General features: G+C 45.1%; 1 protein-coding gene across 1 annotated transcript; it reads left to right on the forward strand.

Moving 5' to 3' along the window:
* The first annotated feature begins 48,281 nt into the window (after positions 1–48,281).
* On the forward strand, positions 48,282–54,123 carry IRX2 (iroquois homeobox 2). The gene is made up of 5 exons (XM_068234572.1): positions 48,282–48,924; positions 50,900–51,305; positions 51,730–52,437; positions 52,896–52,963; positions 53,521–54,123. Exons 1-4 carry the CDS (start codon positions 48,688–48,690, stop codon positions 52,937–52,939), a joined length of 1,395 nt encoding a protein of 464 aa, XP_068090673.1. The 5' UTR covers positions 48,282–48,687; the 3' UTR covers positions 52,940–52,963; positions 53,521–54,123.
* Positions 54,124–72,089: the final 17,966 nt, after the last annotated feature.

Genomic DNA, 72,089 nt, shown 5'->3' on the forward strand with positions numbered 1-72,089 from the left:
TCCAGCAGCAGCAAGCGCCCCACAGACCTGCTGTCTCTCAGCCACGAGCTCTACAGGACTGTAGAGGCTCCGGCAGCAGTGACTAGAGAGGAGATGCATGCAGCAGCATCCTCCTCCGGTCACAGCCAGCGCCTGACCCGCATGGTGGCTGACTACATGGGGTCGTACAGCGGGCTTGACAGCGATGCCCCTGTTGATCCCATGGAGTATTTGGTCAAGCGCATGGAGATCTGGAGCGAGCTGGCGCAGTACGCCCTGGAAGTGCTGTCCTGCCCCCCTTCCAGCGTGCTGTCCGAGCGCTGCTTCAGTGCAGCTGGTGGCGTGGTCACCGAGAAACGCTCACGTCTGTCTCACAAGTCTGTGGACAGACTGACGTTTCTCAAGATGAACCAGGCGTGGGTGGAAGGCGAGTTCCTGGCCCCTGTTGTCGGCGAGAGGGGGACATGAACTGGCTGCCGGAACCATCGTTAATGTGCCTTACCACCCTTTACCACCTCCTGGCTCCTGCTCACTAAGCCAGCCTGGTTCACTTTGACTATTACGTCGCCTGCAGCCACACATTTTACACCTACAGTGGGCTGCTGTGTACTGCCCTTCTGCTGTCTGTCTGTGTTTCCCACTGCCAGGGTACACAGAATTACCTTCTTCTGCTGCCACTCTGCCACCAGCTATTACGTCAAACAATAGCTATATTGGTTGTAAAACCAAAAACCAAAAAACCATAAAAAAAAAAAAAAGGTTTAATTTTTCTGAGGTGCCCGGGTTGAAAACTGTGTTGTCCCAGTTGTGTATTGGACACAATGTGGGCTGCACGACCGCTGTCTGGGACCTCCTGTTGTGTTTATTTACAGCCCTGGTATCACCGCTAGGTACCAGGGCTATTATGTCACGCTGCCTACCTGCTGCCACACTCACACTGCTCCTCCATACCTCCTCCTGCTGCTGCTGCTGCTGTCTGTCTGTGTTTCCCACTGCCAGGGTACACAGAATTACCTTCTTCTGCTGCCACTCTGCCACCAGCTATTACGTCAAACAATAGCTATATTGGTTGTAAAACCAAAAACCAAAAAACCATTAAAAAAAAAGGTTTAATTTTTCTGAGGTGCCCGGGTTGAAAACTGTGTTGTCCCAGTTGTGTATTGGACACAATGTGGGCTGCACGACCGCTGTCTGGGACCTCCTGTTGTGTTTATTTACAGCCCTGGTATCACCGCTAGGTACCAGGGCTATTATGTCACGCTGCCTACCTGCTGCCACACTCACACTGCTCCTCCATACCTCCTCCTGCTGCTGCTGCTGCTGTCTGTCTGTGTTTCCCACTGCCAGGGTACACAGAATTACCTTCTTCTGCTGCCACTCTGCCACCAGCTATTACGTCAAACAATAGCTATATTGGTTGCAAAACCAAAACCAAACAAACCATAAAAAAAAAAAAAGGTTTAATTTTTCTGAGGTGCCCGGGTTGAAAACTGTGTTGTCCCAGTTGTGTATTGGACACAATGTGGGCTGCACGACCGCTGTCTGGGACCTCCTGTTGTGTTTATTTACAGCCCTGGTATCACCGCTAGGTACCAGGGCTATTATGTCACGCTGCCTACCTGCTGCCACACTCACACTGCTCCTCCATACCTCCTCCTGCTGCTGCTGCTGCTGCTGTCTGTCTGTGTTTCCCACTGCCAGGGTACACAGATGATTTACCTTCTGCTGCCACTCTGCCACCAGCTATTACGTCAAACAATAGCTGCTCGCCTACTCCTCCATTCCTCCTCCTGCTGCTGCTGTCTGTCTGTGTTTCCCACTGCCAGGGTACACAGAATTACCTTCTTCTGCTGCCACTCTGCCACCAGCTATTACGTCAAACAATAGCTATATTGGTTGCAAAACCAAAACCAAACAAACCATTAAAAAAAAAAAAAAAGGTTTAATTTTTCTGAGGTGCCCGGGTTGAAAACTGTGTTGTCCCAGTTGTGTATTGGACACAATGTGGGCTGCACGACCGCTGTCTGGGACCTCCTGTTGTGTTTATTTACAGCCCTGGTATCACCGCTAGGTACCAGGGCTATTATGTCACGCTGCCTACCTGCTGCCACACTCACACTACTCCTCCATACCTCCTCCTGCTGCTGCTGCTGCTGTCTGTCTGTGTTTCCCACTGCCAGGGTACACAGAATTACCTTCTGCTGCCACTCTGCCACCAGCTATTACGTCAAACAATAGCTATATTGGTTGCAAAACCAAAACCAAACAAACCATTAAAAAAAAAAAAAGGTTTAATTTTTCTGAGGTGCCCGGGTTGAAAACTGTGTTGTCCCAGTTGTGTATTGGACACAATGTGGGCTGCACGACCGCTGTCTGGGACCTCCTGTTGTGTTTATTTACAGCCCTGGTATCACCGCTAGGTACCAGGGCTATTATGTCACGGCGAGCTGCCTGCCTCATTGACTGCCTGCTGCCACACACTCATCCTCCTCCTCCTGCTGCTGAATTTACCTCCTGCTGTCTTTGTGTTTCCACTGCCAGGGAGCACATACAATGGCGCTTCCAACATGCGTGCGCCCACCAGCTATTTGTTACGCTCAAAAATAGCTGCATTTCTTTAAAAAAAAAATTGAAAAGAGAAATACGTGAAGAAGAAGAAGACGATATTGAAAAAGAAGGAGAAGATGAAGATGAAGAAGAAGATGAAGAAGAAGATGAAGAAGATGATGAAGAAGAAGATGAAAAAGAAGAAGAAGATGAAGAAGATGAAGAAGATGAAGAAGAAGAAGATGAAGAAGAAGAAGAAGATGAAGAAGAAGAAGAAGAAGAAGATGAAGAAGATGATGAAGAAGATGAAGAAGAAGAAGAAGAAGAAGAAGAAGATGAAGAAGAAGAAGAAGAAGAAGATGAAGAAGAAGAAGAAGAAGAAGATGAAGAAGAAGAAGAAGATGAAGAAGAAGAAGATGAAGAAGATGAAGATGAAGAAGAAGAAGAAGATGAAGAAGATGAAGATGAAGAAGAAGAAGAAGATGATGAAGAAGAAGAAGAAGAAGATGATGAAGAAGAAGAAGAAGATGATGAAGAAGAAGAAGAAGAAGAAGAAGAAGACAATATAGAAGAAGAAGAAGATATAGAAGAAGAAGATCTAGAAGAAGAAGAAGAAAGATAAAGAAGAAGAAGAACAAGTATATACAGTAACACTACTGAACAAAATTAAGGACACAACTTCTCTTTCCACATTTTTTTTAAAGGAACATCCCCACATAATCACTTGCTGTTGTTACTTGGAAAAAAAGATGTTTCTTGCATCATTCACCCTCAAAACAAGTGTTGGAAGCTATTTAAGGCCAATTCGAATAGTCAGCTCGAATAGTGAGCTCGAATACCGACTCGAATAGTGAGCTCGAAGTCCGAGGTCGAATCGAATAGTAAAAATTATTCGACTCGAATATTCGACTGACCTCGAATAATTTACTATTCGAATTCGACCTAACTCGAATTTTGAAAAGGGGTATTTGAGCATCACTACTGTACTGTAGATCAGCATATTATAGCATGCCACAAAACACTCAAACTAAGGGAACTGTAATTCTCTTTGTTAAAGAAAATCTGTAACGAAAAAATGCCCCCTGTGGGTACTCACCTCGGGTGGGGGAAGCCTCCGGATCCTATGAGGTTTCCCCTGTCCTCCTCGGTCCCACGGTGGAGGCGAAAATCCTCCCGGAGTGGTGGCGATGTAAATATTTACTTCGGTGGCTCCAGCGCAGGCGCAGTATCCGCTCTTCCCACTGAGATAGGCGGAAATAGCCGATCTCCGTCAGGCCGCTTTACTGCGCAGGTGCAGGAGACTTGCGCCTGCGCAGTATCCGCTCTTCCCACAGAGATAGGCGGAAATAGCCGATCTCTGTCAGGCCGCTCTACTGCGCAGGCGCAAGTCTCCTGCACCTGCGCAGTAGAGCGGACCTGACGGAGATCGCTATTTACGCCTATTTCTGTCAGAAGAGCCGAAACTGCGCCCCTGGAGCCTGGAAAGGTAAATATTGAACAAGCTGTCGGATTTGTCGCGCCGGCTTTGAAGGGCTGCAGCAAGGCCCCCGTGGGACAGAGGAGGATCCTGAGGCTTCCCCCTCCCAAGGTGAGTACCCCCCAGGGGACATTTTTCTCGTTACAGTGTCTCTTTAATGACACCTCCTTAATAGATGAATATAAAGATCTGCAAGAACGTTATAATATTATAAAAGGCATTTTATTAAATAAAAAGATAACTGCTCATTGTATGCTCCTAATACTGAACAGAGCTCTTTTCACTGGGCGCCTAACGCGCGGTGATCGTGTCTATAACACGTTCGCTGTTGCGAATGAGTGCGGTGTTCGTGTTTAGCTAGCGTTTTGTTATTTTCCTTGATGTTCTAATTGTTGTTGCTTGCTGTACCTTTTGCTACTCTCATGCTCTGTCCTGCTCAGTCTTGTGTCTGTTGGCAATCGCCAGTCTGGCGATTGCATTCATACTTTGTTTCTGCTGATGTGTGTTCACCGTCGCTGGGTGGCGACTAGATTGGTGGACACACATCCATTCTGTCTCTGTGCTCATTCTTTATACTTGTGCTCTGTCTAGTTCGGTCTTGGGTCACTATTGGCAATCGCCACTCTGGCGATTGCGTTCCCACTTCCTTTCCGTTGTTGTGTGTTCACTGTCGCTGGGTGGTGACTAGATTGGTGGACACACATACATTCTGTCTCTGTGTTCTCTCTCTCTCTTTAAGGGTGATTGCTTCAACTCTTACAATTCCCATCTGACATCTGTGGCAGTGCAGAGGCTGTGTTCGTCTGCATTCCACAGCTCCATCTGCCGGTGGGAATCTCCCTCTACAGGTGCATAGCACCATAGCTGGGTTCTCTCAATTTACACACTTGTGGAGGATTTCCGTAGTGTCGGCGCGCGTCCTGTGCGCTGACCGCGGAAATAGTTCCGCAATCGTTACACTCTCTCAATAAGAGAAGGGTAAGGTCCCCTAATAAGTTGAATAATGTGTAATGCATAGGTTTGCTTCCATTATTTGTATTGTGAGATGCATTAGTTCTTAATGCACCTGTTCTACTGCAATGAGCACAGTTGTGCCTTTGTGAGGCTTATTAGCCCTATGCAGTGAGTGTTTATCAGGTGCATCTTGGTTAGATGCACGACCATTTCATTGAATCTCTTGTTGCATGAATATGGCACACAACAAAGTTGTCCTCTGTCTCCCGCAATCTTTACACTCTCACTATAGCTATTTCTGAGCGGGATATGGGGTATCTCCCTTCCCAGGTCAGATGACAGCATATCTGATTGACATGCTCTTCTTCTTCACAGACCCACATAGAATGCTTCCTTATCTTATGGCAAAACAGAATTCCAAAGATACGGGCAACTATCTAATATAATAATTAATGAAAAAAATTGAAGCCCTAGGGATTCTACTCCCAGAGACACAAAAGGAAAGGATACAAAATAACTTCCCTTTTAAATGGCCACTAAAAGCTTGGAAATATCTGGGAACTTACGTTACTACTATTAACCTTAGGGATCTCACAGAATGCAACCATTACCGACTTCTTAAAAATATCACTGCACTGAAACTTTGACAAGATTCCCAGTTCCTGCACTTGCCACACAGCCCCACAGCATGATAGAACCACCACAATATTTTATTGTAGGTAGCAGGTGTTTTGCTTGGAAAGCTGTGTTGTTTTTTTTCCATGCATAACGCCTCTTGTTATGCCCAAATAACTAAATTTTAGTTTCATCAGTCCACAGCACCTTACTCCAAAATGAAGCTGGCTTGTCCAAGTGTGCTTTAGCATACCTGTTTGTGCTGTGGGCGGAGAAAAGGCTTCCTCTGCTTCACTGTCGCATACAGCATCTATGTGTGTAAAGTGTGCCGAATGGTTGAATGATTCGCAGTGACTCCATCTGCAGCAAGATGATGTTGTAGGTCTTTGGCGCTGGTCTGTGGGTTGATTCTGACTTTTCTAACCATTCGTCGCTTCTGTCTGTCTGAGATTTTTCTTGGTCTGCCACTTCGAGCCTTAACTTGAACTGAGCCTGTGGTCTTCCATTTTCTCAATATGTTCCTAACTGTTGAAACAGACAGCTGAAATCTCTGAGACAGCTTTCTGTATCCTTACCCTAAACCATGATGGTGAACAATCTTTGTCTTCAGGTCATTTAAGTGTTGTTTTGAGACCCCCATGTTGCTACTCTTCAGAGAAAATTAAAAGAGGAGGGAAACTTACAATTTACCCCCTTAAATACTCTTTCTCATAATTGGATTCTCCTGTGTATGTAGGTGAGGGGTCACTGAGCTTACCAAGCCAATTTGAGTTCCAATAATTCGTTCTAAAGGATTTGGAATCAATGAAATGACAAAGTGCCCAAATTTATGCACCTGCCTAATTTTATTTAAACAATTATTGTGCACTTTCTGTAAATGCAATACACTTCATTTCACTTCTCAAATATCACTGTGTGTGTCTCCTATATGATGTATTTAACTGACATTTTTATAGTAACAACCAACGGTTTATTCAGGAAAATCATGAAGATTAACAAGGTTGCCCAAACTTTTGCATCCCACTGTATGTCATAGGTGTGTATGCATAAGTGCTGTATTATTATCTCTAAATGTTAGAATTATTATACTGTATATCAAGTGTCAACTATGGCTGCAGACCTACTAACTTGTCTTTGGTGAGCAGTGTTGGAAGATAATGGTTTGCATACAAAATACTGACACTTTGGGCACAATTTTGACATGCTTCTGTTAGGGGTATACTTACTTTTGTTGCCAGTGTTTAGACATTAATGGCTGTGTGTTGAGTTAAATTTGCACTGTTATACAAGCTGTACACTGACTACTTTACATTGTATCTAAGTGTCACATCTTCAGTGTTGTCCCATGAAGAGATATGATAAAGTATTTACAAAAACATGAGAGGTGTCCTAGCTTTTGTGAGAGACTATATTTGTCTTACAATCTGCTTGAAGTTACCATGTCAGGTCAGTAAGGATTCACATATAGTATAGCGCTGACCTAAGTAACACTTAAGTTTCCTTTGAAGAAAGGCTGAACTAAGCAGCCATGGCCACTCAAAAGGTGTGTTTTACAAGCTTTCTGAATACTACACTAACTTGTTATGTTTTACTTCTTTATCTTAAATAGTCGGCCGAATTCCATACACAAGTGATAAATAGTAACCATTCAACAGCAGGTTTATACAATTTAATATATGAGAGGGTCATTTTAAAATATAATTGTAAATTCAAGACATCAGTTCAAAGCTCATGTTTGCTGGATACATTTATAACTATTTATTAATAAAACTCCTGGTGAATTCTAAATAGGACAATGATTATGACTCAATACATCATAATCAGGGAAATGTGTTTATATCTCTGATTTACTCCCTGTTCTCAGACATACTGGTGTTGCTTGCAAATTTTCGCCAAAGTAATTTTCACATCAAAAATGCTGTTTTTGATTTTGCAAAATATATTTGCATGAATTTAACCAAAACTGCAAATTGTCATTTATTAGTTAAGAGCAAATTACCGTTTACAATGAAAAACCACACCTTTTAAAGCGAAAAAACATAAAAGCTGCAAAAAAAAAAAATCACAGCTTTTAAAGCGAAAAATCACAAAAACTGCAAAAAAAAATCACAGCTTTTAAAGCGAAAAATCACAAAAACTGCAAAAAAAAATCACAGCTCTTAAAGCAAAAAATTGTAAAAATGAGAAAAATCACAGCTTTTAAAGCAAAAAAATCACAAACAAAAAAGTGGAAAAAAAATCACAAACGTATTACAAAATAATTTTCGAAAGGCTTTTTTGCTCAAAAGTTTAATTTTACATTATTTTCGCAAAAATTTATGCAAAAAGAATATTGGCATTTTTGCTCATCACTAGATACAACATCATACATATAATAAAATGCAAAGTGACAATAAAACAATTGGCTCAATATATGATTCACTGACTGGGAGTTCCCCATTATAGCCAAGTATACAGGTCCAAAGCACAAAGACATTTGAAAAAGCCCTGAGCTTGGGGGTGAAATGTGTTACATCAGAATGCTGATTTGATAGGCCATGCCCCTCATCCATGAACATCTGTCTCCTTCTATGGCTATACCACTGGTGTATGGCATGGAAATGTTGGTCTGATAAGCACTTTCTGTGTGTTTAGGTGGTACGACTATTGGTTGTGCAATTTATGCACATAATGGAGTTTGAGTAGGGGCCATTCAATTATATGTAAAGTGACTCATCACAAGATTGTACGAGGGGTGAAGAGGACCTTGCTATGTACATACAGGTCATTGATTGATTATATGCTTGCAGCAGTGAAGAAATATACTTGTTAGTCAATAGCTAGCTGCAGATCTGTTCCATAATTTCATAACTAGGTGCTGACGAGCCTTATATCAGCGGTATTGTGCTTTGGACCAGAATGCTTGGCTACACAGCTGCCTGTCTGTGTACCATATATTGAGCCCGTTGCTTTATTTTCAATGTGCACTTTATTATATGTATGTTGTAGTCAGGGATGCTAGCTACTCGGATTCTAAATAATAATTAAAACAGCTAGGACCGTGGGAGACAGGGGGTTAACTTATCTATGTGTCCTATGTGTTCCATTTGTGTCACAAGACAAGTTCCATGACATTCCCACGCTTCCTCCTTTAAGCCGTCACTACTGCACTTTCTCCTTCCGGCTCGAAGGAGGAAGCATAGGAGTGTCTTAGAACAAAACTTGTGATGGGAATGGAACGCATAGGATGCATGGGCTAGTTAAACCCTCCCGCCATCTCCCGCGATCACAGTTGTTTTAATGAACATTTCGAATCCAAGTAGCTACGTGTAGCTATGTGTCTAGTAGCTTCTCGGAAGAGCATCCCTGGTTGTAAATAGGAATATGGAGAGATGTTATGTTTTCTTGTGTCCAATAATAAATTTGCCTTTTTGTTCCTCTATATTTCTTTTTTAATGGTATGTATAATTATATGGAGTTAGAGCACTAGCCACATATACAGTGCTGCCCATAATTATTCCTACCCCTGGCAAATTTTGACTTAAAGTTACTTTTATTCAACCAGCAAGTAATTTTTTTCATTGGAAATGACATAGGAGTTTCACAAAAGATAATAGGACGATGTACAAGACGTAATATTGTGGGAAAAAAAACATTTCTCAAATTTAATTACGGTACATTTGAGCAAAAGTGTCCAGTATATATATAAAAAATATTCTTAATTTTCTCAATAATCAATAGAAAAGCCTTTATTGGCTAATACAGCATTACAATGCGTCCTATAATTGCAGACCAGCTTTTTGCATGTCTCCACAGGTATTTTTGCCCATTCATCTTTAGCAATGAGCTCCAAATCTTTCAGGTTGGAGGGTCTTCTTGCCATCATCCTGATATTTAGCTCCCTCCACAGATTCTCAATTATATTCAAGTCAGGACTCTGGCTGGCCCACTCTAAAACGTTAATGTTGTTGTATGCTAACCATTTCTTTACCACGTTTGCTTTGTGTTTTGGGTCATGCTGAAATGTCCACTGGTGACCAAGGCCAAGTTTCTCTGCATACTGCCTGATGTTGTCATTGAGAATCCTCATGCATTGATCTTTCTTCATGGTACCATTTATTGTGATTAGGTTCCCTGGTCCATTGGCTGAAAAACACCCCCAAAACATTAAGTTTCCAGCACCATGTTTGACAGTGGGGATGGTGTTCTTTGGGTATAAGGCTTCTCCTTTTTAATTAAGGAAACATCATTGTGACCAAACAATTCAATTTTTGTTTCATCTGACCATAACACAGAAGACCAGTAGTCTTCTTCTTTGTCCAGATGAGCCTTTGCAAAGGTCGAGCAAGCTTTTGTGTGCCGTATCTTGAAAAGTGGCGTCCTCCTTCGTCTGCATCCGTGGAACCCAGCAGTGTGCAGTGTGTCTGTTGGATTGTCTGCCTTGAGACATTGCCACCAGCAGAGCCCAGATTCATCATGATGGCCTTGGTGGTGATCTTTGGATTCTTCTTCACCTCTCTCACTATCCTTCTGGCCAGCACAGGTGTCACTTTTGGCTTCCGACCGTGTCTTCTGAGATTTTCCTCAGTGCGGAACATCTTGTATTTTTTAATAATACTTTGCACTGTAGCTACTGGAACTTGAAAACATTTAGAAATGGCCTTGTAGCCCTCGCTGAGCTCCTTTGTCTTAGCCATGACTGTCCACAAACCACTTGCAGAGAGCTGCTGTCTTTCACGTGTTGAGTTGATTAAAACAGTTGTTCCCAAGTAATCAGGGTAATTGGGATGCTTTAGAACATCTTGGACTATTTGGAATGGTATAAAACTTTGGATTTTCCCACAGACTGTGAAAGTTGGTGAAGGGTATGAATAATTTTGGACTGGACACTTTTTGCTCAAATGTCAATAAAATCTGAGAAATGTTTTTTTTTTCCACAATAATACCTCTTGTACCTCTTGTATTTGTGCAATTAATGCAATGAAACCAATTTACAAGACATGAGTATTTATATACTTCTACTGTATATACATCACCATAAATGCATACTTATACTTTATACATCACTGTCTACAGTATTTAACAGCTACAAAGAATCAACATACAATAGTTACTTACATGTAAGAATTTCAGAATTTTCTACTACTATGCAAACTGCAGCAAATATTTCATTATTTGGGGTGAGGATTAGCTGGCGGCGCCGGGGAACTGATCTCCGGCGAACAGTTAAGGCCATCTCTAACCAGTGCGCGTTACTGCAGCAATGGCGCTAAGAGGTTAACAGGTGGTGCTCCACCAGCGGTAGTAACAGAAAATGTGCTGTGCACTCCCTGCACACACCAACTTTATGCGTTTATTGCATCTGGTCCAATATTTCTAGAGCCAGTCATCAATAGAAATGCAGCTTTTACTGCAAGACACCTATCATTTGGTATCCAGCAGTGGCCAGATAGTGTACTGATCAGGGGCTCTGACACAGGAGCAGTAGTGTAACTAAGGGGGAACAGTCCTGTGACTGCAGGGGGGCCCAGAGCTGTAAAGTGGGCCCCAACTACTACTTCACTTCCTCTGATGCAGAGGTATATCCTCCAGACCACTGCTTTTGTGGCTACAGTTCTTATAGGTGTGAAGATTATGATGGCCACACACTTATGACCACTGCCAGATGGGTCCACAGGCTGTAAGCCTCACCTGGGAGTCAGCAAGGGAAGGGGTGAGAACATTTGGGGACACCATGAAAGTTTTGCTGGGGGGGCCCATGATTTGTAGTTATGCCACTGCACATGAGACAATTGTCTCCAGGAATCTCTGATCTTAGTGTTAAGTAAGCCATCACCTATGCAGTAAGGAGACCTTGGGCATTACTTCCTAACAGTGCTGCTGCCTATAGAGCGAAAGCTCTGGCACTTTAAATCCATCAGGAGAAAAACACAATATAAATGATTTGTGTCTTGTCTATTTTTAACTCTTTTATCTACAGTACTTGAATAGCCAAAGTTTGTGACTAATACACTTTAAAGTGACATTGGTTTTCATTATTAAATTATAGGTTATAAATATGCAAAACTGACAACTACGTATTCGCCTCATGTGATTAACCAGAAACATAACAAGTATATCACACTACAAAACAATTATTATAGCACAGTTAAAAAGGATAACAACACAAATAAAATCCAATAAATGACTCCTGGAAATGTTATATTGAAGGGGTTGCTGTTATAGAATCAATAGATAATAATAAATGACAATATAATAATGGACATGTTATCACAAATGAAAAATGCAAGCTAAATCATGACATTGACAACTACATTTTTGTTCACATTTCCTTTCTCTTCACCATCAGACTGGACGGGCACATTCACAGTTACTGTAGCGTTGCATTCCCTGTGACAGCAGGAGTGCAACATGACGGATCAGGACAGCGGCGCCGCACGTTATACCTGCGCAGCGTTGGGCACAGTGAAGCATACAGTCACTGAAAGATATGCTTCACCTTTACTTTTAATGCACATGTTTAGCTATAATGAACTGCATGCAAGTGTGCTACAATGCCGCAACCTATTATACTGAGTAGAAAGGAAGGGGTTCACCGCTACACTGCAGTCTGTTTGAGACAGTGCTGGACCCTGGATTGTCTAGTCCAATTGATGAATGCAATAGTGAAGGAGGTCCGCAACAAACATTTCATCAATTGTAACACCAAAAATGTCATCTACCTGGTTACCTGTACCGCATATTCCCTCCAATACGTAGGTTGTACCACCAGACCCCTTAAAGCTAGGATAGCCGAACATTATTTAGGGGCCTCATGGTTCACCAGGAACATCTCAAATGTAGCAAAACATTTTCGGGAGGTACATGGGGGTGACATGTCTGTTTTTTTATTCCAGGGCATAGAAAGGGTTTTCTTACCCAAGAGAGGAGGTGATCTGCTGTCAATATTTCGTAAGAGAGAGGCTCTATGGATCTTTTGCCTTGGAACCAGAGCCCGAAAGGACTTAATGCAAGATGGGATGTGGCTCTGGTGACAGGTTGACATTTAGTCACTTCTATTTTGTTTTCCAGATATAGTTATGTGTGTGTGTTTGCTCTGTTTTTTGTATCGTTGTTATCATGGGCGTCCGCAGAAAATTTTCCAGGAGGGGGGGGGGGGGGGGGCAAAAAGGTAGGGAAGATGTGTGCGCCGAAAAACCTGAGTGTTATGTTGTGCGGCCATGGACCAGAAACATGGGTGCGGCCATGGACCAGAATGTGGGTGTGGCCATGGGTGGTGACAAATTTTCATTAACTTAGCAATGCATTAGTTTAGGACAGTGGTGGCGAAACTTTTGGAGGCCGAGTGCCCAAACTGCAACCCAAAAGTCACTTTATCTATCGCAAAGTGGCAACAGCAATTTCAACTTCATACTAGTGATGCTCGGATACCCCTTTTTATTATTCGAGTTTGGTCGAATTCGAATAGTAAATTATTCGAATTCGGTCGAATATTCGAGTCGAATATTTTTTACTATTCGATTCGACCTCGGACTTCGAGCTCACTATTCGAGTCGGTATTCGAGCTCATTATTCGAGCTGACTATTCGAATTGGCCTTAAATAGCTTCCAACACTTGTTTTGAGGGTGAATGATGCAAGAAACATCTTTTTTCCCAAGTAACAACAGCAAGTGATTATGTGGGGATGTTCCTTTAAAAAAAAAAAAGGTGGAAAGAGAAGAGAAGTTGTGTCCAAAATTCTGTTCAGTAGTGTATATACTTCTTCTTCTTTATCTTCTATATCTTCTTGTTCTTCTTCTTCTTCTATATCTTCTTCTTCTATATCTTCTTCTTCTTCATTTTCTTCTTCTTCTTCTATATCTTCTTCTTCTTCTTCTTCTTCTTCTTCTTCTTCTTCATCTTCTTCATCTTCTTCTTCATCATCTTCTTCTTCTTCTTCTTCTTCTTCTTCTTCTTCTTCTTCTTCTTCTTCTTCTTCTTCTTCTTCTTCTTCTTCTTCTTCTTCTTCTTCTTCTTCTTCTTCTTCTTCTTCTTCTTCTTCTTCTTCTTCATCTTCTTCATCTTCATCTTCTTCATCTTCATCTTCTTCATCATCTTCTTCTTCATCGTCTTCTTCTTCTTCTTCATCTTCATCCTCTTCATCTTCTTCTTCATCTTCATCTTCTTCATCTTCTTCTTCATCTTCTTCATCTTCTTCATCTTCTTCTTCTTCATCTTCTTCTTCTATATCTTCTTTTTCCTTTATCTTCTTTTTCTATATCCTCTTCTTATTATTATTTTTCTATTTCGTCTTCTTCTTTTTCTATATCTTCTTCTTTTTCTATATCGTCTTCTTCTTCTTCACTTATTTCTCTTTTATATATTTTTTTTAAAGAAATGCAGCTATTTTTGAGCGTAATAAATAGCTGGTGATGCACGCATGTTGGAAGCGCCATTGTATGTGCTCCCTGGCAGTGGAAACACACAGACAGCATGAGGTAAATTCAGCAGTAGCAGCAGGAGGAGGAGGATGATTGTGTGGCAGCAGGCAGTCAATGAGGCAGGCAGCGAGACATAATAGGCTGTGTGGTACCTAGCGGTGGTACCAGGCCGTAAATACACAGCATGAGGTTCCAGACAGCGGTCGTGAAGCCCACATCATGTCCAATACACAACTGGGACAACACAGTTTTCAACCCGGACACCTCTAAAAATAATATCACAAAGTATTAATAAAAAGAATATATATTTTTTTAGTTTTTTTAAAGAAATGCAGCTATTTTTGAGCGTAATAAATAGCTGGTGGCGCACGCATGTTGGAAGCGCCATTGTATGTGCTCCCTGGCAGTGGAAACACACAGACAGCAGGAGGTAAATTCAGCAGCAGGAGGAGGAGGATGAGTGTGTGGCAGCAGGCAGTCAGGTAGATAGGCAGCGTGACATAATAGCCCTGGTACCTAGCGTTGATACCAGGGCTGTAAATAAACACAACAGGAGGTCCTAGACAGCGGTCGTGCAGCCCACATCGTGTCCAATACACAACTGGGACAACACAGTTTTCAACCCGGGCACCTCAGAAAAATTAAACCTTTTTTTTTTTTTTTTTTTAATGGTTTACTTTTTTTTTTTTTTTACAGCAAGTTACACAGATATAGCTATTGTTGGACGTAATAGCTGGTGGCAGAGTGGCAGCAGAAGGTAAAATCTGTGTACCCTTGGCAGTGGGAAACACAGACAGGCAGCAGCAGCAGCAGGAGGAATGGAGGAGAGTAGTGTGATTGTGGCAGCAGGTAGGTAGGCAGCGTGACATAATAGCCCTGGTACCTAGCGTTGATACCAGGGCTGTAAATAAACACAACAGGAGGTCCCAGATAGCGGTCGTGCAGCCCACATCGTGTCCAATACACAACTGGGACAACACAGTTCTCAACCCGGGCACCTCAGAAAAATTAATTTTTATTTTTTTTTAATGGTTTACTGTGTTTTTTTTTTTTTTACATCAAATTACACAGATATAGCTATTGTTTGACGTAATAGCTGGTGGCAGAGCGGCAGCAGAAGGTAAATCTGTGTACCCTGGCAGTGGGAAACACAGACAGACAGACAGCAGAAGGGCAGTACACAGCAGCCCACTGTAGATGTAAAATGTGTGGCTGCAGGCGACGTAATAGTCAAAGTGAACCAGGCTGGCTTAGTGAGCAGGAGCCAGGAGGTGGTAAAGGGTGGTAAGGCACATTAACGATGGTTCTTCCGGCAGCCAGTTCATGTCCCCCTCTCGCCGACAACAGGGGCCAGGAACTCGCCTTCCACCCACGCCTGGTTCATCTTGAGAAACGTCAGTCTGTCCACAGACTTGTGAGACAGACGTGAGCGTTTCTCGGTGACCACGCCACCAGCTGCACTGAAGCAGCGCTCGGACAGCACGCTGGAAGGGGGCAGGACAGCACTTCCAGGGCGTACTGCGCCAGCTCGCTCCAGATCTCCAGGCGCTTGACCCAATACTCCATGGGATCAACAGGGGTATCGCTGTCAAGCCCGCTGTAGGACCCCATGTAGTCAGCCACCATTCGGGTCAGGCGCTGGCTGTGACCGGAGGAGGATGCTGCTGCATGCACCTCCTCTCTAGTCACTGCTGCCGGAGCCTCTACAGTCCTGTAGAGCTCGTTGCTGAGAGACAGCAGGTCTGTGGGGCGCTTGCTGCTGGATGCAGGCACCTGCTGCTGCCTCTGTGCTGGCTGGACAGTGGGGGTGGAAGGCTGGGGGAAGGCTTCCTCCAAGCGCTCAACAAGGGCCTGCTGCAAGCTCCTTATTTGTTGCGCTGGGTCTCCTCCTGCAGGTGGCAGGAACTGGCTCAACTTCCCCTTGAGGCGTGGGTCCAACATCATGCTGATCCAGATGTCCTCCCTCTGCTTCATCTGGATCACCCTGGGGTCCTTGCGCAGGCACGTCAGCATGTGCGCTGCCATTGGGAAGAGGCGGGCCACGTGTGCTGGCACATCGACGGCAGTGCTGTCCTCATCCTCCTCCTCTGCCGCCTCATCCTCTCTCCACCCCCGCACCAACTCAGCTGCGCTGTGCTGATCCCCCTCATCAGCAGCAAGGTCAGGGACCTCCACCAAGTCCTCCTCCTTCTCCCCCTCAGAGGTGGACTGTGCAGCTGCTTGCCGCTCCTGCTGGTCCAAGGCTGCCGCTCCCTGTTCCAGCAAAGCATCGAGGGCCCTGTTCAGCAGACAAACCAGGGGCACCCACTCGCAGACCATAGCATGGTCCCTGCTCACCATGTTAGTGGCCTGCAGAAAGGGAGCCAGCACTAAGCACACCTGCTGCATGTGCCTCCAGTCATCATCGGGGACGATGGACGGGATGTTGCTGGTCTTGTCCCTTCTCTGAGCGGCGGAAACAGTGGCCTGGGCAAGGTACTGGTTGACAGCGTGCTTCTGTTCAACCAGACGCTCCAACATCGCCAGGGTGGAGTTCCAGCGAGTTGGAACGTCAAGGATCAGCCGATGGCGTGGCAGCTCCAGCTCCTTTTGCACGTCTTCCAGGCTCGCACAGGCTGCAGCCGAGCGCCGGAAGTGACACACAACGTTCCTTGCCGTTTCCAGCAGTTCGCCCATCCCCTGGTAGGTGCGCAAGAACTTCTGCACCACCAGGTTCAGCACGTGGGCAAGACAGGGGATGTGGGTCAGGTTTCCCCTGTCAATTGCGGCAACCAGATTGGCCCCATTGTCGGCCACCACCTCTCCGACTCTGAGGCCTCTGGGGGTCAGCCAAATCCTCTCCTGCTCCTGGAGTTTGGCCAACACATGGGTTGCCGTCAGTTTGGTCTTCCCAAGGCTGACCAAGTGCAGCAGCGCTTGGCAGTGGCGGGCCTTCACGCTGCTGCTGAGGCGGGGGGTTTGGCCAGGTGTGCCGGAGGATGGCAGAGGATCGGAGGAACCTGCTGCAGTTACCCTGACCCTGCGGGGTGGCACCACCCACTGTGTTGCTGCTGCTGTGCCCGCTGCTGCTCTCCCATCCTCACCCCCTTCCACCAAGCTGACCCAGTGGACAGTGAAGGACAGGTAGCGGCCTGTCCCGAAGCGGCTGCTCCAGGAGTCCATGGTGACGTGGACCCTTTCACCAACCGCGTGCTCCAGCCCTCGCTCCACATTGGCCATCACAAAGCGGTGCAGTGCAGGAATGGCCTTGCGGGAGAAAAAGTGTCTGCTGGGGAGCTGCCAGTCTGGGGCTGCACAAGCAAGCAGCGCACGCATGTCGCTCCCCTCCTGCACGAGCATGTACGGCAGGAGTTGGGAGCACATGGCCCGTGCCAGCAAGCCGTTCAGCTGACACACGCGACGACTGCTGGGAGGCAGAGCCCTAACCACCCCCTGGAAAGACTCGCTCAAAAGGCTCTGGCATGGCCTTTTGCTGGCACGGGAATCAGCGGACACAGCAGAGGAGGCCACTGAGGACTGGCTGCCAGAACAGGCCTCAGTGTCGGCGGCAGGAGTTGCAGAGGGGGGAGGAGCAGTGCGTTTCCGCACTCCTGCTGGTGCTGCTGGAGGAGCAGGAGGGCGGGTGGCTGCTGTTGCTGCTGCTGCTGCTGAAGGCTGTGCAGTGATGGGTGTGGTGCCACTGCCAGCACCAGATGCCTTCAGCCTCTGGAACTCCTCATGCTGGTGGAAATGTTTCGCAGCAAGGTGGTTGATGAGCGAGCTGGTGCTGAACTTTAAGGGGTCTGCACCTCTGCTCAACTTCTGCTGACAGTGGTTGCAAGTGGCGTACTTGCTGTACACTGTGGGCATGGTGAAAAATCACCAGATTGGTGACAAAAACAACCCCCTACGGCCTGGAGCTGCTGCTGCCTGTCTCCCTGTGGTGGTTGGGGCGGGGGCTTGGGTGCGGCTGGTGGTGGTACTGGCAGATGCTGCTGCTGCTGCTGCTGAGCCTGAGACACCAGCAGGCTGTGGGACCTGCCTACTGCTGCCAATGCTTGCAATGATGCGCCTCCTTGCAAGGCCCACAAGCGCATCCTCCTCCTCCTCAGAGCTGCTGATGACGACATCCCCTGGAGCTGGTGGCACCCAGTCTTTGTCTGTCACCGTGTCATCATCATCATCCCCCTCCTGAAACATGTCCTGCTGGGATGATGACCCCCCAAACTCCTCTCCTGATGCATGGATGGGCTGCTTGACTGTCGCCACAGTCTTGCTGTCCAATCCCTCCTCCCCCAAAGTGCCCATCAGCATCTCCTCCTCCAAATCGCCAACAACAGCAGACAATACCCTGATGGTGTCTGGGGTAAAAATACTGCTGAGTGACAGGTCGCCAACTTGTGACGGTGAACTGGCCTCCTACCCAGGCCCTGCTGGGCGGCTGCTGCGAACAGGGGTGGTGGTGGTGGTGGTGGTGAGGGTGGAGGCCTCGGATGCAGAGCTGATTGCGGGCTGCTCATCCTCCGTCATCAGTTGCACCACAGTGTCTGCATCCTTTTCCTCAATGGGACGTTTCTGACCCGGCTGGAGGAAAATAGGAGCAGGTACTACACGCTGCTGCTGCTGTGTCTCTGCAGCGTGAGTTGCTCCTGCTGGGCGGCGCCCAAGGCGTCCACGGCCAGTGGCTATAGGAGGAATGTTAGCCACTGACGCAGCTGCTGCTGCTGCGGAACTGTGCATGGTGGCGCGGCCGCGGCTTGCCACAATGCTGCTGCCTCTCCTCTTGATTCCCTTGCTGCCCTTCCCCTTGCCCAAACCGCGCTGGCTGCCACTTCCTGACATCTTTGATGTTTTGGGCCTAAACAAAAAAAGTTTTTTAAAAGGGCGGGTGAAAAAGTGGGGTACTTTAATGGAGTGGGTTGGTGGGTTAGGTGACACTAATCACTAAGTGATTAGATCGCTAAGTGATTACTAGTACAGTACTAATACAAAATACAATAATTCAGTAATCAGTATAAGTGTGAACAGTGAACAGTGAGTGTGTCCTCTAGTACACTAACTAGAAAATACAATAATCAGTAGTAATCAGATTAAGTAGAAGGAAATAGAGTGTGTGTGTGTACTGAGTGCACGCAAACACACACGCAGGAGCTAGCCTATGAACAGTGACTGAGTGTCCCTAGTAGTAAGTAGTAAGTAAGTGTACAACTAGAAATTACAATAATCAGTAGTAATCAGAAGGAAATAGAGTGTGTGTACTGACAGTGCACGCACACACACACGCAGCGCAGGAGCTAGCCTATGAACAGTGACTGAGTGTCCCTAGTAGTAAGTAGTTAGTAAGTACAACTAGAAATTACAATAATCAATAGTAATCAGAAGGAAATAGAGTGTGTGTACTGTGCACGCACACACACAGGAGCTATGAACAAACAGTGACAGTGAGTGTCCTAGGACAGTTACTACAAAATACAATCACTCAGTAGTAAAGGTAGGACAGCAGAAACACTGGTATAATAAACTAACAGAGGACAGTCACAGGAGGACAGCTGCCCACACAGGCAAGGCCCTGAGGCCTAAAGCAGTGTAAGCTTGCCTGCAGCAGCTGTGTCTGTCTCTATGTAACACACAAGCTACTAACTAAAATACAATGTCTATCTAACTAACAAAAATATAGGTGTGTATAGGAGGTGTATGTGAGCAAAAACGCTAGGTAGTTGACCACAATAAAGCTCTTGCTAAGCCAAAGCACAAAGGAGCAGATCTCTCTCTGTACAAAGTCAGGCAAGGACGGAAAAACGGAACATGGCGGCCGCTATTTATAGGGTAGGGGCTGGCCAGGGTCCCCCTCTGTGATTGGCTGCCGTCAGAGGGCCTGGGAGCCTAAGGACATCAATCTGGGCTATGACGCTATTCGAGCTCGGTATTCGAGCTCGAATAGCGCTGTTAGCTCGAATAGCTCGAATAGTGAATGGGCTATTCGAGTTTACTCGAATAGCCCATTCGAGTAGCTGCAGCTATTCGAGCTCGGTATTCGAGCTCGAATAGCTGAATAAAGAGCTCGAATATTCGAGCTACTCGAATATTCGAGCTCTGCTGAGCACCACTACTTCATACAAACGTTTTAACTCATACATGAACATTATGGAAAATCCAAGTTGAAAATAAACTGTGAAGATAAACAGTTTCATTCATCCTACTCCTGAAAAATGTATTCTTTTTTTAGAACCTACCAGTTTTATTTTCCGTTTTAAAAAGCTAAAAAGTAGGTTTAATGCTATTGTCTCATAGGATGATAATTCAGCTTTTCCCAGAGGACCCCAACAAGACAAATTTAGCAATCATGTGGCCCCCAACAAATCATCAGGCTCCCAACAAGACACATTCAGCAATCTTGAGGCCCCCAACAAGACAAATTCAGCAATCATGATGCCCCCAACAAGACAAATTCAGCAATCATGAGGCCCCCAACAAGACATTCAGCAATCTTGAGGCCCCCAAAAAATCATGAGGCCTTCAAAAAGACGAATTCAGCAATCATAAGGCCCCCGACAAGAAAAATTCAGCAGTCATGAGGCACATAAATAGACAGCATTTCACATAAATAGGCAGAATGCCCCTTTAATATAGTAGACACCTCTCACCTGGCTTCTCAATTCTCCTCTACTGGCTGCTGTGCCTGGCAATACTGTTTTTGGCTGGATTGGGGATGACGTGCGGGCTGAAAGGCCTTGCGTGATGCTGTGGCCAGGCTGGCTGGCGGTGCTGGCTGGCGGTGATGCTGTGGCTGGGTTGGCTGGCGGTGATGCTGTGGCTGGGTTGGCTGGCGGTGATGCTGTGGCTGGGTTGGCTGGCGGTGATGCTGTGGCTGGGTTGGCTGGCGGTGATGCTGTGGCTGTGCTTGGCTGGTTGAAGTAAATGCTGCCCCCTAGTTTAGGTAGCGCCAGGAACCCCCAGGTTAGGACGTGACAAGGACCCCCCCCCCCCCAGTAAAGTAGTGACAGGGACCCCCAGTAAGGTAGTGACAGGGGACCCCCAGGTTAGGAAGTGATAGGGGACCCCCAGGTTAGGCAGTGACAGGGGACCCCATTAGGCAGCAAGTGACAGGGACCCCTTTAGGCAGCGAGTGACAGGGACCCCTTTAGGCAGCGAGTGACAGGGACCCCTTTAGGCAGCGAGTGACAGGGACCCCTTTAGGCAGCGGGTGACAGAGTCCCCTTTAGGCAGCGGGTGACAGGGACCCCTTTAGGCAGCGGGTGACAGGGACCCCTTTAGGCAGCCGGTGACAGGGACCCCTTTAGGCAGCGAGTGACAGGGACCCCTTGAGGCAGCGAGTGACAGGGACCCCTTTAGGCAGCGAGTGACAGGGACCCATTTAGGCAGCGGGTGACAGGGACCCCTTTAGACAGAGGGTGACAGGGACCCCTTTAGGCAGCGGGTGACAGGGACCCCTTTAGGCAGCGGGTGACAGGGAGCCCCTTTAGGCAGCGGGTGACAGGGAGCCCCTTTAGGCAGCGAGTGACAGGGACCCATTTAGGCAGCGGGTGACAGGGACCCCTTTAGGCAGCGGGTGACAGGGACCCCTTTAGGCAGCGGGTGACAGGGAGCCCCTTTAGGCAGCGGGTGACATGGAGCCCCTTTAGGCAGCGGGTGACAGGGACCCCCCAGGTTAGGTAGTGAGTGACAGGGACCCCCCAGGTTAGGTAGTGAGTGACAGGGAGCCCCTTTAGGCAGCGGGTAACAGGGAGCCCCTTTAGGCAGCGGGTGACAGGGAGCCCCTTTAGACAGCGGGTAACAGGGAGCCCCTTAAGGCAGCGGGTGACAGGGAGCCCCTTTAGGCAGCGGGTGACAGGGAGCCCCTTTAGGCAGCGGGTGACAGGGACCCCTTTAGGCAGCGGGTGACAGGGACCCCTTTAGGCAGCGGGTGACAGGGAGCCCCTTTAGGCAGCGGGTGACAGGGAGCCCCTTTAGGCAGCGGGTGACAGGGACCCCCCAGGTTAGGTAGTGAGTGACAGGGACCCCCCAGGTTAGGTAGTGAGTGACAGGGCGCCACTTTAGGCAGCGGGTGACAGGGAGCCCCTTTAGGCAGCGGGTGACAGGGAGCCCCTTTAGGCAGTGGGTGACAGGGAGCCCCTTTAGACAGCGGGTAACAGGGAGCCCCTTTAGGCAGCGGGTGACAGGGAGCCCCTTTAGGCAGCGGGTGACAGGGAGCCCCTTTAGGCAGCGGGTGACAGGGACCCCTTTAGGCAGCGGGTGACAGGGACCCCTTTAGGCAGCGGGTGACAGGGAGCCCCTTTAGGCAGCGGGTGACAGGGAGCCCCTTTAGGCAGCAAGTGACAGGGACCCCTTTAGGCAGCGGGTGACAGGGAGCCCCTTTAGGCAGCGGGTGACAGGGAGCCCCTTTAGGCAGCGGGTGACAGGGACCCCTTTAGGCAGCGAGTGACAGGGACCCCTTTAGGCAGTGGGTGACAGGGACCCCTTTAGGCAGCGGGTGACAGGGAGCCCCTTTAGGCAGCTGGTGACAGGGAGCCCCTTTAGGCAGCAAGTGACAGGGACCCCTTTAGGCAGCGGGTGACAGGGAGCCCCTTTAGGCAGCGGGTGACAGGGACCCCTTTAGGCAGCGGGTGACAGGGAGCCCTTTTAGGCAGCGGGTGACAGGGAGCTCCTTTAGGCAGCGGGTGACAGGGACTCCTTTAGGCAGCGAGTGACAGGGACCCCTTTAGGCAGCGAGTGACAGGGACCCCTTTAGGCAGCGGGTGACAGGGACCCCTTTAGGCAGTGGGTGACAGGGACCCCTTTAGGCAGCTGGTGACAGGGACCCCTTTAGGCAGCAGTTGACAGGGACCCCTCTAGGCAGTGGATGACAGGGACCCCTTTAGGCAGCGGGTGACAGGGACCCCTTCAGGCAGCGGGTGACAGGGAGCCCCTTTAGGCAGCGGGTGACAGGGAGCCCCTTTAGGCAGTGGGTGACAGGGACCCCCCAGGTTAGGTAGTGACAGGGACCCCTTTAGGCAGTGAGTGACAGGGACCCATTTAGGCAGCGGGTGACAGGGAGCCCCTTTAGGCAGCGGGTGACAAGGACCCCCCAGGTTAGGTAGTGAGTGACAGGGACCCCCCAGGTTAGGTAGTGAGTGACAGGGAGCCCCTTTAGGCAGCGGGTAACAGGGAGCCCCTTTAGGCAGCGGGTGACAGGGAGCCCCTTTAGACAGCGGGTAACAGGGAGCCCCTTTAGGCAGCGGATGACAGGGAGCCCCTTTAGGCAGCGGGTGACAGGGAGCCCCTTTAGGCAGCGGGTGACAGGGACCCCTTTTGGCAGCGGGTGACAGGGACCCCTTTAGGCAGCGGGTGACAGGGAGCCCCTTTAGGCAGCGGGTGACAGGGAGCCCCTTTAGGCAGCGGGTGACAGGGACCCCCCAGGTTAGGTAGTGAGTGACAGGGACCCCCCAGGTTAGGTAGTGAGTGACAGGGAGCCCCTTTAGGCAGCGGGTGACAGGGAGCCCCTTTAGGCAGCGGGTGACAGGGAGCCCCTTTAGACAGCGGGTAACAGGGAGCCCCTTTAGGCAGCGGGTGACAGGGAGCCCCTTTAGGCAGCGGGTGACAGGGAGCCCCTTTAGGCAGCGGGTGACAGGGACCCCTTTAGGCAGCGGGTGACAGGGACCCCTTTAGGCAGCGGGTGACAGGGAGCCCCTTTAGGCAGCGGGTGACAGGGAGCCCCTTTAGGCAGCAAGTGACAGGGACCCCTTTAGGCAGCGGGTGAGAGGGAGCCCCTTTAGGCAGTGGGTGACAGGGAGCCCCTTTAGGCAGCGGGTGACAGGGACCCCTTTAGGCAGCGGGTGACAGGGACCCCTTTAGGCAGCGGGTGACAGGGAGCCCCTTTCGGCAGCGGGTGACAGGGAGCCCCTTTAGGCAGCAAGTGAGAGGGACCCCTTTAGGCAGCGGGTGACAGGGAGCCCCTTTAGGCAGCGGGTGACAGGGACCCTTTTAGGCAGCGGGTGACAGGGAGCCCTTTTAGGCAGCGGGTGACAGAGAGCCCCTTTAGGCAGCGGGTGACAGGGACTCCTTTAGGCAGCGAGTGACAGGGACCCCTTTAGGCAGCGAGTGACAGGGACCCCTTTAGGCAGCGGGTGACAGGGACCCCTTTAGGCAGTGGGTGACAGGGACCCCTTTAGGCAGCTGGTGACAGGGACCCCTTTAGGCAGCGGTTGACAGGGACCCCTCTAGGCAGCGGATGACAGGGACCCCTTTAGGCAGCGGGTGACAGGGACCCCTTCAGGCAGCGGGTGACAGGGAGCCCCTTTAGGCAGCGGGTGACAGGGAGCCCCTTTAGGCAGCGGGTGACAGGGACCCCCCAGGTTAGGTAGTGAGTGACAGGGACCCCCCAGGTTAGGTAGTGAGTGACAGGGAGCCCCTTTAGGCAGCGGGTGACAGGGAGCCCCTTTAGGCAGCGGGTGACAGGGAGCCCCTTTAGACAGCGGGTAACAGGGAGCCCCTTTAGGCAGCGGGTGACAGGGAGCCCCTTTAGGCAGCGGGTGACAGGGAGCCCCTTTAGGCAGCGGGTGACAGGGACCCCTTCAGGCAGCGGGTGACAGGAAGCCCCTTTAGGCAGCGGGTGACAGGGAGCCCCTTTAGACAGCGGGTAACAGGGAGCCCCTTTAGGCAGCGGGTGACAGGGAGCCCCTTTAGGCAGCGGGTGACAGGGACCCCTTTTGGCAGCGGGTGACAGGGACCCCTTCAGGCAGCGGGTGACAGGGACCCCTTTAAGCAGCAGGTGACAGGGACCCCTTCAGGCAGCGGGTGACAGGGAGCCCCTTTAGGCAGCGGGTGACAGGGAGCCCCTTTAGGCAGTGGGTGACAGGGACCCCCCAGGTTAGGTAGTGACAGGGAGCCCCTTTAGGCAGCGGGTGACAGGGAGCCCCTTTAGGCAGCGGGTGACAGGGAGCCCCTTTAGGCAGCGGGTGACAGGGACCCCTTTAGGCAGTGGGTGACAGGGACCCCTTTAGGCAGCTGGTGACAGGGACCCCTTTAGGCAGCGGTTGACAGGGACCCCTCTAGGCAGCAGATGACAGGGACCCCTTTAGGCAGCGGGTGACAGGGACCCCTTCAGGCAGCGGGTGACAGGGAGCCCCTTTAGGCAGCGGGTGACAGGGAGCCCCTTTAGGCAGTGGGTGACAGGGACCCCCCAGGTTAGGTAGTGACAGGGACCCCTTTAGGTAGCGGGTGACAGGGACCCCTTTAGGCAGCGGGTGACAGGGACCCCTTTAGGCAGCGGGTTACAGGGACCCCTTTAGGCAGCGGGTGACAGGGAGCCCCTTTAGGCAGCAAGTGACAGGGACCCCTTTAGGCAGCGGGTGACAGGGAGCCCCTTTAGGCAAAGGTTGACAGGGACCCCTCTAGGCAGTGGATGACAGGGACCCCTCTAGGCAGTGGATGACAGGGACCCCTTTAGGCAGCGGGTGACAGGGAGCCCCTTTAGGCAGCGGGTGACAGGGAGCCCCTTTAGGCAGCGGGTGACAGGGAGCCCCTTTAGGCAGCGGGTGACAGGGACCCCTTTAGGCAGCGGGTGACTGGGACCCCTTTAGGCAGCGGGTGACAGGTGCCCCCTCTCTCTAGCCGCCGCTCTTCCCCCCTCACCTTGAAGCAACTTCATACCTCGATCAGCGGTCGACCCGACCAGTAATGCGGGCGCCGGACGCACCCGCTCTATATGCGGAAGTAATGTCACTTCCGCATATCAGTGCGGGCGCTGGGTTCTATTGGTCGCCGCCTGATCGAGGTCTGACGCGGTAGCCAGGAGGGGGTGAGCGGCGGCTACAGGGGGGTGAGCGGCGGCTACAGGGGGGGGTGAGCGGCGGCCACAGGGGGGTGAGCGGCAGCCGGGGGGGGGCTGCGGGCGGCCAGGGGGAGGCAGCAGCACCCCCCTGGCTCTATGTGTGGACGCCCATGGTTGTTACCCCTTTCTTTTTTTTGGCTTTTGCTGTACTTTGGTTTTACGCTTTATTTGTATGGTTTTTAATATGCAAATATATGTATGTACTGGTTGGTGACCTTTACATGGGCGGTATATGACACCTGTTCTGGCCCCTCCCTTTCTTGGGAATGGCCTGCACTCTGCCCTGTTGTGTCACAACCTACAAAAGCAGATGAGATTCGCTGTGATTTTAGCTATGCATAAGGGCAAGCTTGGCCCGAAACATGTCAGCATGTACTTTTTACTGATTTGAGGATATGTCCTGAATAAATATTAAGCACAAGGAGAGATATTGTTTGCGGACCTCCTTCACTATTGCATTCATCAACTGGACTAGACAATCCAGGGTCCAGCACTGTCTCAAACAGACTGCAGTGTAGCGGTGAACCCCTTCCTTTCTACTCCATTGATCCAGCTGATCACCGTCTCCTGCTAAGCTCAAGGACTTAATATTATCCGAATAAGCACTCCTCTCAGTTGAGTACCTTTGAATCATGGCTTCTAAGGAACAACGTAATTTGAGGAGCAACACACACACTGCTACACTTGGTGGAAGTGATATGTACAAGTATCTCACTCGGAGTAAACCGGATCCAATTGCCAAAGTCCCTAAACGTCAGCTTACCCAGCTTACCCAGCGGGGAAACCATCGGGATCCTGGATTGCTGATGAGAACAATGTCGCCCTCCACGCAAGAGGAGATACAAGTGTTGGTCGGCGGCAAGGCTGGATGGACATTGAGTGGAGTGGAACATCATGGGCAAACCCGGTGGACCGTTCGGAACGCAGAGCGCCACCCGGAGCGGAACCGGAAGTGACGCGAAAGGGGTTTCTGGCTCAGGTGCAGGACGGAGATCGGCATCTACCTGTGGATCCCAGCACGGCCGGTACCTTGCAGCAGGTTGGAGATTTGGGAGCACGGAGCAAGGAGAGACTTCCGAGGGCAGAGGACTCTCTCCCCACAGAGATGTCGGCTGATGTGCTCCATGCATCAGATCCTTGGCGCCCACACTGCCAAAGTCTGGTTAAGGGTTTGATGGAGGATTTGAATCGGGGAATAGAGGTATCGAAGAAGGTAAAAAGACTGTCCCTACATTTCCCCATCACCTCCACAGACTTGCCCACTCAGATTTCTGAGACTGCTAGCTTTGTAGGACAGACTGTCAGCACTGCATCTGGTGCACTGGGGACAGACCATATCTCTGATCATCAGACTTTAGAGGGAGCCTCTGCTCCCAATGTCAGACCCCCATGCTCAGATTTAGTCACGGGAGATACTTGTAATGTAAACCCTTTAGAAACTGCAATCCAGGATCTTATAACACAGTACCCCCCTCAGTGTGAGCAACACATCATCCCCATGGTAGACCTGGACTCCAACTTGGATCGTTATAATAAATTCACACCAGTTTTCTCTAGGAAATCTGACATATGTGTAGCACAACCGGAAGTGGGTCTTAGGACATCCTTTTTACAATTGGAAGATCTCATGAGCAAAGAGACTAAGGTGTGGTGGGATCTATCTACCCTCAAACAGTATGTGGCGGAGGGTATTGTCCCACGAGGGCTACGTATAAAAAAGATTCCCACCACCACCTATGGCGAAGAGTTCCTGATTGAATGGAACACTTTGCTCACTGACTGTTCTTTGAAATTGATGAGACTAATTATTAAATATGAGGAAACTAAACTCGTGGACATTAGATTCAAAATCTCTGAACTTACACAAAATCTGTCGAAGTATAATACATTAAAACAGTATGATGAGCTACATGAAAAGGTGCAGAAGAATATCTCTAAACTGGAAATTATGATCACTGAGACCAAAAGGTTAAAATATATAAGAGATACCAACGACTATAAATATGACCTGGTATATCAGTGGGGTAAGTGGGAGGCTACACCTAAATCTCCAGCCACAGCCACACGTAGGTCACGATCCAAGAATAGGAGGAGGGTCATCTTTTCAGGTGATAGCCATCCACATAGAGAATGTTCAGGCACAGGGGCGTAGCTATAAATGACTGGGCCCCATAGCAAAAAAATTTTATGGGCCCCCCCTCCCCCCCACGACCTTCCAACCCCACGGACCTCGGACCTCCCACCCAAACATTCCTCCACGACCCTCCACCCCAACATTCCCACAGCCAGTATAAGTAGCCAGGTCTATAGGTGTCTTCAGAATAGGTGACCAGGGGTATAGATGTCCCCAGAACAGGTAGCCAGGGGGAGAGATGTCCCCAGAACAGGTAGCCAGGGGTATATGTGCCCAGTATATGTAGGCAGGGGTACAGGGCCGGTTCTAGACTGGGACATATGAGGGGGCAGTCAAAAATGGGTAGGGGGCAACATGTTCGAGGAAATTTTTAAAATGGGTGTGGCCATGATGTCATGTGGGTGGGGCTAACTAATGTAGATATACTAGCTAATGTACTTACATAAAAAAAAATTTGACGTAAATGCACATAATGACAGACAGCATTTCCCCAGTAAATGCATGTAATGAGAGACAGCGTTTCCCCACTAAATGCACATAAGACAGCTTTTCACTAATAAATGCACATAAGACAGCTTTTCACCAGTAAATGCACATAATAAGATACAGCTTTTCACCAGTAAATGCACATAATTAGAGACAGCTTTTCACCAGTAAATGCACATAATGAAAAACAGCCAGTGTCCCCAGTATATGTAGCCAGGGGTATATGTCCCCAGTATATGTAGCCAGAGGTATATATGCCCAGTATATGTAGCCAGAGGTATATATGCCCAGTATATGTAGCCAGAGGTATATATGCCCAGTATATGTAGCCAGAGGTAAATATGCCCAGTGTATGTAGCCAGAAGTATATATGCCCAGTATATGTAGCCAGAGGTATATATGCCCAGTATAGGTAGCCAGAGGTATATATGCCCTGTATAGGTAGCCAGAGGTATATATGCCCAGTATAGGTAGCCAGAGGTATATATGCCCAGTATATGTAGCCACTGGTATATGTCCCCAGTATATGTGCCCAGTATATGTAGCCAGAGGTATATATGCCCAGTATATGTAGCCAGAGGTATATATGCCCAGTATATGTAGCCAGAGGTATATATGCCCAGTATATGTAGCCAGAGGTATATATGCCCAGTATAGGTAGCCAGAGGTGTATATGCCCAGTATATGTAGCCAGAGGTATATATGCCCAGTATATGTAGCCAGAGGTATATATTCCCAGTATATGTAGCCAGAGGTGTATATATGCTCAGTATATGTAGCCAGAGGTATATATGCCCAGTATATGTAGCCAGAGGTATATATGCCCAGTATATGTAGCCAGAGGTATATATGCCCAGTATAGGTAGCCAGAGGTATATATGCCCAGTATAGGTAGCCAGAGGTATATATGCCCAGTATATGTAGCCACTGGTATATGTCCCCAGTATATGTGCCCAGTATATGTAGCCAGAGGTATATGTCCCCAGTATATGTGCCCAGTATATGTAGCCAGAGGTATATATGCCCAGTATATGTAGCCAGAGGTATATATGCCCAGTATATGTAGCCAGAGGTATATATGCCCAGTATATGTAGCCAGAGGTATATATGCCCAGTATAGGTAGCCAGAGGAATATATGCCCAGTATACAGTGGAGGAAATAATAATTTGACCCCTCACTGATTTTGTAAGTTTGTCCAATGACAAAGAAATGAAAAGTCTCAGAACAGTATCATTTCAGTGGTAGGTTTATTTTAACAGTGGCAGATAGCACATCAAAAGGAAAATCGAAAAAATAACCTTAAATAAAAGATAGCAACTGATTTGCATTTCATTGAGTGAAATAAGTTTTTGAACCCCTACCAACCATTAAGAGTTCTGGCTCCCACTGAGTGGTTAGACACTTCTACTCAATTAGTCACCCTTATTAAGGACACCTGTCTTAACTAGTCACCTGTATAAAAGACACCTGTCCACAGAATCAATCAATCAAGCAGACTCCAAACTCTCCAACATGGAAAAGACCAAAGAGCTGTCCAAGGATGTCAGAGACAAAATTGTAGACCTGCACAAGGCTGGAATGGGCTACAAAACCATTAGCAAGAAGCTGGGAGAGAAGGTGACAACTGTTGGTGCGATTGTTCGAAAATGGAAGGAGCACAAAATGACCATCAATCGACCTTGCTCTGGGGCTCCACGCAAGATCTCACCTCGTGGGGTGTCAATGGTTCTGAGAAAGGTGAAAAGGCATCCTAGAACTACATGGGAGGAGTTAGTGAATGACCTCAAATTAGCAGGGACCACAGTCACCAAGAAAACCATTGGAAACACATTACACCGCAATGGATTAAAATCCTGCAGGGCTCGCAAGGTCCCTCTGCTCAAGAAGGCACATGTGCAGGCCCGTCTGAAGTTTGCCAATGAACACCTGAATGATTCTGTGAGTGACTGGGAGAAGGTGCTGTGGTCTGATGAGACCAAAATAGAGCTCTTTGGCATTAACTCAACTCGCTGTGTTTGGAGGAAGAAAAATGCTGCCTATGACCCCCAAAACACCGTCCCCACCGTCAAGCATGGGGGTGGAAATATTTTGCTTTGGGGGTGTTTTTCTGCTAAGGGCACAGGACAACTTAATCACATTAACGGGAAAATGGACGGAGCCATGTATCGTGAAATCCTGAACGACAACCTCCTTCCCTCTGCCAGGAAACTGAAAATGGGTCGTGGATGGGTGTTCCAGCACGACAATGACCCAAAACATACAGCAAAGGCAACAAAGGAGTGGCTCAAGAAGAAGCACATTAAGGTCATGGAGTGGCCTAGTCAGTCTCCGGACCTTAATCCAATAGAAAACCTATGGAGGGAGCTCAAGCTCAGAGTTGCACAGAGACAGCCTCGAAACCTTAGGGATTTAGAGATGATCTGCAAAGAGGAGTGGACCAACATTCCTCCTAAAATGTGTGCAAACTTGGTCATCAATTACAAGAAACGTTTGACCTCTGTGCTTGCAAACAAGGGGTTTTCCACTAAGTATTAAGTCTTTTATTGTTAGAGGGTTCAAAAACTTATTTCACTCAATGAAATGCAAATCAGTTGCTATCTTTTATTTAAGGTTATTTTTTCGATTTTCCTTTTGATGTGCTATCTGCCACTTTTAAAATAAACCTACCATTGAAATGATACTGTTCTGAGACTTTTCATTTCTTTGTCATTGGACAAACTTACAAAATCAGTGAGGGGTCAAATAATTATTTCCTCCACTGTAGGTAGTTAGAGGTATATATGCCTAGTATAGGTAGCCAGAGGTATATATGCCCAGTATATGTAGCCACTGGTATATGTCCCCAGTATATGTGCCCAGTATATGTAGCCAGAGGTATATGTCCCCAGTATATGTGCCCAGTATATGTAGCCAGAGGTATATATGCCCAGTATAGGTAGCCAGAGGTATATATGCCCAGTATAGGTAGCCAAAGGTATATATGTCCAGTATATGTAGCCAGGGGGCCCCACCTACCCACCTTCATCCACCTACCCACCTCCGTCCACCTACCTCCGTCCACCCACCTCGGTCCACAGCAGCCAGCAAGTGGGGTCGGGTCGGGTCGCTCCACTCGAGGGCAGCTCCAGCCAGGACAGCTCCTCTTCACCGCTCCGGCTCGCTTGGCTCCCCTCCAGGCTCCAGCCCAGACTCCAGACAGTCGCACTCGCGCAGGAGTCTGCAGCCGGTGCGCAGGAGTCTGCAGCCGGTCCGCACGCACGTCACTCCTCCCTGGCTGGCCCGGCCCGGAAGCCGGAACTATAGATTAACTATCGGGTCCCGGCCGCCAGGGAGTATCAATGCGCCGCCCACCACGTAGTCCATCCCCCTCCTCACCAGCCACCTTATCTGAGGAGGGGGGCCGGAAGGGGGGCCTGGGGGGGCCCACTAACTGTTATGCCGGGCGGCATCAAATAAAATAAAAAAAAAAGTCCACTACATGTACGGGCCCCTGTGGCGTAGGGCTGCCGCAGGGCCCCATAGCAACCACTATGGTTGCTATGCTTATTGCTACGCCCCTGTTCAGGCAGCCCCTCCAAGTTTATGGGTATTAACTCTAGGGCCATGGTTGCTGAGGAGTCCACAGGTGTATGTTCTAATAACAATGTCCAAACAATGTCTTCAAAAAACTTACAGAACAGGCCCACTCCCCACAAGCGATACAAGAGATTTCCAAACGAAAACAGGAGGGGAAGAGAACCAGAAGGGTGGGAGTAAAACATCACATCAAAGGTAATCACAGGTGTCGCTCTTCCCACGTGCCAGCCAATGTTGTCAATTTGTCTGACTCCACCTTTACGGAAACAGAATTCTCATTATTATTTAAGGGCATGTCTTTTTCTCCCACGCATCACATTGATGTTTTTAATACCCTATTAGATGTAAACAAATTCATTAGAAACATCCTTTTAAGGAAACACTTTAAGTCTGATAGAGACAGTACACAGGGAGGTGGCTGTTCTGGGGCTGAAATACCTGATATCGGGAATTTTCAGGACACATGTGCCAAATGGACCCTTGATTCCTTGGTGTCCGAGAGCACAGGTCTAGTCTCGATAGATGATGTGTTGCCCGTGAAGATCAGAAATCCTGACTTCTATCCACTAACGGCCAGGACTTCTCCTGTGGAAATCTTCCAAGACTTGGTGGACTCTGAGTTGATAAAGTTGGCTGCCACACCTTTGACATGATCTAGATCCAATCTTACTGGAGCTGAAAATCAGGCTATTAAAAGTCTACAGAATAACCTGAATGTCATTATACGAAATGCGGATAAGGGGGGGGGGGGGGGGGCGGTGGTCATCCTCAATAGGTCTGATTATACGGCTGAGGAACAGAGACAGGTTGAGGATACCACCACGTATACCCGGTTAGCAGGGAATCCCACACAGGAGTACCAGCGGCAGCTTTTTAGCCTTCTCAGATATGGGGAGAGTCTGGGGGTATTGGAGCATAGACTAGTAGGCTATTTGGGTGTTTTGCACCTGATTGTTCCTATTTTTCATCATCTGCCCAAGATACATAAATCGGGCGCTCCCCCTGAGGGTAGACCCATTGTCGCCGGCATTGGGTCTTTGGGGGAGCGCCTGAGTGACTGGGTGGACTCTATGCTCCAACCCCTAGTCAGGAGACTTCCAGGCTATCTGAAAGATTCCAAGCACCTGCTGGCAAGTTTGGAAGGATTTGTTTGGGACAATTCCTGCAGTTGGCTTACTATAGATGTTAAAGCCCTATATTCCTGTATTCCGCACCACTTGGTTTTGACGGCTTTACAATATCACCTGGAGAAGTATTCAGAATATTCCTCTGACCTCCGGGTGTTTATTTGTGCAGCCGCAGAACACCTCCTGACCCACAACTACTTCATGTTCGATGGCGTCTTCTACCTCCAGAGGTGTGGGGCCTCCGTGGGAGCTAAGTTCTCCCCATCCCTGGCCAATCTTTATATGGGATGGTGGGAGGAGTTCCACATCTTTGGGGGTGGTGGACGCCTTCAGGACAGTGTTGCGTGGTACAGGAGGTTTATAGACGACATTTTGGTCATTTGGAAAGGAGATCGACTTTCGGTTGACACCTTCATGACATCCCTCAATGACAACCAGTGTAATCTGAGCTTCACGTATAATTGGCAGCAACATTCTGTGGATTATCTTGATCTTACACTTGTGGGTGATACTGGTTCCAATATGATCTATACCAAGACATACAGAAAAATGTGTGCTGGTAATTCCAGCTTACGGGCTAACAGCTGTCACCCTGGTCACACCATCCGGGCAATTCCGGTGGGAGAATTCATTCGGGCTCGCCGGAGTTGCTCGCATGAGGAAACTCTGTTTCATGAGTTTTCTATAGTGGAGGACCGATTGCGGGACAGAGGTTACCCTAAATGGATGATTGATAAAGGTAGACGACGGGCCCTATCCATCCCTAGGAGCCAATTGGTACGCAGTTCTGCTTCTGGTGCCAAACCTATTGAGAAGCCTGTTTTTGTCACCAGTTTTAGTTCTGAGTTTCAAATTTGTGTCCAACGCATCATTGAGAAATATTTGCCCATTTTGGAAGGTGATGGCGATATACGTCCAATTATACAGGAGAAATCTATTAACCCTTCGCACTCTCGCATGCAAATGTTCAAACAAATGCATTCACAGATTCACTCATACAGGCACAACTGTTATCCCTACAGCTAAGTTAAAAGCCGGGGTTTTAGTTCACAGAAGAATGCATTCTTATGCTTAGTCACCTATACTGCGCAGAAGTACCCAGGTAAACATAGGTGTCCTAACTCTGGCCCTGTAACATGCATAGTGCATGTTCCTCCTCAACCTCCCTCCCACTTTCAGTTGGGGTCCACCAAGGCTCTGTTCTTGGTCCCCTGCTGTTCTCCATTTACACCGTCTCCATCGGAAAACTCCTCTCCTCTCTGGGTTTCAACTATCACCTATATGCAGATGACACCCAGATTTGCCTCCATACCACTGACCTCTCCACCACCACCATGGAGAAGGTATCCTCTGGCCTCTCGGCTATTTCATCTTGGATGTCTGCCAGGTTCCTAAAATTAAACCTGGATAAGACTGAACTCCTAATTTTCCCGCCACGTGCTGCTTCATCCCCCACTGACCTCTATGTCACTGTCAATGGCACAATCATTCGTCCTACCACACAAGCCCGCTGCCTGGGTGTCACCCTGGACTCAGCCCTCTCCTTCACCTCCCACATCCAAACCGTAGCTAGAGCCTGCTATTTCCACTTGTGCAACATCTCCAAGATCCGGCCTTTCCTGACCCCAGACACTGCCAAACTCCTTGTCCACGCCCTCATCATCTCCCGCCTGGACTACTGCAACTCCCTCTTGTCAGGCCTTCCTCAAAACCGCATCGCCCCCCCTAAAATCCATCATGAACGCAGCAGCCAGACTCATCTACTCCTCCCACTGCTCTGTCTCCACGACTCCACTATGCAAATCCCTTCATTGGCTTCCAATTCACTTCAGAATCAGCTTCAAGATCCTATGTTTGGCATACAAATCCATACACAAGTCCTGCCCAACCTACATCTCTGACCTGGTCAGCAGATATACACCTGGCCGTCCACTTCGCTCCTCCAACGACCTCCTCTTAACCACCCCAAGCATCTCGCACTCCCATGCACGACTGCAGGACTTCACTAGAGCTGCCCCCATCCTGTGGAACTCTCTCCCACTGCCTGTCAGGCTCGCTCCCACCTTCAACACCTTCAAAAAAGCACTCAAAACTCACTTCTTCAAGGAGGCCTACATCAACTCAACACTGCCCTAATCCTTTCTGCCAATAACTTCTTGTTGCACCCCCTCCTTCGTGTCACCAACCCCTCCCTCTAGATTGTAAGCCTTTGGCAGGGCCCTCTCCCCTTGTGTATCATACTTGACTGTGTGCACTTTACCCAGAAATTGGAACTGGTAATTTTTACCACTACCACTCCAGTTTATGATCTGGTATGTACTAATATCTGCATTGTGTTGTGTATCTTATTGCTATTACCTGTATTGTTGTATCTATAATTTGTTACCTGTATTGTTCTGTCACCCTAGTTATCATTGTCTGTAATCCTATTTATTGTACAGTGCTGCGTAATATGTTGGCGCTATATAAATCTAATAAATAATAATAATAATACTGCAGACATGCAAAAACATTCATTGCATCAAACCTATCAATGGATTATTAGCACACATCCTGACGTCCTCTCCTGGGACAGATAGTGCATCTTACCAATCGCACAAGGGAGCTAACATTATGTATCCATGTGCACCATGCACATACACCAGCATAAGCTGTGTGCATGCTGACAAACACATACAGGGGAAGGAGGGAGTGCACTGAATTAGACCCTAGCCACAGGGGTCAGTAACAAGAAAAAAAATACATATATCCAGGCACATCGCCTCTAGTTAGGACATTATATAAGTTATTAAGAAAAGGGAGGTGCTGAAGGGGGTGTGGCTAGAAAACAGCAAAAATCTATTAACCCTTCGCACTCTCGCATGCAAATGTTCAAACAAATGCATTCACAGATTCACTCATACAGGCACAACTGTTATCCCTACAGCTAAGTTTAAAGCCGGGGTTTTAGTTCACAGAAGAATGCATTCTTATGCTTAGTCACCTATACTGCGCAGAAGTACCCAGGTAAACATAGGTGTCCTAACTCTGGCCCTGTAACATGCATAGTGCAGACATGCAAACACATTCATTGCATCAAACCTATCAATGGATTAGGAGCACACATCCTGACGTCCTCTCCTGGGACAGATAGTGCATCTTACCAATTGCACAAGGGAGCTAACGTTATGTAACCATGTGCACCATGCACATACACCAGCATAAGCTGTGTGCATGCTGACAAACACATACAGGGGAAGGAGGGAGTGCACTGAATTAGACCCTAGCCACAGGGGTCAGTAACAAGAAAAAAATACATATATCCAGGCACATTGCCTCTAGTTAGGACATTATATAAGTTATTAAGAAAAGGGAGGTGCTGAAGGGGGTGTGGCTAGAAAACAGCAAAAATCTATTAACCCTTCGCACTCTCGCATGCAAATGTTCAAACAAATGCATTCACAGATTCACTCATACAGGCACAACTGTTATCCCTACAGCTAAGTTCAAAGTCGGGGTTTTAGTTCACAGAAGAATGCATTCTTATGCTTAGTCACCTATACTGCGCAGAAGTACCCAGGTAAACATAGGTGTCCTAACTCTGGCCCTGTAACATGCATAGTGCAGACATGCAAACACATTCATTGCATCAAACCTATCAATGGATTATGAGCACACATCCTGACATCCTCTCCTGGGACAGATAGTGGATCTTACCAATCGCACAAGGGAGCTAACGTTATGTATCCATGTGCACCATGCACATAAACCAGCATAAGCTGTGTGCATGCTGACAAACACATACAGGGGAAGGAGGGAGTGCACTGAATTAGACCCTAGCCACAGGGGTCAGTAACAAGAAAAAAATACATATATCCAGGCACATCGCCTCTAGTTTTTTCTTAATAACTTATATAATGTCCTAACTAGAGGCGATGTGCCTGGATATATGTATTTTTTTTCTTGTTACTGACCCCTGAGGCTAGGGTCTAATTCAGTGCACGCCCTCCTTCCCCTGCATGTGTTTGTCAGCATGCACACAGCTTATGCTGGTGTATGTGCATGGTGCACATGGATACATAACGTTAGCTCCCTTGTGCGATTGGTAAGATGCACTATCTGTCCCAGGAGAGGACGTCAGGATGTGTGCTCCTAATCCATTGATAGGTTTGATGCAATGAATGTATTTGCATGTCTGCACTATGCATGTTACAGGGCCAGAGTTAGGACACCTATGTTTACCTGGGTACTTCTGCGCAGTATAGGTGACTAAGCATAAGAATGCATTCTTCTGTGAACTAAAACCCCGGCTTTAAACTTAGCTGTAGGGATAACAGTTGTGCCTGTATGAGTGAATCTGTGAATGCATTTGTTTGAACATTTGCATGCGAGAGTGCGAAGGGTTAATAGATTGTTGCTGTTTTCTAGCCACACCCCCTTCAGCACCTCCCTTTCCTTAATAACTTATATAATGTCCTAACTAGAGGCGATGTGCCTGGATATATGTATTGTTTTCATTTATACAGGAGGGCATAAGATTTGCTAGTAGGCGTGCTCCGACGCTTGGGAGCTTCCTATCTCCCAGCTTTTTTGGTTCTGGTACCAGTACCACTACTTGGCTCTCAACCAAGGGTGTGCTCTTCCTACATGTCACTACTGTATAGTTCATAACAACACACAGGTAGTGGCATCACTTAAGAATGGCTATAGGTCACCCCTAAAACATTTTATCAATTGTAACACCAAAAATGTCATCTACCTGGTTACCTGTATCGCATGTTCCCTTCAATACGTAGGTTGTACCACCAGACCCCTTAAGGCTAGGATAGCCGAACATTATTTAGGGGCCTCATGGTCCACCAGGAACATCTTAAATGTAGCAAAACATTTTCGGGAGGTACATGGGGGTGACATGTCTGTTTTTTTATTAAAGGGCATAGAAAGGGTTTTCTTACCCAAGAGAGGAGGTGATCTGCTGTCAATAATTTGTAAGAGAGAGGCCATATGGATCTTTCGCCTTGGAACCAGAGCCCCGAAAGGACTTAATGCAAGATGGGATGTGGCTCTGGTGACAGGTTGACATTTAGTCACTTCTATTTTGTTTTCCAGATATAGTTATGTGTGTGTTTTTGCTCTGTTTTTTTGTATCGTTGTTACCCCTTTCTTTTCTTTGGCTTTTGCTGTACTTTGGTTTTACGCTTTATTTGTATGGTTTTTAATATGCAAATATATGTATGTACTGGTTGGTGACCTTTACATGGGCGGTATATGACACCTGTACTGGCCCGTCCCTTTTTTGGGAATGGCCTGCACTCCGCCCTGTTGTGTCACAACCTACAAAAGCAGATGAGATTTGCTGTGATTTTAGCTATGAATAAGGGCAAGCTTGGCCCGAAACATGTCAGCATGTACTTTTTACTGATTTGAGATATTGTTGTGGACCTCCTTCACTATTGCAACCTATTATACCGCAATGCTCCTGCACACTATGAACATTGCATAGCCACACTGCACAGCGGCCATTACACTGCACTGCAACACACCACTGTGAATGTGGCCTATATGTACACCACACACAACATGCAGACCCCCACTGACATTCATTGCTGTATGTGATAGTATTACTTACATATTTGTGATGTGCTATCTACTAATCTACACATCTAATTCTACACATCACGACTGAAAGGACAGAACAGGGTAAGAATGGGTCACAGACAGGAGTGACCAGGCCATTTATTCACATACGAGAACACACTGTAAGTAATGCTGGTGCACACAACAATCTGTAGCACTGCTGGATATTGCAGGAATAGAGAGAGCCAAGGCAGAGCTGAAAGACAGAACCACAAAAATCTTGTGTCTGACTGTCTGTACAGACTGTTAGTAAACAGAAGCACATGTAAATAAAAAGAAAATTGGGGTTCTCTGGTGTTTTCAGTAAGCAAAATGAGTAATGCGTTATGACTGAATTATTGTTTGGGTTGCTTGTAATGGATTTAGCATGTTTGTGTTTACAGAACCCTTATTTTTTTTTAAACTGTGCACTCTTAACTCCTTGCCTCAAGTCTCATTGCTGGAAATGTAAAAGGATCCTGTGGGAATTTCTTCTGGGAAACTTGTGAGCAGGATTTTGCTGTCCGACTAGTAGAGGACTGACTACATGCCTGGGATATAATTTGATTTCTTGTTTCCACTTTAAAATGGATGCTAGGTAGTATTGTTCTTGTGTACCAAAACAGAGATCAGTGTGATGAGATGATAGTTTTCAAATAATCTGATGTGTTGGTTACTATCTTGCGCCAACGCAGAAGTGATCACAGCAAATCGGAGCCTCTAAAGTCTATTAGGCAAATCTGTTGGAAATCTGATTAGATTGTAAGAAATCTTGTGCAGTGTGTGGTAATTTTTCCAAGGCAGCAAAACTAACCAAGGAATATCACTCAGGGGGAACCTACTTTGTCCCTTTCTCCATCCACCTGTTTTAAGCTTAAAGTGGAACTATAGACCAGATTTTTCCTCGGCTCCATAAGCCTAGAAACACCATAAAAACTTATAGGGGTAAAATACTAAATATATGTACACTTCAGGTTTCAGGGATTGTGGGCATTTGGGACCGAGTGCTGTTAAAACAGTGCAAGAGATTTGGGTCTGCTGGCGCCACCATAGACCGTAATAGGAATTACGGCTATAGCTGTGCTAAGCGAGTAATTTGGGTGCCATCAAAAGACAGAGCTCAGATTACTTTTAAAATACTATTTCCCCACCCTCCACGGTGGACTGGAGGGGGAATAGTAATTAAGGACTTGCGCAGGAGCAGGGTAAGCCATATATCTGCTTTATCCTGCGCCCAAAATTTGGACACAATTTTAATAACAACATGGTGATGTTCACCCTCAATAGGTATGATTAGGCTGCAAAAGTTTCTATAATGACATGTTTGTCTCAATGTTACACTTACCTTAAAGTAAACCAGAGACTAAGAAATAAAACAAATCGATACCTACCTGGGGCTTCCTCCAGGCCCATAAGAACGCATGCACAGAAGACCCAGACTGGACCTGACTGAGCCAGTTACCAGGGCTGATCGCGGCTGAACAGCAGACCGTTGTGGGGCTGGAGGAAGCCCCGGGTAAGTATTGATTTGTTCTATTTCAATGGCTATCATTCATAAAGCATTTCCGCATGTGGAAATGCTTAAAACAGCTGACTTTACCACTCATGTAGCAAATTCTGCATTCATAAAGGCTCCTTCCGCATGAAAAGCTGACATTACTGAGCAAAGCGATAAATCACCGCCTTGTGCGGTGATTATTATAAAACATGTAACAAAATGTTAATTCATAAAGATTACCGCAAGCGGTATGAGGTCGGTAAGTACCGCTCCCTTGGATGTGGCGATACCAATGTTAAGTGAATGGAGACACAGACCTCCCAGGCAGCTGCAGTAGAGCAGAACACGGAGAAATGTATCAACTTGGCAGCTTCCGTGTCTCCGCAAGCCTACCACCTGCCTACCGACAGCCTAGTTCGGGAAATCTCCGCTATCGCAACTGGATACATTTTTATGAATCAGCAGCCAGAAGTCTACAACACCGCCAGCTGTGTTTTCCCGCACTGATTCTCCATACCAACAGCACTTTCATGAATGATAGCATTTGTCTCTGGTATACTTTAAGCTGAGCTTGTTTTGATTTAAATATATCAAAATAATGCTCTCCTTCATCATTTCTCTCCTTTTTTTGCACTCCTGCTCATCATATGACTTTGATACTTATGACTTTGTACACACTATCTGCATTGTTTTGCGTTGCTGCATGTGGACGCACTTCACATGCAATTGGAATGTGCATGTTCTCATTGCTGCATTATAACAGACAAAGTTGTCCAAACACACTTTCTACAGGTAGTATGTGTGTTAATGATCCCATTGCATAGTAATTCATCATACTATGAAAAATAATATGCATATTATACCCTGAAAACTGCACTGCATGTTGCATTCTGCCCATGTTGCTTCACGGGCAGCCGGGCATTACCCAGTGCACTGCACATAGGCCCATATGCAATTAACTTTTTCTCCTGTGTTTTTACCTAGGAGATAACTTTCGTATTCTCTTTAAAATAACTTTTATGCATTTGAAAAAGTACCTAAAAGTAGGTGAAAAAGTACTATCTAAATTATTTTGTGTATTTTTTTGCTTGCTAGTAGCTTAAAAGGCATTTCATGACATGGCGTGTAAATATCACTTTGGAGAAAACTCAGGAGAAAAAGTTAATTGCATATGGGACTAGTGTGAAATTAGCCTCAAGAACAGCTGTGATTAAAATGCTATTGCTGTTGCTAAATGTTGATTTTACTAACTAAAGTGATTATCTCCTGGCTGTATATCCTATGTCACTTTTCTGGGACATATATCAGTGTTTGGATGGTGTAATGGTAAAAGGACGCCAGAGCTGAAATAAGCCAGAGAAATACTGGAAGCGGGCAAATACTGTCACCTGACCTGATGCCTTCCGCTCCTCCATTCTCCTTTCTGCCCCCGCATTCTACCTAAATGCCCCTCTGGCAGCCTTTTCCGAGTTGGGCACTACTGCGCAGGCGCTGGCCAGGTTGCATGTGTCCTATATCACACGCTTATGGCTGGGAGCACTCTGCACATGCGCATGATGTCACTATGTCATGCATGGGCCATCATACGCATGTGCAGAGTGCTCCCATCCATGGGGGTGATATAGGATGGGTGCAGCCCTGCTAGCGCCTGCACAGTAGTGCCCCACTCTGGCTGCCGAAGGGGCATTTAGGTATATAACGGGGGCAGAACGGAGAACGGGGAGCAGTAGACATCAGGTCAGGTCACAGTATATGTCTGCTCCCCCCCCCCCCCCGTTTCTCTAGCTTATTTCGGCTCTGGTATCCTTTAACCTCCCTGGCGGTATGCCGCGCAGGAGGATTTCTCAGGCCCTGCTGGGCCGAATTGCATAATTTGTTTTTGCAACACGCAGCTAGCACTTTGCTAGCTGTGTGTTCACTCTGATCGCCGCCACTCCGCGCCGATTACCCACCGCTCGCCACGCCGCGCCGCCAATCAGTGTCAGGCAGCGCTGAGGGGTAGATCGGGACTCCCAATGACGTCACGACGTCGATGATGTCATGCCGCCCGTCGCCATGGCGACGGGAAGCCTCCAGGAAATCCCGTTCTTTGAACGGGATTTCCTGATCGGAGATTGCCGGAGGCGATCGAAGAGGGTGGGGGGATGCCGCTGCACAGCGGCTATCATGTAGTGAGCCCTGGGCTCGCTTCATGATTTAAAAATAAATAAATGAAAAAAAAACTGCTCTGCTACCCCCTGGCAGTTTTTAATAGACCGCCAGGAGGGTTAAAATCTCAGTGAAGCAGTGAAACATTATTTCATTGTACTGTGTGCTCCACTGTATAGTCGCCCTGCACTTCTAATGCGCGATGTGTCTTTTCAGCACAGTTAAGATGGTATTGCAATGCAAAATGCACAGTGTGAAAGAATCCTAAGGTTTTCCACACTTTAAGCAGTACATTGCGGTACAATTCTTTTGCAATCACACTGCAATGGTCCCAAAAGTTGGCACTGCTTACAATGAGGCATACAGTACAATGACAGGTTGCCTCGAATATGTGGTAAATGCACATATCTATCGTACTATTAATGCACTGCATTTGGGACTCACCGTGCTGCACCATGATCAACATCATTGCCTCATAGGACTATCACTGCTTCTACAATGGGATGCAGCGTTTTTCTGTAATGCAAGTGATTCAGTGTGGTAAGTGTGAAAGGGGGGTAATTTTCCATACTTGTTCAGGAGGGGGAGAATCTGAAAGCATTGCAGTCAGTGATTATCATTACAGCCAGACACTCAGCACATTTAACGGCCCATTTTTGCAAAACAAAAAAACAATTAAAACTTAAAATATTACCATAGTAAACACAAATAAGAAGTATGTTTCTTCCAGAGTAAAATGAGCTATAAATTACTGTAGAATGTCAGATTTCTACATAAATTACTGTAGAAATCTGACAGAAACAACAGGTTTTGGGCTAGTCCCTGATAAGGATTTATACAAAGATGCTAACCAGCCTCCCTGCTCGCTGCACACTTTTTTGACAGTTAGACGGAGCAACTGCCATAATTCACTTAGTGCTTTTGAAAATATTGAAAACCCTGAGAATCCCCCATGAGAAGATGGGCTAGTTCAAAACCTGTCCATTCTGCCAAATCTCTATTACCTATTGTAAGTGACAGCAAATTGTGAAAAAAATAATTTATGACTCAATTTACTTTGGAAGAAATGTACTTTGTATTTGTATGTATTTAAAATTGTATGATTTTCAAGATAGTGGTCCTTTAAATAGAGATCAACATGTTAGTTAATGTGTCATAAAAGGTAACATTCTAACATGTGCACAGCTCCTATCACTCCCCCATTCCATACCACCACACACCCATTGTTTCGCATAGCGGATTTTTACATAATATACCAGTACAGTATACACCACTAACACTCTTTTCTTTTTTCTATTCCTCATAGAGCAGAGCAAGTGCTTTATTCACATTACCAAAACGTCCAAAACCGTTATTTAAGTTGCCCGGATGAAAAAAAAAAAAAGTTAAAAGCAGCTGATAGGAGCAAATGTATCCCAGTGTTTCAGATTCTCTTTATTCAATTTCAGTAAACACTTCAGTGCTGATGCTGCTTTCTTTCCATTACTTTTGATCCTATTTTCTAATTAGGAAGAGTGGCTGTATGTACACTTAAAGCAGCATTGACACTGCCAGTCCTGCATGCCTGTGTTCCCATGAAGGGAAATAGCCTGTCTCCAGAGGGGTTCCTTTGCAACAGGTGCACCCTAGTGTCAAAAGTGCTGAAAAGAGAGCTCAGAGCAAGCAGCTGTGGGTGTGCAGCGTATGGAAGTGCGTATATGAGTAATGCTGTGCCTTGTGCACAGATGAACTGAGACATATTTAGTCAGTGTTCTTACGCATAGTAATTATCCCCTTGCTCTAATATCAGTCTTTGCGGGGCATATGCTTTCATGCGTTAACAAAAGTTAGCCTGATGCGGATACATAATAATTCCATGTCGCATTAGCCTGCCTATAGCAGAAGGTCGAGGACATTTGACACTGGGTTGTTTAAAGAACAGTTTCTGGCTGTGCACTTTTCCAAGCAGGCTCACGTGGCTTGAAATATGGTACTTTGCTACATTAAATATCACCCTGTGTATGGCGAAGTATGTCAGCTGACTATGCTAGTAATTAGGTAGTATCAGCTGCTAAGCTGTCTGATAGATGTTCAACACGACAACAAATGTATCTGTGTGTAATATATTACAGCCATCCCTGTGTCTAGAGCAAGCAAATTAAGACATTTAAAAGAATCCCCATAAGTTGAACCTAGAAACGAAAGATAGGCAGATAGACATGCAGTTAAGGATTATTATCTATAGAGGAATAATAATAATAATAATAATAATAATAATAATAATAATAATAATAATAATAATAATAATAAATGTTCTAGACGTGGATATTACTTTCTATGTGTGCGTGTAATAATCATGAAGCAGAAAAAAACATTTGATGTGTGTATTAAATAAGATCTTTTTATGCTGCACGATGAATTTCTAACTCTATCCACACGAAGGAGCTAATGTTTTAACTGTAATCTTCAAATGACTGAGCTAAATGCTGAAAAAATACAGGTGCCTGCAATAACATCCAGCAGGGTTTGTCTGAGAAAAGAGACTCAATCCATTGCTTAGAGCGCCCTCTCCCAACAATATCGTGTATGAACTTGAATGATTCCCAAAACAGAGAGATCTGAACGGCTTTTTAATCGCACGTCGATGTTGTTGAGCTTTTAGCTCATTAGTAATATTCTTTTGTGAATATTTCTGTGCGAAGCATGTATTTCCTGTGTTCCTATATAAATCAGGTCAGCGATGAGGCTGATGATGATGGTGATGCTGGCTGGTGCTGAAGCTGGCCCCTCGCTCTTCAGCCGGGATGTGATATCTAGATGAAGGATCAGGACTTCATCACACCGATTAAATCATAGGAATCCTTGCTGATGAAATCAGAGCGGGAGCATAGCATTGTTAACAGGCATTTAAAGGAAAGCCTCTCAGTATCCCTGGACTTAAGTTGTTCATACATCAAACAGGAGAACTAATACTGCACAGATGGAGCAGCCACATCTGCAAGTGATTGATACACTATAGTAAAAGTACGTGAAGTCATAAATAATGATAATAAAACATGTATGCCTCAATGACATCGTTTGTCCAATTTGTATATTAAGTAAATTATTATAACCGTTGTCATTTCTACGATAAATTACTAAGTAATATCCTTTCATGTTCGCCCTACTAGAAAGCATCGCGTTATGGGAGTTTACTAGTGCTTATAGGATATCTGTTCAAGGAGACTGGCATACTTTTTTTTTTTTTTTTAGCTAAACAGTTCATCAGGCGGACTTTTAGTTAATGTAATCCTATAAAGAAATGTACAGATGAGATCACGTGTTACTTTGGTATAACTTGAAACCCCTTTGTTGGAGAGTTTATTCAGTATTGGGAAATCTGTTTCTGCTTCGCCTGTAAAGTAATGCTAGCAAAAACAGTAACTAGTTAAAAAGAGAAAGAGAGAAAAGAAGGGAAAAGAAAGAAAAAGCAACAAAGGGGGAAAAAGGTAAAAAAAAAAAAAACTTTTCAGAAACTTTACAAAGAGCAGTTAACTTCTAAATGTTTTTAGGTTGTTTCTACACTTCACTTTCTCTCCATCCATCTATACGATGTGATTGTGCATAATAACAATAATAATATTAGAAAGAAAGATAATAACAACACGTTTGATATAAGTTATACCATCTGCACAATAAGGTATTATCTCCAGGACACAAGCAGAAACACTACACTACTACATACTACACATTACTATTATACCCTTAAAGTCTTCAAAAATCTGTGTAATCTATATTCATAATCTCTGTATTTTTTTTTCTTCCACAATATACACTTCAAAGTAAAAAAAAAAAATGCAGCTCTGGCAAGATATTTTTTTCTAGACGGATTGGCTTTTTAGTGGTATTTGCATTAATACGGAAATAATAAGTCATAACACTCATATTGTGACCTATTTTTTATTGTACTCGTCGATCCCAGCTCTCCACACTTGGCATGCAAATATTAGGATATACATAAGCAGCAAGCTATAGTTAGGCACGTAGCATTAAGATATACACGATAGCATGATTGCTCATAAGTCTATGACCTAGCAAAGAAAAGTATATATTTTGTAACAGTGTCTCGGAGTTGTAACAATGTACTCACGTAATGTAAATAGGTTTACAAGTGTTTCCTTAGCTTGCCATGTCGCTATATCTAATAGATCGAATACCCTGAAGTGATTCCCAGCTTTCCAAAGTACTTACATTTGTCCCTCTGTCAATTCAGCCTTATTGTATATGTAGAAAGAAGGGATGTGCAATTTCAGAACTCTCCTTTGCCGTATATTTAACGGAGCTTCTATGCTAATTCCCTCCAATTGATTTAGCTGTCTCAATCAAGTGTCTGAAGCTTTAAGGCTAAGGAAAAAAAATATATGATTAAAACTCAGAGACAAAGAGCAATGTTTTATTCAGATGTTATGGCCTCGTATTGATTCTCCCGTAGAAGCACTTAAATATAAATGTGTATGGCGTATGGAAAAAAAGACATTATTGTCTTTAGTCTTGATCTGGATTTTTAAGCAATAATAAAAATTAGACAGTTAACTAGCGATGGCCATCCTATGGGCAAATATATATTACCATTTCATCTGGATACTGTCCTGACAAGTCGGGTAATCACTGACACTAGACTCGGAGTCCACTTACACTTGTTTTATTTTTGGAAGAGTGCGCCTCCTACAGGTCAAACCAGAGATTTGTCTTTATGAGAAATCATATTGAAATATGCTGCTAGAAGGGATTCACGAATTTTGTACAAAAGAACAACAGAACAGTCTTTTTTCATGCATACAATTACAAAAAATAGAAAAGGATATATATACACACACAAACACACACACACGCACGCACGCACGCAGGCACACACACACACACACACACACACACACTTTACACATATGCACATGTGTTAAGGCATTCAAGTTCTAAAAGTACCCAGTTAAAGTATTACCCAGTATTGAGTATTACCCAGTATTAAAGTATTCAGCATATTGCTCTGATTTGAGCCAGCAACTGCAAAAGAAGCCCTTCTTTAGTCCGCCTTCCTGACTGCTCCTTGTCATTTGCTAATAGAGCCTTGTGTTTCCCTGTCCATCTCTATTAGAAGAGGGGTCAGGGAATGGCTTGTGCTGTATTTGTTCCCAGCCTGCTCTGCTGAAGTCAATCGTATTGAAGTGACCATGTTCAAAGGTCATCATACAGCACAAATCAAGAGTACAAGTTGACAGTAAGCTGATTAGCATGTATTATCCGTAGCCCTGCCTGTATCCACCGAATTATCGGCCGTCTATGTTGTTACATCACTGAAACTGGCTAAATCAACTATGTGCAGAAGTTATATATATATATATATATATATATATATATATATATATATATATATATATATATATATATATATATATATATATATATATATATATATATATATATATATATATATATATATATATATATATATAGATACATATATATATATATATATATATATATATATATATATATATATAGATACATATCTATCTATCTATCTATCTATATATATATATGGATTGAGCAATGTACTTTTATTGGTCAGAGCAACCATCACTAAGTTTTATGAAATAATTAATTATTATTATTATTACTATTCTATGCATGATATGCATGTGACCTATCACAGAGACAGGCTGCCATTTGTGGTGCACAAGTGCTGACTGGCTCCTGGAGAGAGAGGATTACTTACATGAGAAGTAGCCCAGCCCTGCTCCCCTCCTTCCCTCTCCTGTCTTCCCCAGTCTTCACACGTAGGGGAGGAGGAGGAGAGGCGGGTCACTCTGGATATGCAGATGACAGGCCCTGATGGACAGCTCCGTTTTCCAATGTGCTCCAGAAACCTCCAGCCTCTTTATTCCCTAACTCCTCACTTCATGTTATGTGCTCCCCCCACCCACAAGCCTTCACCTCCCTCCTCCTCTCCGCGAAGGAAAAAAAATCCATCCTTCCAGCAGGCGCTGGGGGAGCTGGCTGGCTGTAAGAGCTGCATATGCAGCAGGCACTGTCCTGATCACCTAGAGCACTCTGCTCTACGTCTCCAGCACTTCATGATCTGCTTCTCCCCTCCATCACATTCTGTCCAGCGAGTCGCTTTCTGGTCGGATTTATAACTATCCATGATCACACACAGAACAGATTGATCTCTGGCTGGTGGCTGCAGCAGAGGGGAGGGGTGGAGGAGAGACACTTTTATTTCCTTTGCATGAGTGAGGACGCAAGCGAGAAGCCACAGCTGAGAAAGAATAAGAGCAGGAGCTTGTCTTTATTGACCTCCCACCCTCTTCTAGTTGTCTCCAGCCATGTCCTATCCTCAGGGTTACCTCTACCAGCCTCCTGGCTCCTTGGCGCTCTACTCATGTCCGGCTTATGGGGCCTCGGCGCTGGCCGCCCCCAGGAGCGAAGAGCTGGCCAGATCCTCGTCCGGCTCTGCCTTTAGCCCGTACCCGGGATCGGCAGCGTTCAGCGCCCAGACGGCCACAGGCTTCAGCAGCCCCCTACAGTACTCCAGTGACCCGACCGGCTTCACCTCCTACATGGTAAGAGCCTAATGCCTATGTGTCTGCCCTAGTCCTTCCCAGTCCCTTCCTGCTATTGCTACCCCTTCCTAGTCCTCCTTCTGCTCTCGCTACCCCTTCCTAATACTCCTCCTGCTCTTACTACCCCTTCCTAGTCCTCCTTCTTCTCTCGCTACCCCTTCCTAGTCCTCTTCCTGCTCTTACTACCCCTTCCGTGTCCTCTTCCTGATCTCACTACCCCTTCCTAGTCCCCTTCTTGCTCGCATTACCCCTTCCTAGTACTCTTCCTGTTCTCACTACTTTCTCTGGACTTTTACACCCTCTTTAAGATGCCCATACACGTTTAGATAAATCTCACTGATCTGAATATGATCAGAGAGGGACCGAATCCCACCTTATACACTGCACACCGGTTTTCAAAAGATAAAATATATTGAAAATCTTTCAAACTGCAATCTATAAAATTGCAGCGTTGCACTTTTCCATACAGTTAATTACTTTATATTCTTAGTCTGAAATGAACTCTGAGTAGAGTAGCAGCAAGAACTAAACTTCTGTAGCCCCCTCCCACCTTACGTATAGCAAACTTTTACTTTCATATTATGCAATTGTAAGCTCTCAGGGAAGTCATAAAGAATTCTATAATGTGTGCATACATTTACTTACATACACACTACTCTTTTGTGCATTGCATCTATTACACGTCAGTGAGGCTTGCCTTGAGTAAATTGTATAATTTTTTTTCTCCAATTTGCTTCACGGCTTAGTTACCACTTTTATTAGTACGTTTATTTAATTGGATTCATCCATTAATAATGTCTTTATTTCTCACGTCCACCCCAATTCCTGTTAAAAGGCATTCTATGAAATATAAATGATTGTCTTTAGTATGTATATAGCAACTGTGTCACCCATTACTTGATGATGAATTACTCCTATTTTAATTACCCTTCAGACTATTATCACGCTGCAATTATATTATATGAAAAAATACTTTTGATTCCAGATCGCATTGCTTCAGTAAATATAAACTAGTTATAAAATAAGCAAATCCGAGGGTGACATTATTTAGATTCCCCAATAGTCTTAAAAGCGTTTGCTAATGTTTATCATTTCTGGCTTATCAGTATCTGGGCTGTTCCCTACTATTTGATTATAGGCTTCCCTTTGGAAAAGAGCTGTTTCTGTTGCTTTAATAAGCTTACCGAGCTAAGTGTAAACTCTCTTGCACTCCAACACCAGGCTGTCTTGTTTATGTCACTTTACTGTAGGTGCAAAAGGCAGATCTAAGTGTATTAAGATAACCACAGGCAGTAGAGAATACTCATCTTGGGTGTGTAAAACCCATCGAGTTGCTAGGGGGGTATCTTTACTTTTTCCAGCATTATGAGGTTAAATAAAGGCAATTTGAACGCTAAAAGGCGAATTAAAATGCAAATTGCATGCCACTTGAACAATCCGAAGTCATGCGTATCTTCTGATTTGCAAATTGGATTTACAATGCATTAGATCAGTGAATTGTCTTCAGCTTGCCATTGTTTTATTTAACACCCTGCAATAAAGTAGCTTCTTTTCTTTTCCTACTCCACTTTTGATGCCTTAAACTATTTAAGAAACTACTTGTGGATTCCTTTAAAAAAAACAAATGTAGCAAAAATATAAATATTCTCCTTTTTGTGTGTGAAATACGCCCTGCCAGACACAAGTGCCTCTCTGGTGACGGCGGCTGAGGTGTTTAAATTTAACATAATGGCTTCTGGCAGCTGCGGCGTAGTTAAGATTCAGCAAGGGAATAGGGTTAATCAAAATACAATTTTAGTTAAAAATATTGGATTTAAATAATTTATGGCTTCGCTGGTGTTTTTCACAGCGTTTTAGGAATGTGATGTTGTGTAAAAAAAAAAGTGTAATAGAGGGGGGATTGCATAAAGATGAACTAGCTGGCAAGCTTTCTGTCACGTTGTTCTGAAAGACTCTTTCTTGTGTATGTTTCTAGGGTTCCCCTTATGATGCACACACCACTGGCATGACAGGGGCAATCAGCTATCACCCATATGGCAGCCCGGCTTACCCATACCAATTAAATGATCCTGCTTATAGGAAAAACGCGACCAGGGACGCCACAGCCACACTGAAGGCCTGGTTACAGGAGCACCGGAAGAACCCTTACCCCACCAAGGGTGAGAAGATCATGCTGGCCATCATCACCAAGATGACCCTCACACAGGTCTCCACATGGTTTGCCAACGCCAGGCGGAGACTCAAGAAAGAGAACAAGATGACCTGGGCCCCTCGCAATAAAAGCGAAGATGAGGACGACGATGATGGAGATGGAGAAAGGGGCAAAGAAGAGCACTCAGACAAGCTGCAGGACAACAATGAGACCTCGGCAGAGGATGAAGGTGAGTCCTGCTTCTGGCCTTGCATCTCACATGATTACACCACCAGGCCCTGGCTACTCTTAACCACTTCACTGCTGGAGATAAGCTCGCTATTTTAGTTGCCCGCTCCTTTATTAACCTGCTGCTATTTCTGTCTAATATACTGACAGTCGTTGTCACAATTTAGTACGTGGAACTACTTAGTTTAAACAATATTATTTAACCCCTCGATGGCCAGAGGTATACACAGGCGTAAAATGAGCACGCTTCTTAATGTTGCCCTTGCCTGTCTCTGTTACTGATACTTTACTGATTGAATTTACGGACTGGAATGAACATGTAATAGAGGGCCCAGGCGCCTGCGGAATAGCTAGCTAAATACAAGTATATTCTATCAATGAATGCAATGCATAAGCCTAAAGTTTATTTTGTTTCCACCCTACAGGGATTAGTTTGCACGTCGATTCCCTGACTGATCACTCGTGTTCGGCCGAATCTGATGGGGAGAAGATACCCTGCAGAGCGGGGGACCATCTATGTGAATCAGGCACTGAATCTAAGGACAAATATGAGGATGAAGACGAGGATGATGAAGACCTCGATGAGGAAGACAGGCCTCTTTCTGCAAAAGCTGTGACCTCATCTCCTCTCACTGGCATAGAGGCCCCCGTGCTTAGTCACCAACACGAGGGGAGCCCCAGAACCTCAAACAAAGCCACCTTGGACAATAGGATATCCCCCAGTTCCCAGACACAGGCCAGCAAGCCTAAACTCTGGTCACTTGCTGAAATAGCCACCTCAGACGTTAAGCATCAGAATATTGGGCAGAGTGGCCAGCCGTCTTCTGTGTCCTCTGCCACCTCCTCCTCGGCATCCCACAACTCGACATACCCCTCTTCATCCATCCTGGGCAGACACATCTACTACACATCGCCTTTTTATAGCAACTACACGAACTATGGGAATTTCAATGCCCTCCAAAGTCAAGGAATCCTCAGATATAATTCAGCCACGCTGGCTTCAAATGAGGGACTAAGTCAAACAGTTTTAAACAGCAATTCTCTGCACAAACACAGCACCAGTGACTCTATAAAGACTGCAACAAGTCCACTAGATCAGCACTACAGGTCAACTAGCTATGAATCAAAAAAAGGTAAGTGTGTTGCTCCCCAGAACACAACGTTAGTAACTGACTGTCAACTATTTCCTGCATTGTTCTACACAGCGTCCATCAGCAGCCAAAATAAACAAAACAAACACAAGCGTGCTAAATGATTGATTTATATAAGGAGAAAACTGATTGTCTATAAATGTGATTACTCATAAGCCCTGCAAAACGAAGCCTAATGCTGTAAAAGAGAATTGTACTGAAAATAGCCATAACTGCGCCACAGTGGTTAAATGTAGCGTTTTCCCCATGTGTAACACATTTGGCCTGCTGTCACGCTGTATTTGGAGTTCTAAATGAGAGTATTTATGTTAATTGAAACCATAGTATTTAATGTAGCTTCTAAACCTCTTGGCTGAGGAGTAAGTCCATTGGAGAATTGGAACCTATAATCTAGTTAGCTGGCTGTGTCCTGTGACTAACTGACGGTTATATTTTGACAGATCCCACTGAAGTCTGCACAGTAGGAGTACAACCATACCTATAGATGTGCAATCACACAGCAATCGAAGTAAGTGGAAACAGCCTGTATTGCCCTGACCATTTGGGACTAAGTTCAAGCAAGACCTATTGTGTAGCACAGAACTGCCCTTAACATCAAATGCTTTCTTATGACATGTCTTTTAAATGACTTCCCTACAAATTGTGACTAGTAGACAGGCCTTATATGTGTGCCCCAGTAAATGAGGAGGCACCACTATGTGCACTTTACTGATTGAATTTACGGACTGGAATGAACATGTATACCTCGAGTGTGTATATATATATATATATATATATATATATATATATATATATATATATATATATATATATATATATATATATATATATATATATATATATTCTTGCTTTATTGAGCATGACTATGCTGAACCTATCCATTACTGTTGCCAGGTTTGCATTGATTAATTAGGTGTATATTACTATATTAAAGTACATGTGACTGTAAGATAATAAGATATTATCTCTATAATCCTTGGAATCATAGTTCATAACTAAAGAGATGTTTTTTGAAGTGTTTGTGTGATTTAAAAAATATTTAGTGATTTTTTCCTTGATTCACAGGTAGGTGTCACAATTGCTTTGAAAAAAAGTCAGCAAGCCATCGTGTCTCCCCGAGCTAATAAGTATAATTATCTAAATCCGGATCACATCTTGTGCCACTGTATAGAAGAAGACCCACCACAGAACACTATGAAATAGACTTTCCCTTTGTTTTTGTTTTTTTGTTTTTCTTTCCCCCAATTAACAAAGGAGATCTCATGGATGTGTTATTGGACTGGCATAGTATAGTTACCCTTCTATATGTATATTGTGACTTTTTTTGGAAACGATCTGTTTTCTCTCAGGATACCTTGACTTGATCACTTCATTGCCACGATATATATTCTATAGGTACTATAACATTTATTGTAATAAGTGGAGAGGAAGAAGGAACCAAGCCTATTTCTAAAAATCTATACCACAGAGACAATAATATGTCGTGATTGATGAACTGGAGTACTTAATATGTGGGTAAAGAAACAAAACAAAACGAAAAAGATTTGATATTTATTTTTGTAAAGATATTAAAAAAAAAGCTTCTAGTAATTTATGCAAGTTGTATTGCAATGAAAATTTAAAACTTTTTTTTTGTAAATAAATGCTGCCTGGTTTTTATTTGAAAACAAATGATGACAGCTTTTGGACATTTTTTCTGCCTTGATTGTCAATGAATATTCTTTAATAATTTATATATTGAATTGTAAATAAACACAGGCTAGACTGAAGAAGTACTTTGTGACTAGTCCTGCTGTTGCAGTATATGTGCAGTCCACGCATGCTTCTTGTCTGTAGATTAGTAGGGGGTCATTTACTAATGGGTGTCCGGGCTAAATTTCTTGTTTGGAACAGCCATCCTGTATAAGAAAGTGACAGCAATCCGTTTAAAATGTGTATCACATTAAGTTGAGCCTGGTAGTATTTAGAAGTCTGAATTATTATTATTATTATTATTATTATTATTATTATTATTATTATTATTATTATTATTATTATTTTATTTTTATTTTTTCATCATTTCCATCACCACTTTCACACACCCTCCCTAATCACTGCCTCCCCATCCTCACCATCATTATACTATAATAGATAGTCTGATGCAGCATCCTCCTCTACAAGGGAACTGGTCCAGCATCATCACTGCCAGGGACAATGTAAGCATTGTAAATTAGTATCCATCAAGAGAGGAAGGTAAGGCTGACCCAGCGTGGCTGCTAGACAAAGCGAGGGGACTATCTCATCCATTGCATACGCTAGATAACTCGCATTTAGCTTACTAGAGGGGAAAAAAGAAACCTATCCGTTTCCCACGAAGATAAATTGAGTGTATGTAGCATATGGTAATAAAACAAGAATAATAGCTTTTTAGATTGCCCTTTAATCAATCATACACTTATTTTTCAAGAGCCTCATCTATTTCATTCCGTGATTAATAATGTTTCGGGGTAAAGGCATTATTAGATCCCAGCAGGGGAGATCCTGTATGCTCCTAGTTGCTCAGGAATGGCCAGTTGAGGTTCATTATGGGCTGATATTGAACAATTTATAAAGTCATGTCTAAACATCTGCCAACTCAGATAGGCCCATGAGTGTAAGGATGGAAAATTGCTGAAGCAGTTGATATTGACAAACAGATCTCTCTCCAGTGGCCTTTTGTGCAGCGGAAATGAGTGGCCTCTTGCTCTGTCTTGTTAAAAAGGGCATCTCAAAGTGATCTTTAATATTTCAGTTATCAGCTCAGTATGTGTTACCCGGAAATGAGAGGATTTCAGCCCACAATCGCCACCAGCATCTGGTCAGCGAGCAAGGCAGATATCTATCTATCTATCTATCTATCTATCTATCTATCTATCTATCTATCTATCTATCTATCTATCTATCTATCTATCTATCTATCTATCCATCCATCCATCCATCCATCCATCCACCCATCCATCCACCCATCTATCTATTCCCTTTCTCTGTCTGCTTATCATCACATATCATCAACCAGGTTCTAATAGAATCACAAAATACACATTTATAAGTTTTCCAAATGAGCACAAGGGCTTGTAAATTTGAATTCTGCCAGCCTCTGTGCATATGTAAAAAAACAAAAACACACACACACACACACACACACACACACACACACCCCTCTTACTTGTGTAACTGCTCACATACGCAGTGTGACTGTATCAACAACACAGGTGTTGTGCAACTTGTGAAAATAAGGATAATTTCTATGCAACTTCTATAATAGTGTGTGTGTGTGTGTGTGTGTGTGTGTGTGTGTGTGTGTGTGTGTGTGTGTGTGTGTGTGTGTGTGTGTGTGTGTGTTGTGTGTGTGTGTGTGTGTGTGTGTGTGTGTCGCACTCACAGGTACTGTGAAGGGAAGAATGGTGCCTGTGTGTTTGTTGTGTTTATCTAATCCCTAGTCTTGGATGTTTGACTATGTATTTATGCCATACAGGCTGTGACACAGACCTCTCAGATGCTGCCTTTGAGCCTTTTATTGAGGTGGGTTTCTTTGTAAATAGGTTTTAGTCTCAGGTGGGATCCCCGGGGACACGATACAGTTGTCAGAAAGGACCAGAGGCGATTTCCACTCACAACTGCCTTGCTCTCGTCAAGCTTGAGCTTTTCCTTGCTCCCTTCAAATGTCAACATTTGTTCTCATAAAAGACCTATTGTTTCTGTAAGGCTGCTCACTAGTTGCTTCTGAAGCTTGGAAACACCTCACCTTGCTATGAAAGAAGACATTTAAACATGGACGACAGAGCACTTCAACTTTAGAAAAGTTCCTGATAAGTTTAATAGGAGATATAGGGATGGGGGGGGGGGGGGGGTCCTCAGGAGAAATCTCCCTGCACACATCTAATGAGGGGATGCTAATTTGCTGCAAAGCATGCTCACATCACTTAGCCTTAATAATAGTTCCTATGAGATTGTAATGTGAACTGAATGGGTGATAGCATTCTTATCATTCCATTTCCTCTCTGGGAGTTACAAGATTTCATCTTTACAAATGATAGAGAATTATTTCACTAGCTCATTGCAAAGGAGTGTGCCTATCAGCTGGATGTACCCTGCATAGCTTCCTAACGTATCATTATCCTGGCACTCCGAGACAGACATGCGATAAGGTATCACAGGAATCCCATAATGAGGGGCTGATTCACATAGGTGAGCTCCAGGCGCGGCAGGAGTCCACCTTGAACCGCGCCGGCTGAAGGGGTTCACGCATTAACACCTCCATTTCTCTTCGAAGACAATGACGCTCGCTGTTTCAAATCCACTTTTCTCGTGTTTATATAATAAATAGCTTCCCGCCCGTGGCTCTGGCTGAGGAATTTAACTGCACAATCCCCATCCAAGTTTTTTTTTTTAAACTTCCATACGTGTCAAAACAAAGATATTTTTCCCTGGTCAAGTAAGTGATCTGATGCCTGTTAGTTACATGCCTGACACTGGCTTGTGCTGTACACGACTGACATTGGCTTGTGTGACATCAGCTCTGTGCACGTCCAGGAACCCATGACCCATACCTCACATACTCATTGGGCTTTTCTTCGGGCCTGAGCAATTTCTGCTTTGCTTTCACTGGCGTCACTTCCCTACTGCACTGATGGGGACAAATAGCAACCTATATCCAGAACATCTGAACTGATATAATACATACCAAGCCTTCTATAAAGTCCCACAATAATAAAGTAAATGAAATTAGCACATAGAACAGCCCGTCAGCTGTATCCCTCCCTCTCTATACCCCCCCCCCCACCACCACCACCACCACCTTTTAGAACCAGGGCCTACTGCAAATATGATGTAAAAGTGAATTCATTTTAATAACCAAAATCACAAACAATCACTTTTATGCTTTTAAAATCTTCCAACTAGACTCTTGGAAGTGAACGTAATTTAATTTCAGCCTTCTTCTTCATAGTACATCTTGTACACATATTTTAGCCCCCTATCCCCCCACCCTTCCCCATTAACTTCTCATAGACAGATATGCTATGATTTTTAATTCCTCTGTACTAGGCTGAAAGTGAATGCAGGATCGCTTCACTGCTCTTCATAACTTCATAATATCCCGCTCCCACCCCGTCACTGGGGCTGCTATGAAGAGTATAATGATTACACAAATCATACAGCAACGCCTATCTGCATAATAATCACGAGATGTAAAATAGTCGTTGCAGACCTGACGGCATTATAGTAATATCAGCTGGGCTGCTTAGGGGCTATCGCTGTTCTCATACCCCTTATCTTTCCCTGCTACGTTTAGAAGTAAAGTTTTGGGGTGAGGGTGAAGTTAGAGGAATGCCATTTAAATTGAGAACTTCAAAAGTTTATCATACAAATTATGAAATCATGAACGACGCCATATGGTCAGGTACCCTGTTGAAGAAGTGACTAAAAAGCACACACACATATATATATAACACACAAACACACACACACACACACACACACACACACACACACACACACACACACACACACACACACACACACACACACACACACACACACACACACACACACACACACACACACACACACACACACACACACACACACACACACACACACACACACACACACACACACACACACACACACACACACATACACATACACACACACACACACACACATATACACACACATATATATATATATACACACACATATATATATATATATATATATATATATATATATATATATATATATATACTCGAGGGTTAATAATAAGGCTTTAATATTGACATTCAATTCCATTGATCAGAAATATAATTGATTTCACAGTCTTTAGAAGGCTCCGACAGAGACGTCCATTTAGGCAAATGATTGACAATTTGTTGTGTGTATAACGCCTTATAAATTATTAATCAGCCCTGTCAACAACGGTGTGATTATTGCACTCTTTTGAAATGAGTATTTTTCCTCCTGACATAATTATTCCACATTATCACATTGTAATAATGTCACAGATAATTTAATTAAGGTTATGCTTTGATGAAGTTCTTTTTAGTCTGCGCACATAAACGCTGGTTAGTTGGTTTATCATTGATAATTTCATAAAGCAGCGAGCCTGTTTGAGGAACACAAGACACTTCTCTGGGAGAATTACCAGTGATTAATGTTGGTGGTGCTAGGGTGTATAAAAGACCAGCAGCAGCATCCATAGCCATAAAGATGACATCAACAGTTGCATATTCTGTACAAGATCAAGAGACAGGAGAAAACAACGCTTTAACCTCTGACATTCTTGCCAGAGAAGAGAAGGAAGGCTCTGGTTTAGATTATTGCTAATACTCGCCAGATAATTTACTGGTAGCAGATTAAGATGTTACGTGAACGTGTTTCTATTGTATCTCCGTGTTTAAACTGATTTTAGTGCTGAGCAGCCCAAGGTGGACTATCTGTAAACAATAATTGAGTGATAATGGCGCCCACATGTAGTCATCCTCTAATCACAAACTAATCACAAACTACAGAGACAAGTATGAAAACAAACAACTTAATTATATGGTAACGCAAGTGTGCAGGCAGGGAGAGAGGAAAGACACCAGAGACAGCAGAAAGACGGAAGAAAACGGTGAAGGAGAAGGGGGGGGGGGGGGGGGGGGGGAGCAGAGAAAGAGAGAGTGAGTGAGAGGAAAGATGCAACAGAGAACATAGATTTGAGAAGGAGAGAGTCAGTCCTCATATCAAGAATGAGCCAGGGGTACAGAGATATGTGTGTGAGAGAGAAGTGAGAGGAAGTGTGTGTGTGTGTGTGTGTGTGTGTGTGTGTGTGTGTGTGTGTGTGTGGGGGGGGGGGGGGGCACTTATAAAAAACGAGGGAATCGTTCCACAAAATGGTGTGTGTGTGTTTTGGGGGTACTTGTGTGTGTGCTTTGGGGGATATTTGTATGTATGTGTGTGTGTGTGTGTGTGTGTGTGTGTGTGTGTGTGTGTTTGGGGGGTATGTGAGTGTGTGTGTGTGTGTGTGTGTTTGGGGGGTATGTGAGTGTGTGTGTGTGTGTGTTTGGGGGGGTATGTGAGTGTGTGTGTGTGTGTGTGTGTTTGGGGGGTATGTGAGTGTGTGTGTGTGTGTGTGTGTGTGTTGGTGGTGGTGGTGGTGGGGGGGGGGGGGGGGGGGTAGAGAGAGAAATACAGAGAGAGGAGAGAGAGACTGACTTATAAAAATAAAGGAATTATCCCACAGAGATTTGGAAAGTCTGATAGGATGCTGCTACCTACTAGTTGGACACTTTCAGGGCGTAAGTACTGGAACGAGTAAACATTTTTAAATACAATGTGCCTTTGTTAGACGGCCAGACTGCAGAACAGGCAGCATGTTTATTAAAAAGCTCGTTACACAGTTACACAATGGCAATTCACATCCTACGTGTATCTGATCCTTAGGTATGCTCAGGAAACTGGATCGACAGGAATGAATGAAAACATGAAAAAAAAAGTACATGAAACTCTATGTATCCATACATACATAAGTCACGCTTGCTGGAGGGTTAATCGTCATGCCTAAAATTAGCAAAACAGCAATTAGCAGAGCAGAACTGCTTTGTGACGAACAAACTACAAGATCACTCGCAATGAAAGTCTTGATCGCTGCTAGTTAGTATTTTAGTCGTTGTGCCTCTCCCAAACTTTGGAGGCAATTTTTTTAAGGACAGACTGGAGGGGTAAATGGTTCCTCGTGATCGCGCTAGATTTCAAGCAGCATTATGATCGCAGCGAGATAAGAGTTATTAATCACCAGGACAATTAGGGGGCTACACATCTTTTTACGCAGGGCCTACAGGAATACATTAGCCAGAATAATTGAGCCTGACAGCTCTGACATCACAGAGTGACATTTTTCACACAAATGAAAGTCGTTTGTAGATTATATACAATTTGTCACATCAAAGGAAACAGAGGCTAAAACACAAACAAAAACAGTTAACGTCACTTCAACAGGTCAAAAGTACAAACTAATTGGTAACGAATGTCATGTCAGAGTCTCCCCAGACTTCCCCACATCAATGGATCTAGGAATATGGGATCGCTTTGCTGCGACCTCTAGCAGACACGATCGCTGAGAATGAATTCTGCTTAGGGCACTTTGAAGTCAGTGGATTTAGTCACTGACTTCATGCCAGGCAAAGACACTGCACACTTACACACACAAAACTTTGTCACTCACTGCCACCAGGCAACACCTTGTCACTTTCCTGTTGCATACAATTACAGGCTTTTCTCAACCTCCTAAAATCTGCAATTATCTACTTTCCTAAATCACTCCCTCTCTTGCATTGCAATTCTCGCTGGAGTTCTAGAAGAATTAGAAATAATTTGTAAAAAAAACCAAAAAAAACAAATACAAAAAACACTCTTATAAATCAGGCGTGTGTATCTGTCATGGCGTAAACGTGAGATTTTGGAACATAATTACCTTGTCCAGCATTGAATTATGTATAAAAGTGTGAATTCAGTTCAGTCTCTTTTCATACAGCAAGGCACCTGGGAGCAATTTATAGGCTCACATATCTTTCAATCTGATTGTAAAATCTTGCATAGTGTCAAAAGTATTCAGCAACTTTTCAACTGTACGGGGGAGAGGGCTGCTAAATAAACAATATAGAAAACTGATCATAGTGAATAGTTTTGTATATATTGTTTATCTAGCCCCCTATACTACACAAGTACAGTAAGATCACATACAGATTGTACAATCAGAGTGTTAAGATATATATAGTGAACATGAATGGGGTGGGGTGTAGGGAAGAAACTGCCCCATTCCTTTGTAAAGCAATCAGTAAAATGCCAAATAATTAATAATTATGAGCTTTTTTTTTTTTTTTTTTTTTTTTTTGCAAATGATTGGCTATCTAAAGTGAGCACAATATTGCCTTTAGTGCAAATCATCACCACAACCCTAGACAGACATATCCTGCTTCTTTGTTAGATCAACTAAAATTTAGTGTGGCCTTTCTAAACTATCTACTCAAGTGTCCAGCCAATTAAACCCCAAGTCTACGCCATTATTGGAAAAATGATATTGATTCTCGTGGGTCAGTTGTGAAACAATATCAGTGTTAGCAGCAATGCACGTATAGCGATTTGTCTGTATCCACAGATAAAGCCCAGGCAGCTAATTGTTTATCTGGGGCGATTAAAGCAATAACGACTTGTTACAAGGTTTGTATTTGCATAGATGGAGAAGAGACAAAGCACTAGAGCCTTTCCCCCTGACGAGAGGCTTGCCTGGGATCTGAGAGGTGTAAAATACCGACTGCATAGGAGGAGTGTATAGTAAAAGTCTCATTAGCACTAATCATCTCTCCATTAGACGCCATCACTGGAGTCTGTCTGGGCCTTCTCTTCCTGATCTGCTCCGTTTTATGCCATACACATTACATTTCTGTCATGCTTTGCAGTAGAACACGATATCCCCAAAGAGGGGGAAAATATCCTGACAGCAACCATTAGTTAAGAGCGCAATGAATAAACCGCTTGCACAACAGCATCAGGACTAATTAAGATTCTGTTTAGCGGCCCTGCATGGAATGTTAATGTAGCTTTGACTAACTGGAAGTAAACAAGAGGAAAAAAGGTGCATTTTAAGTGGAATGTAAGGGTGATAGCATCTCACTTCTCCTGCCCAAGTCTGTTACAAAGTCATTATGTGACATGGCTACCCCTGCACGTCATCTTCCCAGCACACTGGCAGTCTGGCACTGCTGCCTGGACCTGAGCCTGGCAAAGCCCCCCTCCTCCCCAGGGGATGGGGCTGAATGAGCCCACTATACCAGGGCTTCCCTGGTACCGTACACATCCAGGCGGTATTCACCACCAGGCAGATTAGTATCTATCGCTGGCGTCTCACTCTCAGCACAAATCCCTCAAGGAGTTTTTTTTTTTTTGACCCTTTGAAGTTTCCTCTATTTTGCTTACACAGAAGTTTACATGATTAAGTCAGGTTTTTACAAGGCTCAACAAGGCAAATTTAATCACTTCGGAACATTCTACACCAAAAAGAAAAAAAGAAAGAAAATCACAACAGTTGTCCTGCTCATTTAGCAGAGTCGCAGACGTACAAGAGGCTATAATGTGTGAAGCTGGATTGGAAATTATGATGGCGTAACACCGCTAATTCCCCTGACAGTCAGCTATTAAGGATGGAAGTCATTAGCACCACTGTGAGGATGGTAATAATTACAGGGGGACGTAGCTGAGTGTACAAAATACACCAGTGAGAAATAGCATTTTATTTCATCCTACTCCTCCCAGTGGTATTGCTTATGAATGCTGGATAACAAGGCTATATATTGTATTAAATGCCTGAAAAGCTATCTATCATCTATCTATCTATCTATCTATCTATCTATCTATCTATCTATCTATCCTCTATCTATCTAACTATCTATCTATCTATCTATCTATCCATCCATGCATCACTTCCATCCTTCTCTGAATAGTCGACACTTAATAGCCTCACCTAATTTATTATGTATTAGCAGTAGTTTATATAACTTATCTATCTATCTATCTCTCTCTCTCTCTCTCTCTCTCTCTCTCTCTCTCTCTCTCTCTCTCTCTCTCTCTCTCTCTCTCTCTATCTATCTATCTATCTATCTATCTATCATCTATGCTTCTCTGAATACCCCCCCCCCCCTCCCCTTCCCTTCTCACCTAATTTACCAGGCCTTTCGGTATTCCATAGCATAATAGCAATAGGTTATATACCATATATAAAAAGTGTCTATCACCTTCTATCTATCTATCTATCTATCTATCTATCTATCTATCTATCTATCTATCTATCTTCCTCTGAATAGCTTTACTCCCCTCCCCTACTAATTTATCAGCCCTTTCATAACTTAATAACAATTGTTTACATGCCATGCCATGTATGTAATGTCGAATCTATCTATCTATCTATCCTTCTCTGAACCCAAACACACACACACACTTAATTTTTCAGACTTCTCATAACTCATAACTTTGTAAAATAGTATATATATATATATATATATATATATATATATATATATATATATATATATATATATATATATATATATATATATATATATATATATATATATATATATATATATATATATATATATATATATATATACTACCTGTCTGGCTTCTCCATCAGTGTCCTCATGGGCATCTCCCATCCCTGCCTGACTCTCCATAGGAGTAATTGTTTATGGACTTTATATGCAAAATATCTGTCTGTCTGTCTGTCCATCCGTGTATTATCTGCCGCTACTTGTTTCTGTCTCTCAACTTCTAGAGCCATAAGCTCCTACCGACTATCTGCAATTCTAATTCCCGCAGTCTACATTCTTTAATCGCATTGTCTTCCCAGTGTCATGTAGGTGCCAATCACACCTCCCATTGGAGCGGAGCTGCTGCAACGCATTGCTCTGGGAAGGGTTTTGTGTGTTATTCTTTCTATGCGGTGCTCTGTTTGACTTCACTGCAGAATAAATATATTAGAGAAGAGGAGTCCAACCAAGTCTGGTAAACGGTTCCCGCTGTGTAACTTTCCATGAAGTGGGAAATCAGCAGGAAATTAATATCAGGTCTAAAGTGTACCTGGATGTCTCTTATATGTATTTGTTTTCCCAAATGGTGTGCCACTGGAACTCTGGAAAAGTAGGGATTACACTGTTACCAGTATGTTCAAACTGCACATCCGTGGATGTATATTATCCAGGCTGCTGTTTGCTTGTCTTAATGAATGCTTAATGAATGCTTTTGTATCTGTGTGAACAAAAAAAATCTGCTTAATATTATAACCTACTTTGTGCTCTCCTTCCTTGGAACTAGTTGTTCTGCATTCCTCAGTATTTTGACGTTTGTACAAATGATTGTTAGCCCTAAGGTGTAGAACAATCGTTTTCTAGTTGTCACTCATTCCTCTCTGCACATTAGAACATGTATCAGCCACAGGATCAGAGGTACTAATCTCATCATGTCACAGACCAAGGAAAGGGATACTTTTTCCATGTGTAACTGTATAAGCAATGTACCACAGCATATCTGTCTAGTGTATTATAATTAGGATTGATTCATGCAGCACCAGCAACTTTTCTAGTGCTGTACTAAGTAAGGTATTCACATGAGTACAAAGGTAATAAACATCTGGAATGTGGCAAACTAGAGATGGACCGAACGGTTCGCCGGCGAACGGTTCCAGGCGAACCTTGGTGGTTCGCGTTTGCAGAGAACCGGGAACTTTTTTTTAAAGTTCAGTTCGCCCATAGACTTTAATGGCCGCCGACTTTAACGGTTAATAGCAAAGTCCCCTTACATGGTAGAAATACCAAAATTGTTGGGAATGTTAAGTGGAATAGTGGGAACAAGAGGACATTTTTTTTTTCAAAAAGACCTTATACTTTTTGAGAAAATCAATTTTAAAGTTTCAAAGTAAAATGAGCCGATTCATAAAAAAAGAACCGATTCATTAAAAAGAACCGGATGATTCAAGAACCGTTAGTATAGCAGAGAATGCGTCCTGAGCAGGAGGTGAAGCTGCCGGCTCCGCTGCTGTCTCTCCCCACCTGCCTGCACCTGTCACCCTCACCTAGCCTGGCACCCAGTGCACCCATGGGTGCCAGGCTAGGTGAGAGTGACAGGTGAGGAGGTGGGGAGAGACAGCAGGAGCCGGCAGCTATGCGTCCAAAAGGAGGCATTCTCTGCTATGTGGGAGGCGTCGGAGATCTTCAAACACTTAATTGAAGATCGCAACATAAGAGGATACAGTTCGTTGGATCGTTTACCGTAGATATTGGCGTGGGAAAACTTTTTTAAAGGTACAGGTAAGTATTTATGGTTAATTTAGAATAATAAAATACTTTTCTCATGGTTGTGTTTTTATTTCAATTAACCCTTTGTGGAAATAGGTAAAGGGTACTTTGTACCCTATACGCATTTCTCCTGGGAGGGGGGTGGGCATCTGGGGTCCCCTTCTTAAAGGGGACTCCCAGATGCCACCATGAACCCCCCCCAGGGAGTCGTCGCCCCCACCTCCTCCTGGGGCACCGGAGGTGGGGAAGAGCCCCTTGTCCATGGATTGGACAAGGGCTCCGGGGGGAGAGAGGAGGGGAAGGCTTGGCCGCCCCTCCCCTCCCCCGGAGCCCCCCCATACCATGGACCATGCGGGCTGGTGTAGCTCAGGGTGCGAAGCCCCAGTCGGCCGGGGCTCCGCATTCTCGCTATCCCAGCCTGCATGGGGGACAAGGGGTTACAGAGGCTCGGGAGGGGGGACCCCACGTCATTTTTTTTTCATTTATTTCCCACATTTAGCACATAAAAATAATAAATATATATATATATATATATATATATATATATATATATATATAATTTTTTTTTTTACAGGACTTACGAGGCCACAAGTATGAAAAAAGTTAAATACCATTTCATAATCCAGATCCATTGAGGACGCCATCTGCGCCCCCGTTCATTCCGCCATGGCACCCGCAGTAATACCGGCCCCGGTCGGGTCCCGAGCCTGCCAAACGGGTCGGGTTCTCATTCCCCCCTCAATATGGCCGCCACAGATTGCCGCAGCTGCGCAGCTCTAGGTCCTCCTCCCGATTCGTCCGATGTATGCACGCATATTGATGACGCGGCAGGAGGAGGCCCTAGAGCTGCGCAGGTGCAATCGCGTCTGTGCGGACAGCGCAGCCGCGGCAATCTGTGGCGGCCATATTGAGTGGGGAATGAGAACCCGACCTGTTCGGAGGGGTCGAGGGTCGGGACCCGACCGGGGCCGGTATTACTGCGGGAGCCATGGGGGAATGAACTGGAGGGCGCGGATGGCGTCCTCCATGGATCTGGATTATGAAAAGGTATTTAACTTTTTTCACATTTGTGGCCTTGGAAGTCCTTTAAATATTGTTTCCTGCTATCTTTTTAACATATCCTGCAAATTTGGTGTTGCTAGGATATAAGGGGCCTTTGCTATTAACTGCTAAAGTCGGCGGGTGATGATAACCAACCAGAATTATAGGGGTGCAAAAGTGCTGAATTCTGCCATAGGCTTCCATTAGGCTCCCTATTTCACTTTCAAAAATCTCAAATCTTTTCAAAGGGCAATTGCTCAGCAGTGGCAAATTTTCTAGCATTGTAGGAACTGTCAGGGGGATCATAACTGGTGAGTTTCGGGCCCCTAGGCCGAAGAGGTCATATCCTAGGGTCACAAAAACCTGTTTATTTGGGCAATTTCAATGGTAGTGATTCTGACGTACATAAATCGCAGCCATGGCCGTTAGCAATGTCTGAATTTCACGAAATGTCTCATGCAGGTAGAAGACATATTGTTAGACTTGGATTCCAAAGATGGGGTCCCTACATCTCTGCAAACCAGAGTTACAGGGGTGCAAAAGTAGTAAAATCCCCCACAGGCTTTCATTGGCTCCCTATTTCACTTTCCAAAATCTCACACCTTTTCAAAGGGCAATTGCTCAGCAGGGGCAAATTTTCTAGCATTGTAGGAACTGTTAGGGGGATCATAACTGGTGAGTTTCGGGCCCCTAGGCCGAAGAGGTCATATCCTAGGGTCACAAAAACCTGTTTATTTGGGCAATTTCAATGGTAGTGATTCTGACGTACATAAATCGCAGCCATGGCCATTAGCAACGTCTGAATTTCACGAACTGTCTCATGCAGGTAGAAGACATATTGTTAGACTTGGATTCCAAAGATGGGGTCCCTACATCTCTGCAAACCAGAGTTACAGGGGTGCAAAAGTAGTAAAATCCCCCATAGGCTTTCATTGGCTCCCTATTTCACTTTCCAAAATCTCCCATCTTTTCAAAGGGCAATGGCTCAGCAATACCAAATTTTCTAGCATTGTAGGGACTCTTAGGGGGATCATGACTGGTGAGTTTTGCCACTGCTGAGCCTTTGCCCTTTGAAATGGTGTGAGATTTTGGAACGGTAAATAGGAGGCCCAATGAAAGCCTATGGTGGATTTTACCACTTTTGCACCCCTGTAACTCTGGTTTGCAGAGATGTAGGGAACCCATCTTTGGAGTTGTTTTTGTGACCCTAGGATATGACCTCTTTGGCCTAGGGGCCCAAAACTCACCAGTTATGATCCCCCTAACAGTTCCTACAATGCTAGAAAATTTGCCACTGCTGAGCAATTGCCCTTTGAAAAGATTTGAGATTTTTGAAAGTGAAATAGGGAGCCTAATGGAAGCCTATGGCAGAATTCAGCACTTTTGCACCCCTATAATTCTGGTAGGTTATCATCACCCGCCGACTTTAGCAGTTAATAGCAAAGGCCCCTTACATCCTAGCAACACCAAATTTGCAGGATATGTTAAAAAGATAGCAGGAAACAATATTTAAAGGACTTCCGAGGCCACAAATGTGAAAAAAGTTAAATACCATTTCATAATCCAGATCCATGGAGGACGCCATCCGCGCCCTCCCGTTCATTTCCCCATGGCTCCCGCAGTAATACCGGCCCCGGTCGGGTCCCGACTACCGACCTCTCCGAACAGGTCGGGTTCTCATTCCCCACTTAATATGGCCTCCACAGATTGCCACGGCTGCGCACTCCGCACAGACGCGATTGCACCTGCGCAGCTCTAGGGCCTCCTCCTGCCGCGTCATCAATATGCGTGCATACATCGGACGCATCGGGAGGAGGACCTAGAGCTGCGCAGCCGCAATCGCATCTATGCGGACTGCGCAGCTGCGGCAATCTGTGGTGGCCATATTGAGGGGGTAATGAGAACCCGACCCGTTTGGAGGGGTCGGGACCCGACCGGGGCCGGTATTACTGCGGGTGCCATGGCGGAATGAACGGGGGGGGGGGGGGGGCGCAGATGGCGTCCTCCATGGATCTGGATTATGAAATGGTATTTAACTTTTTTCATACTTGTGGCCTCGTTAAGTACGCATGGTCCATGGTATGGGGGGCTCTGGGGGGGAGGGGCAGCCAAGCCTTCCCCTTCCCCCCCCCCGGAGCCCTTGTCCAATCCATGGACAAGGGGCTCTTCCCCACCTCCGGTGCCCCGGGAGGAGGTGGGGACGATGACTCCCTGGGGGGGGGGGGGGTTTCATGGTAGCATCTGGGAGTCCCCTTTAAGAAGGGGACCCCAGATGCCAACCCCCTCCCAGGAGAAATGAGTATAGAGGTACAAAGTACCACTTACCCATTTCCACAAAGGGTTAAATGAAATAAAAACACAACCACGAAAAAAGTCCTTTAATTTTCTTAATTAACCAGAAATACTTACCTGTACCTTTAAAAAAAAATCCCACGGCAATATCCTCGGTAAATGATCCAACGAACTGTATCCTCTTATGTTGCGATCTTCTATTAAGTTGATTGAAGAACTCCGAAGCCCCCCACCCACATAGCAGAGAATGCGTCCAAAAGTCCTTTTGGACGCATAGCTGCTAGCTCCCGCTGTCTCTCCCCACCTGCCTGCCTGCACCTGTCAACCCCCACCTAGGCTGGCACCCAGTGCACCCATGGGTGCACTGGGTGCCAGCCTAGGTGGGGGTTGACAGGTGCAGGCAGGTGAGGAGAGACAGCAGCGGGAGCCAGCAGCTTCACGTCCTTCCGAGGACGCATTCTCTGCTATACTAACGGCTCCTGAATGAGCCGTATCTTTTTAATGAATCGGTTCTTTTTTTATGAATGGACTCTTTTTTTTTAAATCGATTGTCTCAAAAACTATAATGTCTTTTTGAAAAAAAAGTTTTCCTCTTGTTCCCACTGTTCTTCTTAACATTCCCAGTAATTTTGGTGTTGCTAGCTTTTAAAGGGGCTTTGCAATTAACCATTAAAGTCGGCGGGGGTATATTTTCCCACGGTCAGAAGGAGAATTTACATTGAAACATTAAAATTGATTTTCTCAAAAACTATAAGGTCTTTTTGAAAAAAAAAATTCCCTCTTATTCCCACTGTTCTCCTTAACATTTTCTGCAAGTTTGGTGTTTCTAGCTTTTAAAGCGGCTTTGCTATTAACTGCTAAAGTCGGCGGGCGCTTAATTTTCCCACGGTCAGAAGGAGTTACTTTAAAATTGATTTTCTCAAAAACTATAAGGTATTTTTGAAAAAAAATGTCCCCTCTTGTAGTCACTGAAAGATCTCAGGTGTTAGACACCTTGAAACATCTTTTCCATCACTTTTCTGGCCAGCAGAAATGTTTCTAGTTTTTAAAGTTCGCCTCCCCATTGAAGTCTATTGTGGTTCGTGGAAGTTCCTGCGAACCGAACCTTTCGCGGCAGTTCGCGAACAGGGTTCGCGAACCTTAAATCGGAGGTTCGGCCCATCACTAGCAACAACTAATGCATACCTAAAATCTTAAATACTTAAAGGGAACCTTCACTTAACAAAGCAAAAAGAGTTTCACTTGGGGCTTCAACCAGCCCCCTGCTGCCGTCCTGTGCCTGTGGCATGCCAAACCGAGCCTCCAGTCCCCAGTTGAGGATTACTTTTGCTTCTGCAGACTGATCAGTCGGTGGGCCAATGCGCCTGCATGGCCATGGCTGTGTGCATCCTCATAGGAGTTCATGTCGGCGAGCGCATCCTGCGCAGGTGCAGTAAGAGACAACATCTTATCAGTTTGTCACGCCACGGGCACAGGAAGGCTGCAGGGGGCTGGCCGAAGCCCCAGGTAAGTTAAACTCTTTTTGCTTTGTCCAGTTAAAGGGACTCAGAGCTGAACAATAAAAAAATATTTATACATACCTGGGGCATCCTCCAGTCCCATCTGGTCAGATCGCTCCCACGCCGCTGACCTCCGCTGTCTGCAGCTTTGGGAACCGCAGGAGAAGTGTGCCCTCTACGTATCTCTCCGGCAGCTGCGGGAGAGATACACAAACAGCGCACTTCCCGTGCGTAGACTGGAGCCGACTGACGGCAGTTACGGGACCCAGTTCCCAAAGCTGCAGACAGTGGAGGACATCGGTGTGGGAGTGATCTGACCGGATGGAGCTGGAGGAAGCCCCAGGTATGTATACATTTTTTTTTATATCATTCAGCTCTGGTATACTTTAGGGTTCCCTTTAAGTTATGATAACCATACATTATTTTAAAGGACACCAGAATGAGGGAGATATGAAGACTGCCTTTTTAAATAATGCAAATTGCCTGGCTGTCCTGCTGATACTCTGCCTTTAATACTTTTAGGTAGAGATGGGACGAATGTCAAATTTCCTCTAATCCAAATCAGATCTTGATTGAATATCTCAAGCCTTTCAAATCTCAAATCTAACAAATCCTGTAAATTAGAATCGTGTGATACATGTTAGAAACATAGTTAGAAATTAAAACTCTTATGAAGAATAAAGGGTCCTTACTTCTGAAGTTTGACTAAAAACAGTGGCATAGCTAGGAATCGCCGGGCCTCCCTGCAGGAATTCTGAGCGAGAAGTGTTATAAAGATTTATTTATTTTTTTTACTCTTATTTAAATCAATAAAAACCGAGAAGTAACAGTCCTGCTCAAACAACGAATAGCAGAACACCCACATCCCTGTCCCTGTCTGCTTTAGGCTGCTCTCCATCTACACTACATCTAGTGGAAGCAACACCTAAAACAAGAGAGATTGGCTCTTGGGTGCATGAGAAAGTGCTAAAATTACTTTTATTGATAAATTGATAAAAATTGCTATCATATAACACAGAAATCACAAATGCAAAACCCCAGGAAAAAAAAACAGAATAAAATCAATATATGTCTCTAGTCTTTAGGCAATAATTAGCATGCAGTGATGGGGCTGCAGTCCCCTATTCAATAAAAATGTACTGAGTCCACTCCTGGAAAACCATTTCCACCTCAAAAATCGTGAGATATCATGAGGGCAAAGCCAAGCCAGAAAAACAGCTGTTGAAGTATGGCTAATTCAAGCTCAAAATGCAGCTATTGTTGAAAGAGCATCTCCCATTTCATCAATTTAGGACTGTTGTCAAAATTCCTTCACATACTGTAGGCTTACAGACAGGTTATCATCCCTCAAGCCAGCCTTTGCCCTCATGATATCTCATGATTTTTGAGGTGGAAATGGTTTTCCAGGAGTGGAGTCAGTACATTTTTAGTGAATAGGGGACTGCAGCCCCATCACTACATGGTAATTAGTGCCTAAAGGAGACATATATTGATTTTATTCTGTTTTTTTCTCTCTGGGGTTTTGCATTTGTGATTTTTGTGTTATATGATAGCAATTTTTTTTATCAATTTATCAATAAAAGTAATGTTTGCACTTTCTCATGCACCCAAGAGCCAATCTCTCTTGTTTTAGGTGTTGCATCAATTATATGTTGGCAGGATGCATGAGAATATGAGCTTATTAAATATATAGGTTAGATTATTAATTTGATAGTGATATTCCTATTTGACCATCATCCCCACTTTTTGAGTTGTTGCTATAATTACATCTAGTCTAAGTCCCCCCCCCCCCCCCCGGCCACTGCAATGCACACTGGGAGGCATAGTAGATTAATGCAATCACAGGAGATGTAGGCACATTAATATACTGTATCTACCAGCATGCATTGTGGTGGCCAGGGTGACACTTCCACTGCTGCAGCTATGAATTACAAGGAGGAATAGACACTGAGTC

The sequence above is a fragment of the Hyperolius riggenbachi genome, chromosome 5, assembly GCF_040937935.1.
Source record: "Hyperolius riggenbachi isolate aHypRig1 chromosome 5, aHypRig1.pri, whole genome shotgun sequence".
In the NCBI taxonomy this organism is placed as follows: Eukaryota; Metazoa; Chordata; class Amphibia; order Anura; family Hyperoliidae; genus Hyperolius; species Hyperolius riggenbachi.

Coding starts and splice junctions, on each gene's coding strand:
- IRX2 (XM_068234572.1), top strand. CDS start 48,688: ATGTCCTATCCTCAGGGTTACCTCTACCAGCCTCCTGGCTCCTTGGCG. Junction 48,925..50,899: donor CCGGCTTCACCTCCTACATG/GTAAGAGCCTAA, acceptor GTATGTTTCTAG/GGTTCCCCTTATGATGCACA. Junction 52,438..52,895: donor TAGCTATGAATCAAAAAAAG/GTAAGTGTGTTG, acceptor ATATTTTGACAG/ATCCCACTGAAGTCTGCACA.